General features: G+C 38.4%; 1 protein-coding gene and 1 pseudogene across 3 annotated transcripts; both read right to left on the bottom strand.

Moving 5' to 3' along the window:
• Nucleotides 1-33,398: 33,398 nt before the first annotated feature.
• Nucleotides 33,399-36,597, bottom strand: LOC143739253 (arrestin domain-containing protein 3-like; annotated as a pseudogene). Its single transcript, XR_013204156.1, has 7 exons — nucleotides 36,258-36,597; nucleotides 36,122-36,163; nucleotides 35,891-35,951; nucleotides 35,214-35,361; nucleotides 35,007-35,103; nucleotides 34,163-34,419; nucleotides 33,399-33,956 (listed from the first exon to the last, which is right to left on the bottom strand). The product of XR_013204156.1 is annotated as an arrestin domain-containing protein 3-like (transcript).
• Nucleotides 36,598-42,107: 5,510 nt separating this feature from the next.
• Nucleotides 42,108-71,663, bottom strand: LOC143739254 (arrestin domain-containing protein 3-like). 2 transcript variants are annotated; one of them, XM_077231592.1, is made up of 7 exons: nucleotides 71,334-71,663; nucleotides 71,188-71,238; nucleotides 71,029-71,089; nucleotides 48,646-48,793; nucleotides 48,440-48,536; nucleotides 47,659-47,915; nucleotides 42,108-45,096 (listed from the first exon to the last, which is right to left on the bottom strand). In XM_077231592.1, exons 1-7 carry the CDS (start codon nucleotides 71,590-71,592, stop codon nucleotides 44,650-44,652), a joined length of 1,320 nt encoding a protein of 439 aa, XP_077087707.1. In that variant the 5' UTR covers nucleotides 71,593-71,663; the 3' UTR covers nucleotides 42,108-44,649. The 2 variants fall into 2 exon arrangements, with proteins under 2 accessions (XP_077087707.1, XP_077087708.1); XM_077231593.1 differs by having other exon boundaries at nucleotides 48,646-48,706.
• Nucleotides 71,664-72,089: the final 426 nt, after the last annotated feature.

The raw sequence follows: 72,089 nt of genomic DNA, 5'->3' as shown, positions 1-72,089 counted from the left end.
CATTCCTGCAAAGCATTAATTCCTCATTACATTAACCAATTCACTGTTAACTCAGCAAGAGACCAAATAGTGAGGTTATGAACTCTGGCCAGCAGAGGCCTGAGGGCCAAAAAATCATTATCCTTTCAAAAAGCAAGCTGTAGGTATGCATAATTTAATACAAAGGTACTGAGGGAAAATAAAACATGAAAAAGAACAGGTCTACTTCATTTTGTGCCCAGTGTGAAGTCAGTATGAAGTTTATGTTTTCCTCATATACTGTATGAATATCATAACTCTGCTTAAAAATTATATGATCAATAATTAATGACAGCATGTTTTTACATTGCTTTAACTCATCAAAATAAGATAACTTTTTTATAAATGATACAAGATTAAACTCATTTTTAAAGTCATTTTAATGAAATTTAAGTTGAAATGACTTAAACATCCAAGTTAATTGTACTTAAAAATGTAAGGCATCAACTTATATTTACCGTCAATCTCCTGCTTGTTTATAATGTCAAATTTCAACTATTTTAAAACATTCAAATAAATACATTTGAACAATTAATTTTCAGTTCTTTCAAAAGTTGTAAAAACTACACTGTAAAAAAATTAACAAGCTATTTCTACCTGAATTGACCATTAAAATTAATTGAATTGCTGTAACCCAATGTAAGCATGTGTATTCTATAATATACAGATATAATATATAATAAGAACATTTCAACACTGTTTCAATAGTCCACTTTAGACATTCTACTAAAAGTAACTTTGCAAATACATGTCAACTAGTCTTTAGAGTATTAGACTATCTGCTTAACATCTGCATTATTGTGATGTTCTCTCAGACATTTTACTGAAATAACTACATGTAAACGTATTCTACTAACCCTAACCTAACACTTTACTAATTCTCCAAAGAGAGTTATTTGACATGTAGTTGCAAAGTTACTTTAATTTGGTTGTCCACTTCAGACATTCTAAATATAAGTGTAACCAATTAAACCCATATGAAATATATTGATAGGCAAACTAATACAATATTTTTAGATTAAACAAGAGCAAAAATATAGGCCATGGCTCATCTATTTCTGATTTCTGTGCACTAATGTTAAAAGACTTTTAACGCAATCTGCCTAAAGCCAACACAAATTTAGTTAACTGCAAACAATTGTTTCACTGGAGACTAAGCACTCTGCTAGTTTTGTCAGAATTAATTGGTAACTTTATTCGGACTACATCTAAGGATGTTCGTAACTCACTGACCCATCATGTTAACAGATGTAGCTACCGACATAAAATTAACGAGAGCATCTTCTGGGTCACTGGCCCATAGCCTGAAGAGGAAGGCTCTGCATGTTCTCTTTGAAGCCTAAACATTTTCTTCAAAACTGCCCTACTGCAGCAAGGGCTCCATGGTAGAGGTTCTGCTAACAAGCTTTTCCCACACAGCCTGAAAGCCCACTCACACTGATAAACCCTAAGTCAGCCATGGCCGCCAGCTCTGTTTCGAAGAGGAGGAATAGAGCACAGAGACCTTCAAAGCAATCTGCCTAGAAATGGTCAACACAGACGCTCCCAAGTTGATTCAATTACACAGCAAATCTTTTACATTCTCTCCAAGTATTTGAAACTGTTAAAAAACAGTGGCAGACAGTGCTTATAAACAGAGCAAGTGAATGATAACGAATAGAACATCATAGATGATTATCTCTAATGAACACATGGAGGCGTGATGCAAAGATTCCACCCAATCTAAAATTCAAAAAATCAATTATGATTAATCAAAAAATGGATTCATCATCACTATGCTGAAAAGTATTTCTGTAAATGAGAGCTACATCCATGTTTCCATTATATCATGTAAGAGGCTCCAGCCAGCTGGAGCAAGAACTGCTGGGAGCAGGTGGATCAAAGGGATTTATGTCATTGTGGCATTTTCCTCTTCATCTTAACTTCCACAGGAACCATTGCAATAATACAGCTGCTTTACTTCACAAATTCTCAGCCTTGCAGAATCAGGCAGGAAAATATCCATAGCACGGTTGTCTGTTTTCAGGTTGCAAATTTTATTTATGCAAAATAGTTGTATCCACTATAAAAGTAAAATTTATTAAATGTAATAAATTGCTTGCAGATTAGAATGAACAGAAAAATCATTCTGGGAGATCTGAGTGAATTATTCAGTCACATGACTTTTTTCATCAATGAATTTATTATTTGAGCTTGTATGGTTTGTATGCACTTTAGGAAAAAGTTATTTACATCTTGGCGTTTTCATCCTTACAGCATTTTTTAAGCAATATTCCAAAATGGATGATATTACACTTATAGTGTATTAGTGTAGAGTGCTAAAGACGCTTGTACCTTGTCCTCGAAGTTCCTCTGAATTCTATATATCTTGTGTCAGTAGTTTCAGCAAATATCTATTTTATGCAGATGTGATAAGAAAAAGTAGATACCTCAGTGTAGGGGTGTCCAAACCTGCTCCTGGAGGGCCACTGTCCTGTAGGGATTATCCAAAATGCTTCAACACACCTGCCTGAATGTTTGTAGTATGCCTAGTAAGACCTTGATTAGCTGCTTCAGGTGTGTTTAATTGAGGTTAAAGCTAAACTCTGTGGGACAGTGACCCTCCAGGAGCAGGATTGGACACCTCTGCCTTTATGTGCCACAGAAACAGAAACTGGAAACTTGGAGTAGGGAAAATATTTTCTTACCTATGCTGTCTAAATATCTTCCAAGAAAATATTGGCTGATAATCTAATCAAAAGTAATATCTATTATTAAAATAAACTAGACATACTTTTGCCAGTCAACATTTATAAAACATTTATTATAAATCATGCAAAATTCCTTTTTAAAAACGAAGAAAGCTATAATTCTTTCAGAAGAAAGTTGCAGCATAGTTGGTGTATATATTTAAATAGGCCACATTAGTCACATAAACACAAAAGACTCATTGAAGCTTAAGCACAAGGACAGGATCCTGCTTGCACAGCAGTAAATAAATAGTCTTAAGTGGTATGACGTGGTGGGAAGGAAAGCCATAAACTTGGAAACAGGGTGATTAATTTATGCAATAAAATAAGTTTATTACTTCCTTTTAGTGCATATTCATTAAACAATTATATGAATACTCAACATTCAGTACAAAGAAACAGTCAAGACAGTTAAGACTGCTTAACAGATAAACAGTTTCAAATGTGGCACGTTTTGCCTTGGCACCCACTTGTCAGCAAGATCACAGCTCATGTTAACTATAATAAACCCAGGACAAGCTCACCATGACATCCCTGACCAGCACTCAATGTGTCCATCTCCTCTTTTCAGTACAATATTGGGGTCTTTGCTTGTTTCTTCTGCCATCTCAATGGAAAGTGAGCTCTTTCTTGGCACACATAAACATCCTGTTCTTATATCCTATGAGAATACAAAACAGGGTTCAAAGGTTAGGCCGGTAGGTCATGCCACACACATAAACGTTGTTGGCAAAAAAAACATAAAGTATATCGTTGCTCCAAGCAGTGACTCTGTATAATGTGCAATGTGCATAACATCACAATATTATGTGTCACAATCTTGGAAGTATATAAATATAAAAAGTGTGACTATATGTATATATATATATATATACATTTGTTTTTGTTTTGTTTTCTTCACTATTTAGTTTGGCGAACATATTCTCTATTAACTACGACTTTTGACCTTTTTAATTGTTAGTATGCTAGTTGTTGTAGTGGTTATATTTAGATATTGGGCAGGATTAAGGGATGCACTGTAGAATATCATAATGCAGAATAATGCATTAACGTGCTTTATAAATACTAATAAACAGCCAATATGCTAGTAATATGCAAGCTAATGAGTAACTAGTTAATAGTGAAAATTGGTCTTCAAACTAAAGTGTTACCATCAACACTCAGGATATGTTAATGCATGACCCATTTCAGGGGTGGCCAAAATTACGATTTTAAATCAGTCAGATGTAGAAGCGTATCTTCAAATTTACAGGAAAATATTGGTTTGATGTCCTTCGGAAGAGATCAAGCATTATTTAAAGCAGTCAAAATAATTAGTTTAGCTGTTTGATTTAGCCAGGTTTTATTGCATTAATACTCTTGAGATAGAGACAGTTAGATGTACTTTATTCCTTGCATTAAAACCGAAAGAATCCATAAACACACTGGGAAACTGCTTTCTGCAAACTCATAACTGATAAATAATACTAAAAAATGATATGCATCACTTAGTGAAGTATATGTTTTTGCCAAGTTCAGCAGGCCAAAATGCAAAGCATTTTTATATGCTTTTAAACTGCACAGTTTCTAGATTAAGAGGCCAGTTAGAGACTAAAGCTACATGAAAAATAAAGTTGACTTATGTGCCATTTTTAAGTGCCTTTTATGCTAACTTTGACCATTGTTGAAAAACTTTATACAGGTGACAACTAAGGATCCGATACTATGCAGTGCAAACATTTTATGCAGAAATGTGTTCTGCTCGCATTTTATAAATAAGACCCAATGTTAGAATTCGTAAATCTACCATGAGATTATGCCTTCCCCCAGGGGCAGTATGATTGAAGCATTATTTTATTACTAAATCACATGAAGATTTATTTAGATGAAGATCAATGAGCTTAATCACAGTGAAGACTCTTTTAGATGGTTTGTTGTTGATCATGCAGACCAAATTGCTCCTTTATGATGAGGGCCAAAGTTTACAAACATTTTACAACCCAAAGTTGTGAATTAGAGTTCAAAGACTATATTTATTGTGTTGTAGTTTCTACTGCTGGCTCCCAGCAAAATAAACATATCCTTTTTGTTTGTTGACTTTGATACAAACTGCCAATCAGGGTTGTTTTTTAGGTCAAAGAGTCAAGACCCAAAGAAATTCCCATGATTCCAAACATTGTGCTTTAATCTGATTATGCTGCCTATACTCTGTGCTGTGCTATAGCTTGTTTTAATTGTAAAATTGTGTTGGGTAAGTCATAGTGTGAAACTGCATTTAAAAGCTTGTCCTTTGGATGATACAGGCAGAGGAAGACCTTTCTAAAGTGTAGAAATGTGCTTGTTATATATAAAGCTATTTTCAGTTACTTAAATAATGCTAAAAATAATTAATTGGTTTGAGTACGGAAAACTTAAAATTTAAACAAACAGTTCGATCAAATTAACCTTTATGAGTATATAAAACTTTTTCTTTCGCAAAACGGACACATTTTAAGTCATCTGAATTGTTTAATTGTTTTGAGTTTTACGAAGTTGTTTCTTTTAATTTAGACAAACTTAAAGGGGTCATATAATGCCCTGTTCATAAGATGTAAAATAAGTCTCTGATGTCCTCAGAGTGTGTATGTGAAGTTTTAGCTCAAAATACCCCACAGATAGTTTTTATAGAATGTTAAAATTGTCACTTTTTGAGGGTGAGAAAAAACGTGCAGTTCTTGTGTGTGTCCCTTTAAATCCAAATTGGCTGCTGCTCCCATTACAGAGGGCGGTGTCAGAATGAGAGTCATAGATCCAATTGGAAGTAAACAGTTTATTGCGACAGGAAAAAAAGGGGACAATACTTAAAATGCCACAGTTAGAAGGTGGGCGACCTCAAAGCCTGAAAGGATATAACTCTGCTAGGAAACTCAGACACAGGAACTAGGTGAGAGAACAAAACAAGAGTGACGAACAGACAACAAGCAATATTCACTCCAACTACATTTAGGCAGCTAACAAACAGTAGGGACTAGCTGCAGCTGAAGGCTGATTGAGTGATCAGATGGTTACAAGGCAGCAAACAAGCTCCACACACACAGACCCCACACCAGACAGATACACAAAATGAACACACGGATCCATGAACCGTGACAGGCTGAGCTTCAAAAGCTCCTGTGTTAGCATCTTCGATTACCTCACACAGAGAAGCAATGAAAATGTCAGAAACTGTTAAGCCTTTTATCTTCAAACCGGAGTCGGACAAAGATAGAGAGACTCAGGAAATGACAACGTAGAATGCAACAGGACATTTATTAATGGTTAGTTGATGAATTTATGTAGCTGATGTGGAGTTAACTACCTCCTTGTCATTGATTAGCATAGTCTGTCATGATAATCTATAAATTGTGTACCCGGGGGGCGGGGTTTATGTAAATTTTAGGGTTAGGGGTTTATGATCTTTATAATGTTACAAAAGTTTTCTATTTCAAATGAATGCTGTTCTTTTAAATTTTATTTATCAAAAATCCTGAAAAAAAGTGCCACGGTTTAAATTATATTTTAAATTATATATTTTAATAAATTACATTTTAAAAACAATTAAACTAGAAAAAAATTATTTTGTATTGTAGTAATATATCACAGAATTGTTGCATTTGTTGGATCAAATTGAATGTTTAACATCATCAATAAATAAAACAAATAAATAATTATTAAACAAAATTATAGAAATTATAGCCTGTAAATTTATGGACTTGATGAATGGATTTTGGAATAATAGAATTTCAGCAAACTCATACTCTAACCAATGACACATGTTTGCATTTCCTCCTATTTCCTTCAGAACCTGAGGGGGGTAATTACCCGACAGAGAGGCAGACTTCTTATGCACTGTCCTGTGGGAAATAACTAAACAGAAAATGAGAAAAGTAAAAACTATAAAAGGCAGGTTAGAGGTTAAACGAGCCAACTGCACATATACAACATGCTGTGGCATTAAACTAAAACACTGAAGATAATGTTAATGCACTTTTGATTGTACCTACTGACCCACACCCTCTCAGTCTTTTTAGTGGTTGGCTGTGCAAGGCATAAACAAACAAAGCTGTTTGCGGTTTTCAGTCCCAAATATTTGTATCAACTCTGGAGACATAAGAGTGTACACTAAAACATATTCATATGTAATGATTGACTCGTGTGCAGATTATCAAACACACCAAGCCTTTGATATTGAAACATTTTAACTTTGATATGGATACATTATTGGAAAAGTGCATTATGCAACTTTTTGCTAATGTTGCAAAATCAGTAACATATTGCATCTAAAAGAAAGCCGAGACAAAGACAAACAAGCACGATAATTACACAATGCCTAATGGTAATGCTTTTGTTTGAGACACTTTAACTCTCATTTAAGTGTTTCAGTTTTTAAGTGTTCAATCATTACAATTGTTTGCAGTGTAGGGATTTATGAATATATGTATGTATATTACGTGTTTGTGTGTGTGTGTGTGTGTGTGTGTGTGTGTGTGTGTGTGTGTGTGTGTGTGTGTGTGTGTGTGTGTGTGTGTGTGTGTGTGTGTGTGTGTGTGTGTGTGTGTGTGTGTGTGTGTGTGTGTGTGTTAAATATTTTGTATACATGTTGTGAAGAAGTGTCTGGAGTGTAAAAGTAATGTACATGTTCCACATTTCAATTGTATCATTTTGTCATGACGCAATGAAACATACCAGATTGTGTGTGTGTGTGTGTGCGTGTGTGTGTGTGTGTGTGTGTGTGTGTGTGTGTGTGTGTGTGTGTGTGTGTGTGTGTGTGTGTGTGTGTGTGTGTGTGTGTGTGTGTGTGTGTGTGTGTGTGTGTGTGTGTGTGTGTGTGTGTTAAATATTTTGTATACATGTTGTGAAGAAGTGTCTGGAGTGTAAAAGTAATGTACATGTTCCACATTTCAATTGTATCATTTTGTCATGACGCAATGAAACATACCAGATTGTGCGAACGTAATTTTTGGCGAAGTTGTCATACCAAGCTTGCACTCATTATTCTCAGCCTTGAATACAATAAATCAGAATGTGACAAGTATTAGCTATATTATTAGATGTTATTTTGCATTGAGTGAAAATGGCCAGATGTAAGGAGCAGTCCTCTGCAACCAAGGAGGAAATTGTTTTGTTTGTTTGTTTGTTTGTTTGTTTGTTTGTTTGTTTGTTTGTTTGTTTTCTATAATAATTTTTATACAAACATAAAGCAGATCGAAATCTCACAAAATACGAAAAGTATGCTATACATAAAATAAACAAAAAAGACCCGCCCCCCACCCACGCACCAGATACAGTGAAAAATATAAACTTTAAACAAAGCCATACTTAATCAAACTTAAACCAAACATTAAAAATGGAGAGAAGGAATAAAAGGAGAGAAGTTATCCATATTACATAAGTGCCCAAGCAAATTTCAACACTTAAAGATATACCTAAGGAAGGGGCCCCACATTTTATAATTTTTTTTAGAAGCATCAACCTTAGAGAAATTAATCCTATCAAGCTTGAGGGCAGCAACCATTTCAGCCAGCCATTTATGAAAGTCCAAAAGTGGACTTCCACTACATCAAGATCACCCTTTTAGCCACCACCATACCAAGAGACAGTTGCTGAGAATGTGTCAAAGAGGATCAGAACATACAAAGAAAGATAATTCAAGATCTGGACCGATTTCTTCTCCAAAAATGCTTGAGTACCATTGAAAAATATTCTTCCAAAACTTGGAAATCTCAGGGCAAAACCAAAAAGTATGAGCATGCGTCCCATCAGAGCTCTTGCATCTGTTGCATAACTGGGAAACTGAAGGGTACATTTTATTGAGTTTAGTTTTGGTATAGTGTAACTTATGCAACACTTTAAACTGTATAAGTTGTAATCTTGCGTTAATAGAGCAGGTATGAATTTGCTTCAGTCCTTCTTCCCAAATCTTAATTCCCAAGATATTAATTCCAGTATCACTTTCCATTGCTATATTTTGAGAATTCTTCATAATGCAGTTTTTAAAATGAGACACAAACAAAGAAACAAACCATATCACCAAACGTTTGGCCATAGGTTGGCCCAAAAGATCATACATACAATGACCCTAAGGCAAATCCTGAAACTATAAAATAATGTTTTATGTAGTGGCACACCTGAAGATATTGGGGAAATTGTGATTGGGAAAGATCAAAGGTTTTATACAAGTGTACAAATGTAGCAAATTTATTTATCTATATAAAAGTCCTTAAACATGGTCAGGTCAGTCCTTTGCCGCACAGTAAAAATACCTTATCCGACTGGCCAAGCAAAAAAATATGATTATCACAAATGGGCAGGAGCACTGAAGGACGCGTACTATTCAACAGTCTTCAACTGCCAGGGCAACAACTCTTCATGTTCCTCAAACCATTCCCGAATAATGTGTGCAGTGTGGGATGGTGCATGACCCTGCTGAAAGAGGCCACTTCCACCAGGGAACACCATTGTTATGAAGGGGTGTACATTGTCTGCAACAATCTTTAGGTAGTTGGCACATGCCAAATTGACATGCATATGAATGGCTGGACCCAGGGTTTCAGAGCAGAACTTTGCCCAGAGCATCACAGTCCCTCCACCGGCTTGTCCTCATCCCACAATGTATCCTGGCTCCATCCAACACGTTAATTACAAGAACTGATTGTTTGCTTACCATCTAAGGGTGCGTTTACATGACAACAATATGCTTAAAATGGAGACTTTTTTCCTTTGACTTTTCTGCGTACAGACGCCACCAATGTCAAAACGATCCCCATTCACACGGATCCGTGAAAAGGACTAAAACCGCTATATTCTGCTGCCAGGCCATTAGATTGCGATGAAACACTATAGACTGAACACGAACCCAAAACGCCATTGTCGTGTAAACGAACGGCCAAAACGCATAAAAAGTTTTATAATATACACAGACCTTATATGTGTCTTTGTTCGAAGATGATCAATGATATTTGCTTCACCTGTGACTGGTCATAATGTTTTGGTTCATCAATTGACCAATCATTTCTCCCACCCTCATAGTATTTATTCAATCCAATAATATGCCTATTGTGTCATATAAATTTCATTTCATCACTCATAACAGACAGCATGAATTAAAAAGCAACATGGCTTTAAATTTCATTTTAGGATGGTCATAAACAAGCAAGAATATTTAATTAAAATAATGTACTTCATGCACAATATGTGGTAATACAAGCAAATAAAAGTGTCAGATAGAGAAAATAAACCCAGGACTGTGGTTGTAGTTGTTTCAAAACACAGTGATATAATGCCTTTCTCCGAAACAGACATGACAAAATTTCTTAAGCTCTTTAAAATGACAAATGGTTGACATGCATATGACATGCACAGGATTGATTGTTTATTGCTGTCCTGTTTCAGCGTTGCCGTTAAATTGGGGATTAAATACTTTTGTTCTACAGATGTCTGGTATCCAACACTCTAAGAAACACAAAACATTCACATCACTTTGCATTTCCTTGATCCTCTAGCATATTAAGAAATTATTGCGCAAAAACAACCATAAGATCTATTTTCCCATTGGATTTAGCCAATTACTTCTTTTCACTCCCTGTCTGCACTCTGAGATAGGCTGAATTAGTCATGATGAAATCATGAAACCTGGATTCACTTAAAAGGCCCAAACATCTAATATTGACTATAAGACCAAAGTTTACTTAATCACAAACATCAGCTGGGTTTTCCACAATGAGCCACGGTGAATCAGACGTGGTGTGAAAAGGGAAGACTGGAGATTTATTTGAATGATAACGACTGTATCTCAGTTGTTTGTTGTGTTTTATCTGAAACTACTGTAATATACTTTTATCTGCTACAAATTGAATTATCTAAAAAATCGACTTTAAAAACTGTATCCTTGAACTGTAAATTCGCCTCAAATAGAGTGCTTCTATTGTAACACATAGGCCTGTTAGAAATCATGGACCCCAGTTTAAATTTTGAGTTACACTTTACAATAAGATCCCAATAGGTTAATTAATTACAGTTTTTTTCAATCGCTAACAAGCGCTTACCCATACTTCAGATACTTTTCCTAAACTCTTAACACAGACTCACACCTACAAAACACAATTGGCCAAATGGATAATTTTCTTCTCAAAAACACATTTTGGTAAATATATACTAACTCTTCATTTCAAAATAGAACACATCTTTCTCTGCACACACTAACTTTACCAAAACACTGGAAATCTGACTCAAAATGAAATTATTCTGTCAAAGCATAACACTTGTTTTCACTTCACAAGGTACATGCAGTCAATCAAAGTACACCCGGTTTCAAAATACTGGCTATTGTTGACATTACAAAAACTTCATAGACTTTTGTGTTTCAGTTTTACAGGTATTTGCATGCAAAACATGCAATCCACCGTTTTTTCACTAAATTTCTTGGTTAGGAACTGTATGTCGACATTTACAGTAATGTTCACATTCAAAAGCATTCCAGTAAAAAGCTTATCAGTTTTTTTTTCCTTTACTGTTTACCAGCCTCTCTTAGTGAAAGGCTGTGGTTGATTACATGGTCAATGATAGTGGCACAAATTTCATCACTGACTACTGTTCTTGCAGCCCTTGGAATGCCACCACCACTCATTCTTACACCTCTACCTTGCCCTCTCCTTGGGTCTCTCACTGCAGCTCTCACTGCTCCTCTCACTGCTCCTCTCACTGCACTTCTCACTGCACCTCTCTCTGCTCCTCTCACTGCACCTCTCACTGCTCCTCTCACTGCACCTCTCACTGCAGCTCTCACTGCTCCTCTCACTGCTCCTCTCACTGCACTTCTCACTGCACCTCTCTCTGCTCCTCTCACTGCACCTCTCACTGCTCCTCTCACTGCACCTCTCACTGCAGCTCTCACTGCTCCTCTCACTGCTCCTCTCACTGCACTTCTCACTGCACCTCTCTCTGCTCCTCTCACTGCACCTCTCACTGCTCCTCTCACTGCACCTCTCACTGCAGCTCTCACTGCTCCTCTCACTGCACCTCTCTCTGCATCTCTCACTGCTCCTCTCACTGCAGCTCTCACTGCTCCTCTCTCTGCACCTCTCTCTGCACCTCTCACTGCAGCTCTCACTGCTCCTCTCACTGCACCTCTCTCTGCACCTCTCACTGCACCTCTCTCTGCATCTCTCACTGCTCCTCTCACTGCACCTCTCACTGCTCCTCTCACTGCTCCTCTCACTGCTCCTCTCACTGCACCTCTCACTGCAGCTCTCACTGCTCCTCTCACTGCTCCTCTCACTGCACCTCTCTCTGCTCCTCTCACTGCACCTCTCACTGCTCCTCTCACTGCACCTCTCACTGCACCTCTCTCTGCTCCTCTCACTGCACCTCTCACTGCTCCTCTCACTGCACCTCTCACTGCTCCTCTCACTGCACCTCTCACTGCAGCTCTCACTGCTCCTCTCTCTGCACCTCTCTCTGCACCTCTCACTGCACCTCTCTCTGCTCCTCTCACTGCACCTCTCACTGCACCTCTCTCTGCACCTCTCTCTGCACCTCTCTCTGCACCTCTCTCTGCACCTCTCACTGCACCTCTCTCTGCACCTCTCACTGCACCTCTCTCTGCACCTCTCTCTGCACCTCTCTCTGCATCTCTCACTGCACCTCTCTCTGCACCTCTCACTGCACCTCTCTCTGCATCTCTCACTGCACCTCTCTCTGCACCTCTCACTGGGCCCCTTGCTTTTATTCTTCCTCGTCCAGACATTACAGTGTTTTTCTTTTTCTGTTTCCAAAAACATCACTCCTCAAAGTCCTCCTTTTACTGTATAAGTGTCAATGTAATAGAAAAAAATAACCCCTGCCACTGAGTCTAAGCCAGACTGGAATCAGCTATGGTTGGCCCAATTCACCCAACATAAATCAGCTATGTGTCAATTATTCAATTGTTTGTTTATTATCAGCTAGGATATATTGTTTTTGAACTGATATCATTGCAGAAGCAGAGGTTTTTATACTGTATCTAAGGTTTGGAATATTGTTTTTGCTATTGTGGGATGGTGTGTGTTAACATTTGTAAATACTACAAAAATAATCCATAATTTTGTTGGGAGGTATAGCTTGTCTGTTAAGAAAATGTAAGCATTGTGGAAATGTGTTCACTGACTGCATATTGTCTGAAAACGACATGAAATGTGTGAATGGTATGGCCACAAAAGACCGATGCTGTGCTAATTGTGTTTAGAGTTTTGAAAATGTGACAACTGGTTGGACAAACGCTTGTTAGCGATTGAAAAAAACTGTAATAGGCTACATTTGTTGTTACAATAGTTTTTAATAAAAATACAACTACTATTCATTGTTAATTTTAGCTCAGGTTAAATAAAGGGATAGTTCACCCAACAATTAAAATTTTTTCATAATTTTCTCACCTTCCTGTTGTTCCAAACCTGTAAGTTTCTTTCTTCTGTTGAACACAATAGCAGATATTTGAAAGAATGTTGGTAACCAGACAGTTGAGTTGACAGCACCCATTGACTTCCATAGTAGGAAAAAATACTATGGAAGTCATGGGACTTTCTGAATGTAAACTGTCTGGTTACCAACATTCTTTAAAATATCTTCTTTTGTGTTTAAAGGTTTGGAATGACGGTGAGTAAATTATGATTTTTGGGTGAACTATCAATTTAACAGATACAACTTCTGATTTTTTTGTAAATACTGAATGTAACATTAGCTAAGATTTATAAATGTTTTGAACATGATTTCATTGTTATAATCATGATTTCCATTACACGAGAGTAGATGTTAAAACTTCATGCTGATTTGTACTCGGCTTTCGCCAAGATAAGCACCAACTAAGACGTAGCTTTACAGTAACCTATGCTTCTAATAGTCAAGTAGGTTACACACTCAAGGCCTACACTCAAGTTACTGTGGGATCTGTTTGCAGACTCTTTCTTTCCCCCGAAATGCGTTATTTATGAGGCAAAGCTATACACTTCAGTTCATCAGTTCTGTTCAATTCCTGGACATAGCAGTTGTAAGAAAAGTATTTTAATTTTAACAGAATTTAAAACAAAAGTAGGGATTATAATCATCTTTAGTAATAACGAGAGCAAGAGGTCGTCGCTATTTTATAAATAAATTGCGTTGTAGCGCTATCTAGTGGCCATCGTCGGTAACTCTACAGGTTTTAGGACTGCGACAGGTTTTGTTCAAATGTTTTATATCCTCCTGAGACCCAGCTTTTTTATTATTATTTATTATTTGTTCATGTAATTTTTTTTTTCAACAAAAAAATAGTTTTGTTTTTTATGCTCAAAACAATTTGTTTTTATGCTCTAAACAATGTAGTGACATGACATATATTATTCATATGTTATGCTATGTCCATTAGTGGACTCCAGGACTCCAGGACCAGGACTAGGAATATTGATATATAATATATTTCCCTTTTCGCTTGTTGTGTCTCCCAAAATGCCTGATAAACATGCTTTTGAGTGCTGGTGACCTCATCAGAGGTCATGTATGAATGCCCTGTTTTGTAACAAAAAGTCATATTTTGATTAGAAACTCCATTACTTGATTAGAAACGTTTTCCTGAAATGTTTATGACAAACAATTTGAAAATTTGTCAGATTTAAATGATAATTACAAAATAGTATCATATTTCAATAAGAGTCACTAAATTAATGTCAGTCATTTAAAGACCAAGGGGCCAAGGAGTTATCCTTGTTATGGTGAACCCCTAAACATTTATTATCTTTTAAAAGCCCTGAATGTGCTCTTAACATCCTTCCAGGCTTAAAACTGTTTCATGCATGATGTCAGAGAAATTCACTAAAATATAATGTCCACTATAGTGGACAAAAGTCTGTTCCTCGGTCCCAGGAAGATATGACACACATAAATGGACTGAATCAGTCTAGTCCAAGAAACACTGAAAGAAGCACTATTGTTTCAGATTTTAAACCTGATCTCAGAGAGTATCTCAATCATTCTGAGGGTTATAAAAGGTCAACTATAGCCATGTAATGCTGACATATAGTGCTGCACGCAGCTCTGAAGGGAAGACTGGCTTTGTATATCTCTAGTTTTGTTTTCTCAAGTCCTCAGTCGATTATAGAGACCTCAGCTGGATCGAGAAACGGATAGTGAAGGAACACTGATGTAATTAAGTGTAAGGGATTCTCTGGCAGCGAATCTCCTGGGTATTTATTCCTATTTTAGCTTATTCCTCTAGAGAATAACAATGGGCTTAAAAAAAGAGCCCCAAACCCCAGTGGGTCATTTATATCACTGTATAACTTCACAAGAGGATTAGAAGACAAACATTCATTAATCTTTACTTTATACATTCGTCCTTATTTTAATTCCATATTGCAGAACTGCAAGCACTGCATTTCTCTTCAGGGAAGACACACTAGTCGGGCTAAGCCGGACACAGAGTGCGCTGGCCAATGCAGGTTGGCATTTTTGTGTCTGCACAAGTGGGGGCATTTGTCCGGTGCAGAGAAATGGCCTCATCATGTTTTACGTTCACGTGGAGAATGACGCGGCCACGGCTCACAGGGACCAGGATGCATCTGCTACCATTGTAAAGGTGCCATGGGAAGGTCCCTGCCATGAAGGTTCTTGTATTAGCACGGTCAGAGTGATCAAAGGTCGCCAGAAGAAGAGTATTATAAACCTTCTTTCGTCCTTGGAAAATGCTAGTGGATTTGGTAACATGGAAAAGGGCGGATGCCTGAAGAAAATAATAATAATAATAAATATAATAAAAGCAAGTAAATATGATTAATTATGGCAACGACATAGATGACAAAATTAATAGGTTTGTAAGAGGTTACAGTTCCACGTGCAATTTAAAAGACGGCATCAAATGGAAGTTGTGAAAAATTATAACACTTTTTAGTTAACTTTACTAGATTTTTACAATTAAGTTAAGACATTAAGTAATGTACTATTCACATACTATGCTTTACTCAGAAAACCCAAGTTAAGAGTAATTGATTGGTTTGAGTGCTTTTTTTGAGGCGAGAAAATTCTTAATGGACTTTTCACTCATTTCCTCCACTTCTGCAGTTATTTTTCTCTGTTTGCATTCACTCATTTCCCAAAGTCATCGTGAATGTTGAATTGTCAATACAACAACAAAAAATTTGAAAGAACATCACAAAAGCTGACTTTATAAATTGATGTTGATTTTCCAAAAATGTTTTTAGTCAACATTATGGAGAATAGTGATCCCTTTGGTTGGGCTCTTGGAACTTAATTTATACTATTGTAATTCTCTACCCATAGATGTAGTGATGCAACAAGAAATCAGGTATTTGGTTTTAAAGGAAGAGAAGTAATATATACACATAACACTTATGTCCAACCATATTGTGAAACTTTTAATTGCATTTATATAATCCCTCTATATTTGTGACAGTCTTGCAATTGATCATGCTTGAGTCACACCGACCAAAAATTATGCAGACACTTTGACCTGACCATGTTTTGCTTAAGTGTTTTTTTCTTTAATAGCTAATGTGACCTTTTTACACCACAGACTGAACAAAATTAAGCATTGCTTGGTAATTGGTTGACCTAAATTGGTCTAACTAATTTTGCACTTAAAATGAACATCTGATAGCTGACAGCTCAACCTAATTCATTTGTGAGACAGTCTAAAAGAAGGATGGTCAAAACTAGTGAAATATCAACTGATTTGATAAATCTTGAGTTCTTGTCATGTGTTATTACCATTTTCTAAACTAAAGTGAATAAACTGTAATAATGTGAGAAACGTTGAATGTGTCTGAATAAATGTTGACTGTATATCAAATATCTGAACAAAAACAAGGGCTGATTGGGTGGTTGTGGTTTGCTATTGCTGTGATGTCATATGAGTGTCAGATTGTCCCGCCCTCGCGCCAGTAAACACGTCACCAGAGAAGAGAATGTTGTTGCAAGAGGGAAGGGAAGTTATTTTAATTAAAGGTATTTTGATTAAATTCATATATTAATCAATTATTATATATATATATATATATATATATATATATATATATATATATATATATATATATATATATATATATAATTATCTGCACAGATACATCCTTTATAATAAATACAACAATATTCATTGAAAAAGAACAAGAATTGCCTCTAACTCTAATTGTCTTCAACTCTGTCCTAAGCCTCACCTTCCTCTCTCCACCCATTCATGTGCTCTGTGCCCCTATTGGTCATTGTCTCTCCACCCAGCCAATAGAGTCTCTGTGGGGACTGCAGCAGCCTATTTCTCCAGGGGATTGGATATGCTTGAGAGAGTTTTTTTTACAGTACCCTTCTATTTATGTTAATGTTCTGTTTGTCACTTTACTTTAAAAAGAGCAATTCCACATAAAGAAAAGTATATATTAAACCTGAAGTGGAGGACAGTTCAGTGTAATTAAGACATCAAGGTTAAGTGTTCATCAAGCACACTGAAATGAGACACTCATATTAGAATACATCAATATAATTTTGAACTATTATTCTGCTAACTTATTCAATTCATATGGCTGACTCTTTGGTGTTATTGCTGAAGAACCTGATGCCATTTTGAGTTCATTGTTCTTACCCCTTTACAACCAGATATACCTAAAGAAAGAAATATATATATATATATATATATATATATATATATATATATATATTTTAGTAAGTGAAATAACAGATTTTTGACCATTTTTCATTCAGAGTTTTAATGAAAAAATGACTGACCTCAGGACAGGTTAAGATCAATGAAGACCAATGAAGAAGAAATGGCATTAAAGGCTGTGTCTGTGAGCTACACCAGTTTTTGCTGCTTGGATAGTCAATAACAGTGGTTTGTGTATGAAGGTATAAGGATATTGGTTTCAGCCAGACATCCCGGCATCATATCTAATAACCCAGAACGAAGATATCTTTAGTCCAAGCAAATGACTATAATGCTTTTTCCCAAAGGAAATGCACTCATGCATTTATAGAAAGAAAGAAAGAAAGAAAGAAAGAAAGAAAGAAAGAAAGAAAGAAAGAAAGAAAGAAAGAAAGAAAGAAAGAAAGAAAGAAAGAAAGAAAGAAAGAAAGAAAGAAATTATTGATTTGCTTCTTCCAGACTTTTCTTCAGATCTTTTCCACCAGCCATCGAACCACACTGGATTGTGGGAAATCATAAGCAGTAATTAAATGACCAGATTAACCAATCTTGCCAGGCATAATATTATGCAAAATATTGATTCAGACATCCATTATTGTCTACTATAGCTTGCAACATTGTATATATTTCAGACAAAGCCACAATGACTACCATATTAAAGAGACTGAATTAAATTATTTAAGTCACACTGAATTAATTTTTTCTGAAATAAATATCTGTTAAATGAATAAATGTAAACTTATGTTAATGTGTATTTTATAAGAATACTGATCATTTCACCCAACTGCCTTATATTAGCACTGATGGTATGAAACAAAACACTGTAGCTTAAATTTGTTCAGGTGAATGAGCTGACTGAATCATCCCAAGGTGAATGAGCTGACTGAATCATCCCAAGGTGGTGTCCTGGATTCCTTCATATTTAAGATACCACGCTTAAGTAACACACCTGAATCTTGAACTTGACCATCAAAAAAACCTGAACTGGGTGTTGTGCAGATATTTCTTACTTAATTACAAAAACATAGACATTGTGAGGATCTAATCTCTCTCTTCAATGTGAAATAAACTATGGTCTTAGAGATTGACAAAACAGTTAAAGAGAGCACTTTTCCCCTATAAAACTAAACCTCCCTTTGCAAGTATAAAACAATAAAACTTTTGCAGAATGCTGATGTAGCTCAAGGTGTGTTTCAGGTGATGCACCATTCATAAAATATTTGCAGAGAACAAAAAAGGTTTAGTCAATGCAGGTGCATCTTTATTTATATCTAAAGCAAGCTGTTACATTTGTCACTATCATATTCAACTTAAAACTAGATCATAACCATTGCAGAATGAAAAATATTTTAGCATGGTCCATTATTTTTATAATACCCTTAGAAAAAAGCCTACTATGGAAACGGTAAAGTGATGGTGTCAGATGGAAATATCATAGTACTCTGATATGTAAATAACGACTTTTAAGAATAGGCTACCATGGTATTACCATGGTACCACATCAAAGAACAATGTACTACCACGATATAGGTAACCCTGATATAGACCCAAAAATACATGATACCACTATGGCACGTGTCCAAAAAACACACACAGCAGCGCCATGGTACTTTTGCCACTATTTGTAGACATTTGTTGTCCTGAACTTTTTTATCTGCCGTCTCTACGGTGCTCTTGGGCTGTGGCAAGTGCCAACGGGCATTACAGCAGCAAGCGGCCATCTGGCAGCCCAGAGAACTAGCAGCAACCCCACCAGCTGCAGTCGCAAAACGCCCTTACAAAGCAGGACATGCGAGCAGCTTCTGACGTCTGCGGCCACACTGCGCTACAAAGCGTACCAAAGCAAGAGCGGAAACCATGAGAAACTATCATTCAAAACAGCCCGATTTAGACATCCATGAGTTTCCCGGGCGCACATGCGAGACCGTTTCTGTTACTTTTGAATTTGCGACTAGTTTTGACGAATATTTACCCCGCTAAAATAAATAAAGGACTCATGCAGGGGCAGTTCAATACCCCGACATGGCGGCAAGAAAAAGAGGAGAGCTTTTTACTATTTTGGAAACTAGCACTGACACAGAAACGAACGCGCTATCCGACAGCGAGGACTCCCCGTTAAATCTGCCCGTCGATGTGAAGTGGTTCGAGATTCCTTTCAGAAAGTCCGAGTCGGACGAGGAAGACGAGGAACTGCAGGAGAACAAGGGGGAGTCTGAGCTGGAGAGCTCGGCGGCGGCTGCGGCTGCGGAGACGGCAGAGGGAGAAGAGACTGCGGACTCAGCCAGCTACATCGCGGGAGGCGGCTGCAATATCATTTTAGTCACTGGAAATGGGATCAAGCACGAGGACTACGAGGAGGACTCCTTTTTTGCGACTTCCAATAACTGCTCTGAAACCTCTTCGACTGACTCAGACATCGATTTTTCCGATCTAGAAGAGGAGGAACACCCAGATTTATTCAGCACATATGATGTTTTGGACGACGAGTGCACTACTCAGGATTTCTGGGGAGAGCCTGACCAGGTAATATCAATTGAGCCTTTCACTGCTGACAGTGGCCCTCAGCACTCGCTAGGGGATGATGCTGACACTTTAGACTATTTCCGGTTGCTCTTCCCAGATTCATTGTTTGAACACATGGTTGAACAAACAAACAACTACGCCCTCTACCGTCAACAGAGAAGCGGTAGATCAGACACCCACTGGCACCCCACTGACATTAGAGAAATGAGGGCATATGTTGGCCTTAACATCCTCATGGGCATCAATCAGCTGCCAGATTGTGGCATGTACTGGGCCAGTGATATTTTCATAGGGAATGCTGGCTTTAAGAAAACAATGACTGCACGGCGTTTCGAAAAACTCAACCAACACTTGCACTTGTGCGACCGTGAGTCAGAGCCTTCCAAAGGGGAGCTGGGCTACGATGGACTTTACAAAATACGCCCCCTTCTGGATATGGTTGGAAATACCATGTGGGATTCCTACCTGCCTAACCGCTGTTTGACTATCGATGAGTGCTCTATTGCCACAAAGGGACGCTTTTCGCCAACGCAGTACATGCCGTCGAAGCCTTTGCGGAAGGGGCTGAAGGTGTGGATGCTTTGTGACTCTCGCTCAGGCTACTGCCACCGCTCTCGTATTTATGTGGGTAAGCCGAGCGACGATCTGGCAGCTGCTGCGGTGGGCCACAAGGTGGTGACGTCACTGGTGAGGGGACTCGAGGGCAGACACCACCACATTTTCATGGACAGCTTTTTCACGTCGGTGCCCCTGCTGCAGCATCTGCTGCTTCAAGGGCTTTATGCCTGCGGCCCGACCAACCCCTGTCGCAGCGGTTATCCTGATGCCCTCAAACCTCGCAACATTGGAAAGCTAGCACCAGGCGAGTTTTATCAGTGTCAGCATGGCAACTTGGTGGCCACTGTCACAAGGGATGCTAAAATTGTTAGCTGCGTGTCTTCTAACTCTGCGCCTGGCATCGTGGGCATCGGGCCAGGTAAGCGGGATGCAGACACGAACGACGGAGATTGTGGACTGGCAGGGCTTGGGATACCTCGTCCACTCCCTCTGCTTTTATACCAGGAGAACATGAGGGGGGTTGACCTGTGTGACCAGCTTAGGGAGTGCTACCAGGTCGGGAGGCCGAGCAAGAAATGGTGGCGCTACTTCTTGTGGTTCTACGTAAACCTCTGCATTGTCAACGCCTACGTGGTTTTGCGCGAGAGCCGAGGAGGGTCGCCGCCGGCAGGTTTTAATGGCAAACAGTTTACACAGCGTCATTTCCGTATTCGTCTGGCGCAGCAGCTAATTGGTGACTACCAGGGGGCAAGGGGCATGGAGCGGGCGGCCCGTAAACGGCATGCGGACTCGCCCTTGGAGTACGGGCACCGACTCGAGCGCATGTCAGAACGCTCACGGCGCTGTCGGAACTGCACAAACAAAGGACTGAGACATGAGAGTGTGTTCGGCTGTAAGATCTGTAATGTGCATCTGTGTAGAGGAGGGTGCTTCAGTGAATTCCATAAATGAGCGGGTTTTTTTAAAAACAAGAATTTCCACATTTTGTTTGTTTGTTTGGAAAATGTTTAAACAGTGGATTTCTTCTCCAAAGGCGGCCACTGCAAGTGCTGTACCAATCATAGTCTGATTTGATTAGTAATCGTACTCTAGTAATAGTTGTTGTAGTAATGCACGATTTGCAAGAAAACAGAAATTATACACTTGCATTAGCATAGGTTGTTTTATCGAATTGACTTTCATATTGCCAACAAAAGGCCTTGTCACTTTTTATATTATGATGAACAAAAAATGCATTTTATGGATTAATACAACTTTTCAACAACATACATTGGCACCTAAAACAGCATATGTTTTCTGTGAGAAGTTCTTATGCTTTTTTTCTGAATAAATACTTTAAAAAAGAGCCTGTTATTTAAATTTTTATTTCAGGTTTGTATATTTTCCAACAAATCAGATATTTGTCAAATGTACATTTTCTTTTTAGAAGGACTTTGATTTGCTCACTGTTGTTTTATATGGTAAATAAGTATGTCGATGTCTGAAATGCGCCAAAATCCATGTGAATAGAGAAACCGTTGCCATTTTAAAAGGCACTGATAACCACAGTCTTAATCTAAGTGAAATTAATGCGAGGCATCTTTAGGGACGGTGTAAAGATTGCTTAATAAAGCTCAGTTATTTTCAGCACATTACTTGAACTGTTGGAAGCCAGACAGATGTGATCTCAATGTTAGCTATAATTTGTCAATAAATGATTTGGATCTGTTTTGCACTGTTATGACAGCTTGATTATGATTATTATTACTGTAATCATAGTTGTAAAACCATATGGCTAAATCCAAAGGGTCTATTTTATTGTACATTGTTTTTAGTAATAAGGAGCACTTTAAAATTACGTAATAATTGTAAACAATTTTCATAAAACACGCAGAACAATCACCAACAAGCTCATTCAACAGCTCATAACATTGAAGTGCCATTGTTTGGTTGTTCCCTCGGCTCGTTTTGGTGAGTCAGTGTTAGGCCTCTAAGCGTAGTCCTCTTGAGGTTTTTGGTTCTCAGATCCACAGTGCTTTTTCCCTCCAGCTCTCTGATGAAGAACGGGTTAGTCAACTGGACGCCCCTCCTGTCGATCTAGGGGGAGTCCCGTGGGGAGTTGCTATGGCAACCCCAACATGTGAAGACAGTGAGTTGCCAGCAGGCTCAAATAGTTGTCATGGGTACTTGCCGGCTGTGAATTGGGAGATAGCTCAAACCACACCCCTTGAGCTCTGTTCCAAAAACAGACCACGTTCAAATGTGGAGAGGGACGCCGGCAGAAGCAACCTAGGGTTTGTTTAATCCCGCAAATAGCTGAAAGTGGGATATTTACATATATTTAAATGGCTTTCGATGGATAAGGCAACTATTAATTTGCAGCTTATAGCTGTATTAAATATGCATGTTGAAAAGGGTTTAAATACTGTAGTCAGATTTAGCTAAATTTCAGGAAAAAGTTGGAAGGACAAAATACTGAGTATTGACAGGGCATATTTATCCATTTGGCTCAACAGAAAGCTGTCAGACAAAAGGTGAACCTTAAAGGGACAGTTCACCCAAATATTTTCTTGTTTACTCACCCTCAAGTTGTTCCAAACCTGTATGAGTTTCTTTTTTCTCCAGAACACAAAGGAACATATTTTGAAGAATGTCAGTAACCAAACAGTTGATGTCTGTAAACCTTTCATAGAAATTTTTTTTGTTTGTTTTTTTTACAATCCATGGAAGTAGCCTAAATGGGGTCCATCAACTGTTTGGTTACCCATATTCTTCAAAATATCGTATTTTGTACTCAGCAGAAGAAATAAATTCATACAGGTTTGGAACAACTTGAGGGTGAGTAGGCTAAATGATGACAAATGATTTTCATTTTTGGGTCAATTATTCCTTTAAGGACAGGCTGTAGCACATGGTTTTTAGTACTAGTCTGTTTTCTAAGTTGTAAAGTAAATGGGGAAGCAACACAAACACACAGAGACATTAAATTGTTTATTGGTTTCTAAAGTAAGCAACTGCTAAAAAATATTTACCTAGTATCAGCCAGTAGAGGGCAGAGTTTACATGAAAATAGATGAATTTACAAACCACAATGTAATTTCAGATGTGGGCAGCTGGATAAATTTGATCATTTACTTTAGGGCTATTTCTTTGTTGGGTCAAATAATTACAAAATATATGAGCATCCCTAATCTGCACAGTAAATGACAGTGTGGTCCACAATGCAATAAAAATGTTTCTGTTTTTTTTATATTTTGGTATTATTTCTTCAAAAACTGTTCTTATTTCAGGGATTTAAAAACAAATCCAGAATGTCAATGTCTCAGATTCAGGTCCACTGTATGGACACAGTTAGTTTGCTGTCCTTTAAATATTTGCAGGTGATATGTACAGTATAAACAGAACTTTTGCCAATATTTGTATGAAACAAACTTGGCAGCCAAATTATGCTTGGCAAAGCATGCATGAAATTCCACTTTACATTACTCATAAGTATGCTTGTTGAGAGGATGCAAATCTGTTAATCAGGATGAACAATATAAATGTTGAATATGAATGAAAATACTACAGAGAATACATGCCAATCAATAGAGTAATACAAGAGTAACTGGATTCACTGGTAGATATTAATTAAAATCTACATTAAAACCTTGAATTATATTTCAAATTGCTAAATTTAATTGATATTGTATAGTCCTGTGTTATTTCTTCCTGTTGTAAATCGTAAGGTATTTTAAATGGGACATTTCTCACTTGGTACACCTTCAGTTTTGCTAAAGACCTGTCAGCTTTTTTGACAGGTCTAAAGTTGCAAACTATTTGTTGAATTCATTCAATAAATTGAAGAAACCTAACACAATTTATAACAAAACATCTCCCAAAAACACCAAATAGAGCTAAAATGCTGCAATACGTTTTGCATAATATAAACCCAAAAGGTTTCACAAAAAATTAAAAATCTTCAGCAATTGCTTTAAAACATTCTAAGGTAATATTACATTTTAGTATTTACATTAAGTAATAATAATAAAAAATACTGATAGTGTAAAGTCAAACAAGGGAAAAACTATCCTACCCCCTCCTGCATGCTCAAAAGTCTGTGAGTTTTACATTCTGGGGGAAAAAAAGTAAAGTATGGTTCTATATTGAACCCTAGGGTTCTTGACTCAATTAAATACCAAAAAGGTTCTGTATATGGAAAAAATGTCTAAAACAATTGCTTATACTTTCATGTTTAACAAGTTATTTCACAATTTTCTACTGATAATAGTAAAGCTTTAATTCATAAAATGTAATTGAAATTAAAAATGATTAAAAAGAAAATTATGAAATAAAACTGAATCCATAAAATGATCCCATGATGTGCCTATATATTTTGATTATTTATAATTTTGTAATCTCAACATTTTCTTAATTAGCTCAATCATATTGTCTAATAAAAAATGGAAGTGTACTAGGTAATACCAGAGTAGATTCATATTTACATAAGACAGCACTTTTTATTTTTCACAATTATTTATATCATAGAAGCAGAGATATGAGCTTGAGTAAACTATGAAACTAGTGATAGCAATCACAATTCGGCTTTAAAGTAAAACAAACAATGGAGAAGAAAGAAAAAAGAGTGTCAGCTGTATGACAGACATGACACGTGATCCTATTAAAACAATAACAGCGTGAGGAATAGAACTGTACGTGCTGATCATGTGATTATATCTTAAATTCATTCTCACAACATAAAATTGAGATGGGAAATCACCAACAATATGTCAACTAGTGAAATTCGCCTACAATCTAAAATCTAAACTGCAGCATATGAATAAGATAGAAATGACTAAGGAAATAAGCAAGAATTGGTCTCATACAGCGTGAAATTAAATAAACTACATAAACCTAAGAGTTACAATTTACTCGCTGTGATGGGCATTGGGTGATCTGCAGGATTCAGGGAATGAGACACCATGGCGAAAAAAAAAGCTGTGGCCTGTTCAAACCAAGCGCAAGAATGCACAATATCCTGAGACCATAATTCAAACAAACCACATACTCGAAACATAAAAACAGATAAATAGCCAGATAGTTATCACAAAATAGCCTTATATAAAATATAGTATAGGCAACAAAGTAAACCATTCATCATCTTCTATCAAGTGAAAAACCTTGTAATTTATTTTATGTAATTTTTTAAATTTCAATTTGTAACACTTATTTAATAAATGTTCTATATAAGGTGTTCAAGCATTTGGTTGACATATGGTAACAATAAATGGGGGGAGGGGGGGGTCAATTTCAAAACAATTATAATCTGAATCAACTATGAAAGTAATACGAAAATTAAAGTGTTGATAAACTAAAACATATCTTAATATAGATTAATATAGATTCAACATACCCCACAGCACACAAAAACTATAAGGCAGAGAGATCTGACAAATTGAAATTAATTTCCATTGTCACAAAATACAAATGTAGCATAGGAGAAATAATGGGAGGGAGTATGTGAATAACAACAAAAATATAGGTGTCTGTAACACACACACACACACACACACTACTATACTGAAACACACTACTACTCAAAAAGCTCAGTCTCACAAAATAAATTGAATGTCACTGCACAGTACCTTGATCGAAGTGCCAATGAGAGCCTTGATTGAAGACTCTTGTAAAAACAAACCAGCCCTCAAGTAAAATGTTCCAGTAGGTCCGGAAAAGCACTGGTATGAAATCCCTTAAATTCAAGTTGTTGAATCCAAGTAAAATCCATCTCTACAATATGTAAAAAGTTATATATCCAGTGTAACAGTGCAGCGCATAAACACTAAAAATGTAGGCTACTACACTTAAAACTGACTATTGAACACGTTGCCATCTTGAATGGGCTGCCATGTTTATGTCCATTTTTGGTGATTTAGTTGGTCTAAATGCATCATTATTCTGGAATGAGGGATATGTAAAAGTTTTCAATTTGTAAAGCCAACCACCACAGCAGGTTAATGATGCATTTTGGAGTTGACACCATCTTGCTATGTTTATCTGTGTGCCCTGCAGGGGGAGTCGTGTCTCTGTAGCCCTATGCATTCATTCATTTCACTCTGGTTAAGTTGAACATTTAAACATGAGTTAAGCATGTATTTCCCTATAGTCATAATGATGTAAAACAAGAAATATGCTTAGCTTTATTTAACCCAGAGTATCAAATTCTGCATCGGTTCAGTAATAGATTATAATGTACTGACGCTTTTTTGACGTCATTTATCGCGTATGTGTTTTGTAGCGGCAGCATACACTGGCAGAGGGAGGTGAGACGCGAGTGCGAGTAATTAAAAATGTTCCAACTACTTGGAGCACTACATCTGGGCACATTTCGGCTTTTATGAACAACCTGGTAAGCACGACCTAGAGAAGGCACACGCTGTGTGCGCTCATGTCACGCAAAAATAGAATATGCAGGAGGTAATACCACTAACTTGATAAACCACGTTAACCGATTTCACCCCGAGCTGTGAACGCCTGGAAGAGTCTGACTGCTGTAGAGTAAGCGGATGAGCTCCAACGTCACCCGATCCACAGCCAAAAATCATCCACCCGCCCCAATAATTTTGTCTGATTTAAGTATCCGTTGTTAGGCATGATTATAAATGGATGATCGTCACCTTCAACAGCGGACTCGGCGACGGTTGATGTGCGCTCTCTATGGAAACATTATACACTGATGAATGAGCGTTGCTTTTAAATGAAACTTTCTTTAAAACAAAATTGATTTGACAATTTTATTTTATTAATGGCATAATTATGCTTTTCTCCCTTGAAACTTAAACTGGAATGTCACTGTTTCTGTGCCTTCCCGAAAAGGTGAACACGCACACACGCGCGCGCGCACACATCACTATACAAATAAAAATAAAAAATGTTAATTATACATTAGCGTGAATGGTGGTTGGCTCTCTGTCCATATAAAGTGGCACCGAACACCAATTCTTCTGAATCGTTCTTCTTCAGACTGTTTACTTCCTACTGCCTTTAAATGATGTTTTAGAAGTTGGAAAAAAAAAGAAATGATAGCTTATTTGTAAGTCTTTCAGTTCTGAAAATAGTGTGGGAAAACTCCTTTTTGCCTTCACAGGGTAAAACCAATAGATACAACCAACATACCAAAAAAAAGAAACAAAAGAAATGGTTTCATTTTGGTTCTGGACAGTTGCCATGGATCATAAAAATATGCGGGTCAAATTGACCCACGAACATCGAAATCGAAATTATGTGCGTACACTTCAAAACACTTCAGTATAGTCCACTTTGCATGCATGTCCATGAGTCCATATGAGAAAAAGTCACACACAAAAAATCATAGGTTAACCGGTATTTCTGACAACTCCGAGATTTCTGAAACGTGTAGGCCTATATGAGGTGGTTTACTGATGTAATCGTTTGACCTTGATGCTGAGACCCCATCATATAATTATCCTTCAATTTCTTTTATTCCACTGAATATTCACCAGTACTGAAATATCTGCTCTCATTTATTTACATAACTGGTAACAGAGAGGCAGTGTTGCAAAAAGGCTACATTTGTAAATCATTTTAAGACTTCCATAGAATAATAGCAGTCTGTGTTTATGTTTTACTTTCAGATTTAATAGCATAAATATTGCTGCTCAAACTGTCTACTCTCGAGGCAGCTGGATTTGTCTTTGAATGCATGGGAGTGTTAATGAGACAAAGGTGTGTACAAAACAGGGAAGAAGCCAGTGGGTCATATGTCATTCTTGGAATTTACCTTTAGTTTTTACATCCCCGTTCTGTTGCACACGTAGCATGCACAACCTACCTTTAGCCTACCATTGTAAAACTGCCCATTTTACATTTAAAGTAAGAATAAAATACAATATTTTTTGATGCGTTTCGGTCATGGAACCATTCATCATCTATTGAAAAAGCATCTATTGATGGTCAATTTAAAATGAAAAAGTGTTTTCATGGACATATTCATTTAAGCTCTCCTACAATTCAGAGCTGTATCATAATCTGTAGAGTGAAGATCATTTCTAATTTCAATAAATATATGACAGCATTTACATGTATGCATTTAGCAGACGCTTTTATCCAAAGCGACTTATAGAGGAGCATGGTTAAGGGCTGGTAGAAAATGTGTGTTATGAGCTGATTCTTGAAAGTTGTGATGGTTTCAGCAGTTCGGGAGATTGACAGCTCATTCCACCAGAGAGGAGCAGAGAGGGCGAAGGTTTTGGAAAGCAACTTTCCTCACTACCGGGATATTGTAACACATGCTGGGGTAAGTTGTAACAATTAGACAAAAGAAGCAAAAACAGCAACCACACCATGGAATATGCTTTTAAAAACAGGTTTACTGAAACAATCCAAAGGAACAATTCAAAACAATGCCTCTCTTTCTGTGATCAACCACAGCTTAAATACACTGTCTGTTTGACTCAGGAGTGTGCAGCATGTGTGTGTAAATGAGTCTACAAGAACAAACTTCTGCGGTGGAAATATCAGTGTTTTTAAGTCTGGAGTGCAGGCTTGGTGGTCCCAGAAACTGCATTGGGGACATTTTACCGGCCACATGGCTCCATACAGACAACATAAAAAATGTCATTGTCTAAGGTCTCAGAATCCTCACTGGCTTACAACATTATTATTGTCGCAACTGATCTGACTGACCTGCCCTTCTTTGAAACCTCATCATTTCCTTTTTTTTTTTTTATAAACACTGGCAGGCACACATCTATCTGCCGATATGTTCTACTATCTAAGCATTCTGCAAAATTATTAAAAAGAAACAGTTTTTAGTTGTATGTAAGGGGATGGTTGTAACACCTTTTAAAGATGTGTTACAACCTGCCCCAACCCTGTTAGACAGTGTTTAGCTGTCAAGTTAAACACTGTTTTTTTTTCTTAAATTAGTTTGAAATTAGCAGGTTGAAAATGCATAATATTTTGCCTAAGAAACTACAATTTAATCTAATATAAGTTATATGATTTTATCTGCAAAAGGTAAGTACTAAACAAAAATATAGTTTTAGTAAAAAACAACAACAAAAACCTAAAATTCATTTGTTTCTTTATAAAATCTGCATGTACCAGCATTGACAGAAGTGGGTAAATTATGAATTGATCATAGGACTCTTAGGTTATCCCTTGGTGGACTTGGTGGTGTTACAACTCTCCCCATGTTACAACCATTCCAAGTCTGGCCCCTGGAAAATCAGGGTTGTAAAGAAGAAAAAAAAGAAAGAAAAAGAGAAACAACCAACATTTTGTTAAACTACTGATACCTCATTTATTTTAAAATGTCAATGTTTCCAATGAAATCAAAACAATAACATACAACATGGCACCTGTTCAGATTATATCTTTTAGATTTCCATGTGTTCAGCGGTGCCACAAACCACATTCAAACAATGTTCTTCCACAAGATGCATGCAGTTCTATTTAGATGGCCCAAATGTAAATAGTGTAGCTTTAGGGAGCAGCATATAAAAAAGGCTACTCTTTAACCTCAAACAACATTGATACATAATTTGTAACTAATAATGAACTACTTACTATCTGTTTACAAGATTGGTCCAATAATATGCATGAGTAAAAAGAGGTTTTAATTTCATTCATAAATAAAACAAATATATAAAAGTGTCTAGTTGTAGTATAAAGTCACATTGTTAAAAAAAAACGTTATATGGCTATCAGGTCCTTCTCAAAAAATTAGCATATATCAAACTTTCATATATTTTAGATTCATTGCACACCAACTGAAATATTTCAGGTCTTTTATGGTTTTAATACTGATGATTTTGGCATACAGTTCATGAAAACCCAAAATTCCTGTCTCAAAAAATTTGCATATCATGAAAAGGGTCTCTAAACGAGCTATTAACCTAATAATCTGAATCAACTAATTAATTCTAAACACCTGCAAAAGATTCCTGAGGCTTTTAAAAACTCCCAGCCTGTTTCATTACTCAAAACCGCAATCACGGGTAAGACTGCCGACCTGACTGCTGTCCAGAAGGCCATCATTGAAACCCTCAAGCAAGAGGGTAAGACACAGAAAGAAATTTCTGAACAAATAGGCTGTTCCCAGAGTGCTGTATCAAGGCACCTCAGTGGGAAATCTGTGGGAAGGAAAAAGTGTGGCAAAAAACGCTGCACAACGAGAAGAGATGACCGGACACTGAGGAAGATTGTGGAGAAGGACCGATTCCAGACCTTGGGGGACCTGCGGAAGCAGTGGACTGAGTCTGGAGTAGAAACATCCAGAGCCACCGTGCACAGGCGTGTGCAGGAAATGGGCTACAGGTGCCGCATTCCCCAGGTCAAGCCACTTTTGAGCCAGAAACAGCGGCAGAAGCGCCTGACCTGGGCTACAGAGAAGCGGCACTGGACTGTTGCTCAGTGGTCCAAAGTACTTCTTTCAGATGAAAGCAAATTTTGCATGTCATACGGAAATCAAGGTGCCAGAGTCTGGAGGAAGACTGCGGAGAAGGAAATGCCAAAATGCCTGAAGTCCAGTGTCAAGTACCCACAGTCAGTGATGGTCTGAGGTGCCATGTCAGCTGCTGGTGTTGGTTCACTGTGTTTTATCAAGGGCAGGGTCAATGCAGCTAGCTATCAGGAGATTTTGGAGTACTTCATGCTTCCATCTGCTGAAAAGCTTTATGGAGATGATTTCATTTTTCAGCACGACCTGGCACCTGCTCACAGTGCCAAAACCACTGGTAAATGGTTTACTGACCATGGTATTACTGTGCTCAATTGGCCTGCCAACTCTCCTGACCTGAACCCCATAGAGAATCTGTGGGATATAGTGAAGAGAAAGTTGAGAGACGCAAGACCCAACACTCTGGATGAGCTTGAGGCCGCTATCGAACGGGATACCATAACACCTCAGCAGTGCCACAGGCTGATTGCCTCTATGCCACGCCGCACTGAAGCAGTCATTTCTGCAAAAGGATTCCCGACCAAGTATTGAGTGCATAACTGAACATAATTATTTGAAGGTTGACTTTTTTGTATTAAAAACACTTATTTTATTGGTCGAATGAAATATGCTAATTTTTTGAGATAGGAATTTTGGGTTTTCATGAGCTGTATGCCAAAATCATCAATTTAAAACAATAAAAGACCTGAAATATTTCAGTTGGTGTGCAATGAATCCAAAATATATGAAAGCTTAATTTTTATCATTACATTATGGAAAATAATGAACTTTATCACAATATGCAAATTTTTTGAGAAGGACCTTTATATATATTTATTAATTTCATTTTGGCTCCTGCAATGGGTATGGGGGCGTCCCATCCCTGTGCGTTGAGCCGACCAGATGAACCAGTTGTTTCCAGTGCTGATGGTCTTGTGCCAGCTGCTCTGCATCCTCCACAGCAACTCCATGTTGTTGGAGGTCACCCGCAAGGACGTCAAGCCATCGGGTGCGGGGTTTAGGCTACCTCGTGGTCGTCTCCAGCCTGCGGCTCTCGTATCAAACTGGAGAATGGCTCTCGTCGGGTGGTCAGGAGGGAGACGAGACGGAGGACATGGCCAAGCCAGCGGGTGCGACGTTATATATATATATATATATGGTTGTTTTTTCAGCAGACTTGTTTATCTGCTTTTCAGAAAGTCATAGTAAATCCAAGGGTATACATGCTTTTTCCTGCAACTGTATAAGGCATAAAACATTACTCTAACCGCACACCATACTCTACTCTACCGTACTCTGCTTAATAATAAATAAAGCAGGTTTTGTCGTTTTTAAGGGATGTAAAATGAAGCATAATAATGAAGGTTTATATTACATTACATTATAGAATCTATGTTTTAGCTTAATAACAATAAACATCCCTAATTAAAAATATAAAAGGTTACATAATTAATATTAGTGCTGTCAATTGATTAACATTTTTACTAATTAATCACATTCTTGTTGCAATTAATCACACCTAAAATTATTTTTTTTATATATTTTTATATTGTAATAATTACACATTTAATCTCCAAATTAATGTAGAAACAACAAAGACAGTAGCTTATATTTTAAATATTTGTTTAATTGCATCTTTTTATGAAAGGCCAGTATCACCGATACCAATACTGCTACTGATAGATTTTATTTCTCAATTTTAGTCACAGCATTACAGTATAATTGCAAGCTATAAATTGTAACATTTATAGGGCATTTAAAAATTAGAAAAACTTGAATTATAATATCACATTTACCTGTGTCCTTCAATATATCAGGGCTAAATTTTTCCAATTGGCCCAGTCAGACAGGTTTATATTTTTACTTGCCCTATTAAAATGCACAAAAAGTTGCTGATTTTATTGTTTTTGACACATGTAACCTTGTAAAGGGTGCTTTAAGATTTTTAGGTAGGTCTAACAAGTATGATTTATACAGAAATTTAATAAAGTTAAACACTTCACAGTCTTCACTGCAAAAAAAATATAAATTAAATATAGATTAATCCTTATTAAAGCCACAAAAGTTATGAAGTCAGGAGCAGTGAAGGATTTTCTCTTTTTCTTTTGTTCTTTGATTATCCTTAATGACAGACAGGAGCAGGTTTATTAGGTTTCTGTCACTTTAAGACCTGACGCATCTGACACGCATTTTCTAATAACTCTTTATGTTCATTTCAAACTTCATTTAACTCATAAAGGACTGTGCTTGCGAGGATACTCGACAAAACAGGATTTTATTGGCATAATTGTGTGTTTTTGTCCGTTCAATTGCTGTCTGAAGCTGCTTTACAGACAGGAGAACTCTCTTTTGTGTCTTACCGTGCATGAATGGTTTTAAAAGCATTTGCATGAATAAGAGCGTTTAATGTAACGCTAGGCAAAGGATGACGGGAAAAATATTTAACACAATTAACGCTACATCTGTTTTAAAGCATTACACTGCAAAAATGAACACGTTAATTTTGACAGCCTTTATTAATTTGAATCATTCTAGCAATTTAGATAAAACAATAATAATAAAAGAAACCTAGAAGGGGATTCTAAGATTTTTCAGGGTGGTCTGGCAACTGTGGATATAGTTGATATTCCAGATATGGAGGTGGAGCTGATGAGTCAGACTGATGTGAAACTGAAGGACCAAATCGACCAGCGTAACTAGAGGGGGCAAACTGACCCGGAGGTCCAGGGTAACCAGGAGCAGGAAACTGACTGAGAGGAGGTCCAGGGTAACCAGGAGCAGGAAACTGACTGAGAGGAGGTCCAGGGTAACCAGGAGCAGGAAACTGACTGAGAGGAGGTCTGTAGTGGCCAGGGGCAGCAAACTGACCAGGTTGTCCAACAACATTAAGTTGTGGGGCAGATTGAGGTGGGTTGGGGTATCCTCCTGCTGGTTGATTCCAGATTTGAAAGTCACTGTTTGTAGCACTACTTGCAGCTGATAAAGACTGAAGAGGAAGAATCACTATTGGGAATTTGATCTCCGGGTCTGAGGTATACGGCACATCCAGGTAGACCTAAGAAAAAATTAGGAGTGGGTAATGGCAACAGAAATGTGTCTCTGTACGAGATGAGCAATCAGCACAGCTCTTGATTTTAAAAGATGGTTGTCATGTCAAAATCCAGTTTTGAATTAAAAATATTTCATAGCTGGATTTTGAAATATGTATTTGTTCACTTCATTGTTGACTTGTTTGTTTTTGCTTTAGATGCTGAAACTCACCCTGAGTCTGTACTCAACCTTGAGTATCCTACAGTTTAGGATAGAGACGGTAAGGCTGGGAGGAATTGGCAGCACTTTGGTGACGGTTTTTCTCGAGCTCGGCTCAATAGGTTCCCCTTCCTCTTTAAAAAGGTCATGTGTGTGAAGTTTTCTCTTTCCTCTTGCGAAAAAACTGTGTTTTTCATACAGGCAGTATTTTGGCTTGATTGCACGGGATGAGTTGTTCTGAACTTCTGCCAAAACTTTCAAGCCCTCTCCTGTAGTGAGACACAATAAGACGCGATTATGTCAATTCAAATTACTTGATGAATTATCCCAAGGAACTATGACTCTGTCAATTCTGACAAAATAGGCATCTTTATTCAGTATAATGTTACATATGAGAGATAAATAAACACATAAAAAGAAAACAGTACTTTTTACATTATAAATGATGCTTTTCCACAGCAAATGGAGGGAGAAAAAAAAGGTAGAACCAGTTCTACAAGTGGTGAGTGAGTTCAGATGGACTTTTGGTTGATTTCCAGCACGAAATGTGTAACTTCTTTGTTTAGCTATTGTAATTATTATTACAATAGCTGAATCACAAGATCTGAAATGACCACATTCATCATCTTAATCTACTTGCTTACACAACAGTGTTTACAGAGAATAAACAAGAAACTCATGGAAAATATCCATCCACCTCTCACCTACTCCAGAGATGTTTGGATTTTGCAATTTTATATACATTTCACCTTCTTACAAAGATTCAGAAATGGTTGTCTATAGTAATCAAACTTTGAGTTTGAGAAATAAAAACATGAACACTGCTGAGGTGTTATAATAAGAGCTATAATTTTACCGAGGTAATATCCCATTTTCTCAGTGTTTATGTTCATGGAGACACTCCCAGAGGTGAAGAGTTTCATTTGTTTATCTTTGGTTCCATACTGAGGCGCCTAAACAAGACAAAACATATAAAAGAAAGGTGACTGAACCTCAAAACATAGAAGAGGAACGTATGATATACATTAGAAAGACAGTGCATGGGATATAGTCTAAATCTCACCATCAGTTCAGGATTGGACACAACAGGACTGGGGACATAGTGAAACTCTGCTTTGGCTTTGCTAGAAATACGCATTGATCGGGATAGTTTTGTCTCCAAAGTGTAGATGACTTTTCCAACTGAACCTTTGAAGGTTGGTGGGAAGTGCCTATTAGAAAATAATGTACAATAATTGTACAGCAGAAACTAAAGTATCATTAAAAGGTTGAAATTCTTGAAAAAATAAATATAAGCTAAATTAAAAGTTCTATTTTAATATTTTAGTAATATTTATATTAAATTGTGCAGTCAAGCCATTTTGTTTTAAGATAATTAATATCTGAAAAACGTGTCCGCCAAATCATTAGAGAGGCATAACCAAAATGTTTGGATATTAAACATTTTTAATAACAGTTGTGTTAATCTGCATACTCAGTGCAAAGAAAGTGTTAGTTTTTTTTTTTTTTTTTACTTGATGGTACACTAAATTACATTTATTTATGTTTGTCTTAATATAAAAGGTTTAAAAATATATATGAAAATAAGATTAATACAAAAATTACTAAAAACATATACACCTTTGCCCTTCAAATACTTTTCTTTAGCCTATTATCTCGGGCATCCTTGTTGTTATAGACCCACATACACATTTTACAGTCAATTAGCCTTTTACTAGATGCAACGAACCCGTAACTTACTCTAGAGGCAACTGAAAGGTGAATGGATAAACATGACGGCCTGGTGCCACAACCGAAGAATCTAAAAAAAAAAAAAAAAAATTTATATTATATATATATATATATATATATATATATATATATATATATATATATATATATATATATATATATTATTTTAAAGCAAATAGCATGCTTTTAAGTTTAATTCTCATAGCTCTTTTTGCAATATTCATCCGCGACCAGACTTACACTGCTGTCCTGCTGGATCTTTCAACGTCTCGTGGTCATTACCTACAAGATCAAGTTACAGAATAAAATAAAGCTTTTTAAATCGAACTGATTTCCAATAATTGTAGCTACCACAACAACTACAGATTCCTTTTACCATGCGTTTTTTCCTCCCGAACGAAAAACTTCTTCACGGAATAATACTTCTCCTTATCCGAGTAAACAACAGTGTTTTTACCGTGTCGTTCAGTCCAGCAAACCTCTGCTTTCCCTTTAATTTTCACACTCAGCGACTGCATTTGGGTGTCCTTCGCTACATCTAGAATGACTTGTCCTGATATAAAATTCCCGCTGGTGAAGGTATGTTCTGGTTGACAGGATTGTAAATGACAGAAATGTTTTTCACGGTGAGGGACATCGTGTCTCCAGTGCAGTATCCGCCTCTGACGTCTGAACTCAATGGAATCGTTTCATAGTATGGACTGGCAGGCGATTGCTGCAGGAAACAATCAGTAAAGTATGTGGACTTCCAGCTGTGGGTGGGGCCCAGTGTTGTGCCTGAACGGGTTCATTGAACGATGGAGGTGTCAAATCATGACATTTGACACCTGTTTTAGTTTAGCTTACTTGTCAGCCCGCTGATTTTGTTTGCAGTGTTTTCAGCTCTTGTTCAATGCACTCATGTAGGCCTATACCATTTGAGGGTGTTTATATTTTCTCTGCATCTTGGCATTTTAAGTACTGTGTACTTCACAGTGTAGGCTTACTGTTTATGTGCTGTGTACTTTTGTATGTTCTTTACTATACCAATTTGTACAGTGTCCTTGAAAGGCGCTTTTCTAAATAAAATGTATTATTATTATTTATTATTATTATTTGAGATTTCTACTGTGAAAAACAAAACTTGGAGATATTGCTGGTACAACAACAATTTATTGTTAACAACATAAATGTATTTAAACAAGTCGTGTGTGTGTGTGTGTGTGTGTGTGTGTGTGTGTGTGTGTGTGTGTGTGTGTGTGTGTGTGTGTGTGTGTGCTGATCCACTTGTCCGTGCGACACTTCTGTCGCGCCGCGCTCCGCTTTAATCCTATGGGTGACGTCACGCGACTTTGTCGCGCCCACAAATCATTCCGGGAAGGTGGCGCCTAATTTTGAAAATTGTCGCGCATCAAGAAGCTGGCCGATGCCCATCTTTATGCAAATGACGTCCGTTGAACGCGAGGCGTCTATCCAATAGAAGTAGAGCATATGGAGACGGAGTGATGTTTCTCGCAGGTCCTCTGTTCTGCTACGCAAACATTTCCCGCTCAGTCAAAACCACACCCATAGCGGCAAACATAGGAACGCCCATCAACGTACAAATGTGGGGAGGCGTCGCGACACCATGCGACAGTCGTGTCTGACAAGTGGATCAGCACCGTTATTCCTATGGGTGACGTCACGCGACTTTGTCGCGGCCGCAAAGCATTCCGGGAAGGCGGCGCTTCAATTTGAAAATTGTCACGCGTCAAGAAGCTGGCCGATGCCCATCTTTATGCAAATGAAGTCCGTTGAACGCGAGGCGTCTATCCAATAGAAGTAGAGCATATGGAGACGGAGGGATGTCTCTCGCAGGTCCTCTGTTCTGATACGCAAACATTTCCCGCTCGGTCAAAACCACGCCCATAGTGGCAAACAGATGAACGCCCATCAACGTACAAATGAACTGGGGAGGCGTAGCGACACCACGCGAGTCGTGTCGGACAAGTGGATCAGCACCGTATGTGTGCAGAGTTCCGCGCGTCTTGTGTGTGTACAGTTTGCATGTATGTGCATTTCATATGTATTTGTTTCAGCACTGACGTTGACGAGTTAACTCCTTAGGTATCGAAATCTGGAACCGAACATGTCATTTTTCGATACTCGATAGTATCGAGGCAATTCGGTCGGTACCTAAAAAGTATCGAACTCGGTACCCAACCCTACTCAGGGCAGGAGTAGCCTAATCTAGGTTAAAATCGCTGTGTTATTTTTAGTGTATAATGCACTGCTCTCAGGGCAGGAGTACTCAAATATGGTCCATACCGCTGTGTTAGTGTGTAATGTGCTGCTCTCAGGGCAGGAGTACTCAATAGGTTCAAATTGCTGTTATTTTTAGTGTGTAATGCGCTGCTCTCAGGGCAGGAGTACTCAATAGGTTCAAATCGCTGTTATTTTTAGTGTGTAATGCGCTGCTCTCAGGGCAGGAGTACTCAATAGGTTCAAATCGCTGTTATTTTTAGTGTGTAATGCGCTGCTCTCAGGGCAGGAGTACTCAATAGGTTCATATCCCGGTGCTATTTTTGCACTGCTCTTAATAAGTTCATAGCGCTGTGTTATTTTTAGTGTATAATGCACTGCTCTCAGGGCAGGAGTACTCAAAAGGTTCATATAGCTGTGTTATTTTTAGTGTATAATGCACTTCTCTCAGGGCAGGAGTACTCAATAGGTTTCACATCGCTGTGTGTTATTTTTAGTGTATAATGCACTACTCTCAGGGCAGGATTACTCAATAGGTTCATATCACTGTGTCATTTTTAGTGTATAATATTATACGTATAATAATATTATATGCTGCTCTCAGGGGAGTTCTACTCAATAGGTTCATATCGAGATTCTAAGCTTTTACCAAATTCGTGCTGCTCTAGTTCACCCACAAATGATTTTTTTTTAAAGTTGTTCCAAACCTGTATGGTTTCCACTGAACTATCCCAGAACTATCCCTTAAATGCATGCAAGTTACTTTGGATACAATTGTTAGAAATACAAATTTAAGGCATCCAGAAGTTTTCTGTGTTCTTCCTTTTTTTCACATTTCACATTCCTCCTCAAAAACACTACTTTTCTCTCTTTGTTCTTTTGTTGATGCCTCCTCAGATAATGGATGCCTTGTTCCATCTGTTCAGCAGGGTAATATTAACTAAACTACTTTGAACATTTTCTATATAAGGGAAAGACACCAGTCTTCCATGAGTGCCGTTATCCTACAGATATGTGCGCTAACATTAATCTGTGATATCCGTACCCTATAAACGTAGTCTACAACAGAAAATTTAGTATTTTGACCTGCAAAAAAATAAGGGGAGAAATACAACTTGACACTTTAAAGAAAAAACTGGCACAAGAGATTGAGTTGCTTCAAAAGGAACTTCAGAGTAAGTGTGTGAAATGGTATATTAGCAGAGTACTATTGCTGACCTTGCATAACAATATCTCTTATTGCAGGTAAAAGATTACAATCACTGGCTTTTCTTGACAAATAATAATTTAAATAAAACTCAAGAAACTAAGCATATTAACTTTTTTATTTTTTGTTTTGTTTTTTGTAAAAAAAAATAAAAAATGGTGTTCCACAATTCTGTCCCGTGCAGCTCAGCCACTAGGTTGGTCCAAGTGCACTGGCTGGAGGTCATCATCAGGCTGCACCTCCACCACAGGGGCCTCTCCTTTCTGATGGTGACAATGTTGTGGCATATGGAAAATGCAACAATAATGTCACAGGCCCTGTCAGGAGCAACCCTCAGACTTTTCAGACACTGAAATTTTCTCTTTAGTTTCTAAAAGGTCATTTCAATGCATGCCCTTGTCCTGGCTAGAGCTGCATTGTAACTGCATGGTCTGGGGTTTGGGTCAGGGAATGGGGTCATAAAACACCTGTCTCCAAGTAGGATCCTGTTGTAATCACCTGTATAATGGAAAAAGTTCTGTTAGGATCAGCATGAGTGTATGTATTACAGTGAGCTTGATATTTATAATTTTTCTTACCACATTCAAATAATGTCCATAAATGTGAATCTCTGAAAATTATTTTGTCATGCACAGATCCTGGCCATTTTGCTTTCACATTTGTGTTATGGAACATAGTCACACACGGATTTCGCCAAGATAAGCACCAACTAAGACATAGCTTTACAGTAACCTATGCTTCATCCATTTACGCTTCTTTCCATATGGTGATGTAAATCTCCTTCTGTCTAGTGTTAACACGCGTCAGCACACACAACGACTGCAACCACAGTGCGGTCCCCCCATGACAACCGTCTGGATTGAGCTGAGTAGGGGACATCTCTAGGGTCTTCAAGTGGGCACCTTCCGTCCTCAGTGTTTCGTCGACTAGCCCACGACACCTCAAGAGGGCTCGACAGTGACTCTGGCGTCCTAGAGTCACCCCCCTCCGTCCCCCACTCAACTCAGCCCAGCTTACTGACCTCTACATCCCTCCTGCTGCTGAGACCTAACCACAATCTCACAATCTCTCCGCAACCCAACCATACGCGCCAACCCGTTTGACTAAGGCTGTCGAGCCCCACTGGTATGTTAATATGCATTTTCAGTGGCAACGGTTCCGTATGGCATACCACCTACCGCAAAACACAATATCTGCCCAACCACCCGTCATTCACGCGATGTACACAGGAACGTAATGACTGTAAATACTATACAACCTATAAAAATAAAGCAACAGACTCTTCAAGTTTTCAAGAATTCTACGAAACCGTAGCATGGCGGCCTGCACACAGCCAGCTAGAATCTTTCCGTCTCAACCACAGCCAGTTGCTGCTCCTTTCTGCTGCTTCAGATAAGTTATTTACTGTGCGACGCAACTCTTGGCCACTGAATCCGACGTCTCTGAGGAGCCGGGTTGTAGAGTGTGCCACAAAACCTCGACAACCCACTTCCACTGGATAAACCTGGACTCTCCATCATCGCTGTTCTGCTTCAGTGGCCAGATGAGCATACTGCAGTTTCTTCCTCTCATATGTCTCATCTACCGCATCCTCCCATGTCACTGTTAACTCTATCAGTTGAACAATCCGTGCTGATCCAGACCACAAAACAATATCTGGTCGTAGGTTAGTGGTGGCAATCTCAGGTGGAAAAATAATCCGTTGATCAATATCAGCCAGCATCTTCCAGTCCATTTACATTGTGAACCCCTGTTCACGAAATCCCCTTCATTGAGGCCTTGATGGGAACGTGTGTGTGCAGTCTATAGAACCAATCACGTAAGTTAGGCCTGAGGGACACATACTGTAAGTCATAATCGGCATGGTCATTAACTTCATTAAAAATGATAATAGCCTACCTGCGTTGGCAAAAAAAAAAAAAAAAAACCTGCTTTAAAATCTTGGGTCTTAAGTGGCTTGCAAATGACACAACCGCGCTGCGCTAAAGGACTTCCCGTATCAGCTCTGTTTATGAAGCCGCAATCTAATCCTGTTTACATAAAATAAGCCTGCTCGCGAGCAGGTTTAATCTTACGCACTTGATGCTATGACAGCAAGTCCGGGATGAGCGTCGAAGAACCGAACAATCCAAGATCATGCCAAATCGCCGACAATCAAATCCAGCTAACTGAGTTAGCGACGTACGAAGAACGGACCACTAGAGTGTTAGAGCTCTGTCACCAAACCAAAATATAAACTAGACAGAAGTGACAGAACCCTGACAACGATCTAATCAAGTCCCGTCCAACATTTTTTCTGTTTCGGGAAGCCGTTTCACTCAGTCATATGCCACAAACAGAAGGAATGAAAGACTATCGCTACTTCTGTTTAATCCTGAATTTTTAAGAGTAGCCTATTAAAAAGGCTAATATTTTACTGCAAACTGCAATATTTATCTAATAATAACTACTCACACTACTGTTTTTCCATCCATTTACAAGATTGTTTCTATAATATGCAGTGGTGACTTCCATGCCAGAATATTCTAAAATGATTAAATGTAAAATAGTAAAGTTTTCTTTTTAAAGAAAAGGGGTTAACAGAAGGAAATATCCAAAATAATAAACAGTAACCAAATGAGTCCATGCTTCAGAAGTATATTGAGCACAACAAAGTGCATATGAAAACATTCCAGAACATAATTGTATTTTTGTAAGAATTTTTTTTTTATCATTCACAAACAATGTATGTATAGCCAACAGTGCAACAGCGAAAACTGAAGAATAAATATAAGTAAAATAGATAAATTCTATGTTGCATTTGTTTTTAAAAAGCTTTCTTTTATTTAAATAAATACAAGTCAAGCTGGATACCAAACAGCACCACATGGAGATGCCAAAAGAACACTATACCAGCCACCTTGACTTTACATAGTTTGCTCATTGTTAATAATAACAGACTTGCATGCTCCTAATGTAAGACTCCTGCATGTCACTGCAATCGTCTTCACCTTACTATCTTTATGAAAACGTCTGGCTCGTTAGGGCTGATAAAATAATCTCTCTTTTTGGATTAGATTAGAGAATACTTATTGGCTAAGTTTTGTCATACCTTGAAATATGTTCTTATCTTGAATCAGAAGTTAATCGCCTAAACTACTACATAGATGCACTTCCTGTGGGTGATCCTCTCTCTATCACCCCAGAGCTTAACTTGAGACATGCAGGCAGAGCATATATTTTGCACAGATGATTATCAATGATAATATCTGTAATTTAAGTTTGATGCTTTATATTCATTCATAAATGAAAATGTATACAATACTTATTCAAATCTAACTGTAGTATAGTCTGTGTTCAGTAAAACATGAAAATGTATAGTCGTGATAAGTAACTGTTGTGACAGTTGAAAATCTGATTATTTTGTAACAATGTATGCAGAAAAAATCCAAGGGTTCACATACTTTTTCCTTCAACTTTATAAGGCATAGAACATTTCTGGCGAATAGTATATACTTCATAATAATAAAGAAGGATTAATCTTTTTCAAGAGAAATGTACACTATACCAAAGGTTTAGAAATAAAACAAAAAAAACAGTATAGGATTTATTTTTAACTTTAAAGGAACACCATGTAATTTTTCACTGCTAGAAGTCGCTTTTTCAAAACAAATGCATAGCTTGATGATGAACGTGATTTTTGGCTCAAGAGAAGTGAAGCTTTTACTATGCCGCAGATAACCTCTTCCGGTCATATATGTGGGGTAACAGTTTAGATACATTTGAGTGTGTTGAAAGTTATGTTATAATGCTACTCTGTGCATTCGCTTCTATGCGGCTACTATGAGACACTTGTTACACTCTGCAGTAAGCTAGATCGATATTAGGTATGGTAAAACATGGTACACGCGGTAAATCAAGGAAACAATATTTAAACTAAGACTAACTGTGTTGAGCTATATAAGAATGATTATTTTTCTGTCAATGAATGTACACAGTTGTTCACCTGTCTAATAAAACACATAATATTTGAAAGCGTCTTTGGTGTTTCCATGGTTTCTACAGAATAAATCCGGAAATCCAGGGTAACGCAGGTATGATGTCATTGATAGGCAATGCATTGCTTATTTCTCTGGATTTAAACATTCTTTGCAACAATGCAAGTACACTATTCAACAAAATATATAGCATTGTTCTAGTGGTTTTTAATACAAAAATATTACAGTGTTCCTTTAAGAGGTCCTATTATGCTTTTTCACTTTTAGTGTGTAATGTTGCTGCCTGAGCTTTAAAAAGATCTGCACGGTTACAAAGCTCAGAATCCACTCCAAAGGGAGATATTTTAACAGAATCCTCTTTTCAAGAACTACAACAAGTTTTTTCCGGTTCTTTTATAATCTGTACAATTTGTTAATTATGGATCACAACTAGTATGTAGGTCTTATAATTTGTAGTTGTGTTTTCTATTAACATTATTTGTAGTTGTGTTTTCTATTAACAGTATAAGTTTTATGTAGTTGCTATGGTGTAAACAAAGGCAAAGCTTTGCCTCCGCTTGCCTGCTAAATAACATTACAGTATTGATGTATTGTTTACTGTAGCTTTTGTAAGCTCTTACTTTTGTAAGGCTGTTCACCGCTCCTTAGGAAAATTATCCATGGTTTTGTGATCAATTACTGTTTGTATTACCATAGTATTCGACAAATATGATTAAATGGTGGATAACATAATATCTATAATCTATAAAAAAAATTACAAAAAACATAGCACTCTGAAACATCCTGTAAAATATGTGCTCGCAAAGTCTGTGCTTTAAATCCGTTCTGCGCGATCCTCTTGTTCGTTAACATTGTCGCAGTCTGAAGCGGGCTTGAATTTGTTTAAAATTGATGCCATCCTTAATTATTTACATTAGTGAAGAACTCGCAGTTATGGAAGGGCATGAAATTTCCCAAACATGCGATTCTCTGCTAAGCAGTGCCAATCACAACACACTGGGCCAAGAAAACAATCACACAACATTCCATATTTTGGAAGGAGGGGCCTCATCGAAACAAGAACTAAATGGTACGTTTAAGCCAGACTGGGGAGAGAGGAGCTGTCATACACTAAAAATATGGGAAAACTTTTTTTAACAATCAAGCATGAAAACATTGTAGTACACCCCAAAAACAAAATCACGTTTGTTTTCAAGACTTGGTAAAAGGGCATAAAAGTACCCTTTTAATTACAGTCGAAAAATAGGAAAAATCACTTACTAAAATAGGCACAAAATAATATGAATCTTTTTAGCAATCCAGGTTAAAAAAATAAATAAATCAGAAAACAAACCTACAAGGTGTTTCTAAAATTGTCAATTTTGTCAAGATATTTCAGGGTGGTCTGGCAACTGTGGATACAAATGACATTCCTGATATGGAGGTGGAGCTGATGAGTCAGACTGATGTGAAACTGAAGGACCAAATTGACCAGGAAGTCCAGCATAACTAGGGGGAGCAAATTGTCCCGGAGGTCCAGGGTAACCAGGAAACTGACTGAGAGGAGGTCCCGGGTAACCAGGAGCAGGATATTGACTCAGAGGAGGTCCAGGGTAACCCAGAGCACCACACTGACCAGGTGGTTCAACCATATTAAATGATGGGGCAGATGGAGGCATAGGAGGTGGGTTGGGGTATGCATTGCCACCTGGTGGTTGATTCCAGATTCCACAGTCACTGTTTGTAGCACTACTTGCACCTGATAAAGACTGAAGAGGAAGAATCACTATTGGGAATTTGATCTCCGAAGCAAATGGCACATCCAGGCAGACCTAGGCACAAAATATACATTAAAGAAACCAACACAAAAAAAACAAATGATTCAATTAGGAGTGGTTAACAGAAACGTTGGTCTGTACAAGATGAGCTATCAGCACAGCCATTGACTTTAAACCAAGGGGGTAATCCATCAGCCGGAAACTGAAGCCTCGCGGGAGCCGCAATTGTAGCAGAACTTCCCCTTCTGTTAGCATTCCATTGACTCCCATTCATTTTGGCGTCACTTTGACAGCGAATAACTTTACTGAGGTGTTACTAATCTGAGGCGTCCAAAGACTTCATTTGTCCATTATGTATTTCTAAAGAAACACGACAATGTATAAAAGGCTCCATTACTTAGTAGCTTACGTTATGGTCCCGTAGAAGCCGTTTTTGTAAAAAGTAGGCTAACGATTGCGTCATAACAGTGCGACTTTCTGTCGCACAATCGAGACATTACCCTATAGACTAGGGATGCTAACCGATGACCGTTTGACCGATGGTTGACCGTATCAATGTTAACCGATCAAAGTTGTCGGTAGTCGGTTAAAAAAAAAAGTGATCTCTAAATTAGGCTATTATAGACAGTGGACTAAACACTACTACAGTTAGCCATCTCATTCCAAGATATTTTTGTGTGAAGTGAACAAATCCCTCACATTCCATTTTTCATAACTCGCATGTTTGTACTTAATAAACCAATAAAAACATTTGGCGCGAGGTCACAGCATTTGGGTTCATGCGCTCACAAGGTTTGCGAAAAGTAAAGGCTACAGGCTTAAACACTCGAGGTAAGAGCCAGGGCAGACGACAGGATGAAGCGTGCAAAGAAAAGTAGTGTGTGGGACCATTTCACCAAAAAGAATGACACCGATGTAAGTTGCAACTTGTGTGATACAGTGCTTAAATACAGTAGGCCTACATCATTTATGATGCATCACCTGAAAACGCGACTTGTTCTGTCCGTTATTAGAAGGCACACAGTGAGTTAGACCTGCCTTGGCCGGTGCGTCTTTTACGCATTCTGAAGGTACCTGCTTTATCCATTGGTTTTATCGTGTTGCAGTCTATTAGGCAACATTCCGCATAAGATGGGCTTAGATTTGGAAATACATTACATCTACATTTCAGTGGTAACAGATAAGGTGATGATGATCATCATCTTTCTTTATTATTGTTAGCACTACCTCAAACTAAAGCGGCGTCTCTTCGGAGCTGTCATTTTCTTAAATGAGCCGCGGCAATGTTTCAAATGAGCTTCTAACGCTAGACTGACGCCTTTATTTTCAACGCAATCACCTTGTAGCCAAACCATTTCTAAACTAAGGAGCCATTTGTTCTCCGATTACATACAAGCTCCTCGGCTCCGCATTTCGCGCTGTAGGGGATTTAAAAAAAAGAGGCCCGTGAGTGGGAGGGCGGCCCCGGGGCAGTGTGTGTGTGAGCGGGAGGCAGAGAGAGATGCGACAGAGTTGCGAAATTGCAGGCGCGGCTCGAAATGGCTGTTATTTAAAATAGCTTGGCATATTTTAAACTAATCGGTTAACCGGTTTCAACCGGCTAATGAGGCTCGGTGGTCGGTCAAGAAAATGTTTAGTTTTCGCCATCCCTAGTATAGACAGGAGGAGAAGCTCGCAGGCAATCTTTTACTGTCTATGAGACAATCGGGGGGACATAGAGGCACAAAGTCAAGGGAGAAGCCCATAGATAGAGAGTCCACAACAGCAACGGGACAAAATATTTCAACAACGTTTTTGAGGAATTAGGTGATTCAGATTTGTCTTGGCACAGCTACTAGAGGATTTACAACTGTCAGACTGTCGTCAAACTCAGTTTGAGCCTGCGCAGTCGCTCAGCCATCAGGCAGGAAGTGCAATAATCGGGCTTCAGTCTTCTCCGTTGAAATCAATGGGGTCGCTGTGTCCATTTCTTTTATTGTCTATGGCCATAACGTAAGATGCAAAGTAATGGAGCCTTTTATACATTGTCGTGTTTCTTTAGAAATAAATAATGGACAAATGAAGTCTTTGGACGCCTCAGATGTAAAGTATTCGCTGTCAAAGTGACGCCAAAATGAATGGGAGTCAAAGGAATGCTAACAGCAGGTGAAGTTCTGCTACAATGGCGGCTCCCGTGAGGCTTCAGTTTCCGGCTGATGGATTACGCCCTTGGCTCAAATTGATAAGGTAGTACCGACATTATCACCTGTCATTATTGCTTTGGTAAGGGGCGTGACATTTCAGTCACACGCGTATGGTATTCGGGCCAATCACAATGCACTGATTGCTGACGAATCAGAGCACACTGCGCTTGTTTGACACGTTTCAGAAAGGTGGGGCATAGAGGAGCAACAATAATGTACAGTATGTGTAAAATAATAACTTTTTTAACCTAAAACCGCGTAAACACTAACATTAAACCAAATACACTAAATAATGTTCTTTTTAGAACCAACATATGACCCCTTTAATACCTACAGTATGTATTAACAATGAGACCTGGCTGGCCAATCTAATGTATTTGTTCATTTCATTACAATGTTACTATTTGTCTTTGCTTTAGATGCTGAAACTCACCCTGAGTCTGTACTCAACCTTGAGTATCCTACAGTTTAGGATAGAGACGGTAAGGCTGGGAGGAATGGGTAGCACTTTGGTGACGGTTTTTCTTGAGTTCGGCTCAATAGGTTCCCCTTCCTCTTTAAAAAGGTCATGTGTGTGAAGTTTTCTCTTTCCTCTTGCAAAAAAACTGTGTTTTTCATACAGGCAGTATTTTGGCTTGATTGCACGGGATGAGTTGTTCTGAACTTCAGCCAAAACTTTCAAGCCCTCTCCTGTAGTGAGACACAATAAGACAATTCATCAATTAATTTTAATTTAACTAATCACTAGAAACTATGATTCTGTCTATTTGGACAACACAGGACTCTTAATTCAGAATCATGTTACATATGAGATATAAAAAAATACACAATAAACAAATGTATAAAGAACTGTAGTGATAACATAATAATTGTATGTATACATTATGTGCAAGCTCTGTAATAAGTCTAAGCTACATTGAAGAAGAAAAAACATAATTCTACAAGTGGTGCGTGGGTTCAGGGACTTATGGCTGTTTTCATGGCTAAAATGTGTAACTTTTTTGTCAATTGTAACAATAGCTGATTCACATGATCTGAAACTCATGAAAAATGTCCATCCACCTCTCACCTACTCCAGAGATGTTTCTTACAAAGATTCAGAAATAGTTTGAATAAGACTCCCCTTAAAATGGTTGACTACAAGATCCAACTTTGAGTTTATTGACAAACAAAAAAAACATGCTGAGATGTTATAATAATATATATAATTTTACCAAGGTAGTATCCCATTTTCTCAGTCTTTATGTTCATGGAGACACTCCCAAAGGAGAAGAGATTAATTTGTTCATCTTTGGTTCTGTACTGTGGTGCCTAAACAAGACAAAACAAGTAAAAGAGAGGAAACTGAACCTTAAAACGAGGAACGTTTGGTATAGATTAGAAAGACAGTGCATGGGATTTTCAATAATGATAATCTCACCATTAGTTCAGGATTGGACACATCAGGACTGGGGAAATAGAGAAACTCTGCTTTGGCTTTGCTAGAAATACGCATTGATCGGGATAGTTTTGTTTCCAAAGTATAGACAATTTTTCCAACTGAAGCTTTGAAGGTTGGTGGAAAGTGCCTATAAGAAAATTATGCCATGTGTAAACAGTAATTGTATAACAGAAAGTAAAGTATCATTAAAAGGTTAAAATTCTTGAAAATAACATTGTCAAAAAGTAATATTTATATTCAAAATGTGCTATATGACCCATACAATTTACTTTAAATTTAAATTTGCCATTAAATTTACTTAAGGGTCAGAACAATGACATCTGCTGGTTGGGCAATGCTCTCCATATGGACAATAATCATTGTGCATATAAAATGATGTAAAAGACAAAAAGTTTCAATTGTTGCCCATTTTATTCTTTTTTTATTTTGATTTAAAATATTGGATTGCTGCCCTTAGCATGTCTCTTGAACAATGTTATGTGCAATAAAAAAAAAGCATTGTATCACCTCAATGGAGCACTAATGAATTCCCTGAAGGACATCTTAATTGAGAAACACGAAAAGGTCAAGTAGTGTAATAGTCACTATAAAAGGTTGAAACCCTCTTCATTGTGGAACTTTGTATGGATTAATTAGTTGACCTCGTTGGACTTGGGCTCTACATTTTTGGGTTCTACAAAACACAGGCTGTTAAGACTAGGACAATGACTGTGGATACATTTATGGATGGATTATTTCCAAAATGATGAATGAAACAGACTTGACTGAGGAAAGGCCTCGTAGTACAGGGAGAAAAAGTGATATGACTGCAGAGCAAAAGTACCTTTTTCCGTCAATCCTTATTGAATATTCTTAATTGAAATTGTCATTTCAATATCTAAACATCTAAATCTCAATCTTTAGGTATATTGATTTGAGATTTCGAAATTAAGGAATAAATTGAACAAGATGTCGCTAATGAAAGAACTTTTAAAATGTAATTTCCTTATACAGCGGAAACTCTGATTTTACTAGAAAATATAAAAGATACCCTTGAAATGTACAAACATTTGGAAACATTCAAAAACTGTCTGAGTTTACAGAATTATAGGCAACTGTGAAGGGTTTAATGAAAGATAATTGCAAGAAGGGAGTAGATTATGATTGGTTTGAACCAGGAGCATTGAACTTCTGCCTAGCCCCCCTTAAAATGTGTGATTAATGTAGGCTACACAAATTTGTATTCGCTTCAGTCTTGTTATAATCAGATTCAGCGCGTTCTTCATCTTCAATCCGCAGCGACGCCGAGCAGAGAGCACGTCAGAAACAGAGAACAGGGTGTGTTTGTTTGTGTGTGTGTGTGTGTGTGTGTGTGTGTGTGTGTGTGTGTGTGTGTGTGTGTGTGTGTGTGTGTGTGTGTGTGTGTGTGTGTGTGTGCGTGTTCATCTGAGCCTCATTGGTCTGTCACTGCTCGTCAATGTCAGAATATTTGAGTTGACCAATCAAATCAAAGTAGGAGAGCTTTATGTTCACATACACTGCTGAGCGCGAATTTTAACAGTGTGACTCGACGCGTACGGTCAAGTTTGAGATGAGATGTTAGTAGCTAAACTTAACATTTCATATTTAACATTTAGGTCATAAATGCTAAATGAATGACAAAAAATAATCAGACAAATTAATAAAGGATTGTCTAATTTCGCCATTTTGAACTGAAAATAGGCCTATGTAACGTGACTTATGTAATGTAATAATTAGTTTACTGTCATTGTTAGGGGACAAGAAACATTAACAAAGCCGATTTCATCATGTTAGGCACAAGATTAATAATGAACGTGTACATATGGAGAATATAATACAAATTGTAGCCTTTAGTAAATTAAAAAAGCTCAGGTTTAGGAAGGGAAGAGAAAGGGATGAAGAGACTGAGAAAAAAAGAAAGAGTGATGGAGATGAGGAGAGAGCAGGTATTGACAAATAATCTACTGCCCACTGACATGGTTTTAAAGCTATTTCTTATCCTTTTTTGTCTTAAAAACGTCTTGAAATGCACATATCAGAGAAATAAAAAATTTGAACCCCCTACCAACCTCAAATTTAGGACCTCTTTGATTATAAAGCCCTGTCTACGGCCCTGTATTAGGCATAAGATCAATAATTAATGTGTAGCCTACATATTGTGAATGCATTTAATAAACTTAATTACCTAGCTTTAGTAGCTTTCAGTAAATAAACTCGTCTGAGAAAATGATTCATAGGCAAAATCAACCTATCAGTTGACCCTATGTTTCCTTTCATCACTGACAGACAAAAATGAAAAGCCTATCAGTCAAAGCTCAGCTTTAGGAGGGGAAGAGACAGGGCAAGATAAAAACAAAGAGAAAAAGAGTGTGATGCTGATGAGGAGAGAAAAATAATCAGCTGCCCATTGACACGGTTTTAAAGCTGTTATCCATTTTTTTTTGGCCTTCAAAACATCTTAAAATATGTAGATCAGAGAAATCAAAATATCTATAAACTTGTTAATGGTGAGCATTAGATCCTTAACTAGGCTAAAGTGTTACCTTTTTTTATAATTAAAAAAAAAAATTCATACCCTCATTGGGGGCTTAGCCCCCCTAAAATGAAAATCCTAGTGACGCCCCTGGTTTGAACCAAAGTTAATTAATGCCAATGGTTCCCTTTTGAAACGGTTCACTTCCACTGCATCAGTTTCTTAGCTGAAACTATTCGGTAACTCCGTTTTTCTGAATACTGAAGCTTGACTGGATCACGTCAGTGGACCTGCACAGACAAATTGCTTTTCGGCTAGGCGAGGTCAACTGATACAAGTCGACGATGGATGCCATTCTGTCAGAATCTTTCTTCATGCGTGAAGATCTTATCCCCCGAAGAAGACGAGAAAAGAAGCCTTCCTGCTCGCCATGAGAAGAAGCCTCAGCAGTGGATTAACGTCACTTCAGCCGCTGCAAAAGAGATGTTAAGCTTCCCCCAGTGAATGAGGATACCGCCAGCTGCTTTTAAAGAGCTGCGCAGTGCCCACAGTCTACAGTCCATGGCCCATGCGATCGGATGAGCGATGGTCAATTTGGTAGTCTTCGCGTGCCACCTTCGGTTAAATTAAACAGAGATCAAGGATGCCGACAAGATGGCCCTCCTAGACTCCCGTCTGTCCAGTGGTCCTGTTTGGTCCTGCGGTAGATGGTTCTGCTGAGCATTTTACAGCAGCCCAGAAATCGTTGCAAGCCATGCGCCATTTCCTCCCGAAGAGGCAGTCCCAATCCGCCGCTGACTCAGCAACACACCAGGCCAGCGTATACACCTGATCTGCCCCACCCCAAAGCAGAATTCGAGATCAGGCAGCACGAATCGCTACCCCTTTCCGTGGCACCAGGGATCCTAAGATAGTCTGGACCCTGAGCAGCAGCCAAAGCAGTCCTGATATACCAGGCATGAAGAGGAGAAGGATAGGTCCCGCCGAGGCCAGACCACCTTCCAAGCGACTATGTGTTAACCTTCCAACCCCCTATTCAGTTCCAGGCATTGGGGACGCTGTTTTTGTTGCAAATGCTGAGTCTGCCCCAACCAGAGTGTGCAAACCCAAGCTCCTCAATAAAAAACACTTTCACGAAAAGAGCACTTCTATTTCTTGCACTATCACGGTCATCAGCTCTCCACCACAGCATGGCGACCATTGTCACAGATTGTTCTTGAGATTAGCGTTCAAAACGTCCCAGAAACTGCTGGGCCTCATGGCAGCAGCCTCAACAGCAGTTCCTCTAGGTCTGCTTCATATGCGGCCCATCCAATACTGGCTTAAAACCTGCGCCCCTTCCCGTGCATTGCGAAATGGACACCTCAATCTTAGAGTGACCGATGGCTGCGTCAGAGCCCCAGTTCCTTGGAATTTGCGATGGCAGGCCAGTGTTTGGCTCCTGGACGGGCCTGATGCTGAGCAGGCACATCAATAGCTTAGAAATAATGGCAGTCTTACTCTCCTTTTAAAGCCTTCCAGTCAGAGCTGACGGAGGACCACGTCCTGTCCCGACAGTGGTAGTCTTCATAAATCTCCAAGGGGGACTCAGGTGAGTCGTCTCTTCCTTTGGGCTCAGCACAACATCCGCTCGGCGAGAGCGGTGCATGTGCCAGGGTCTCTGAACAAGGGTGCGGACATGCTGTCCTGGAACTGACTGTATCTGGGGGAATGGAGGCTCCACCCCAAGACGGTGCTGATGATTTGGAGTATCTTCGGGCAAGGGGAAATATACCTCTTTGCCTTGAAAGAGAACTCCCATTGCCCAATGTTCTTCTCCAAGGAACAGGATGCATTGGCTTACGAGTGGCCCCATTCAAGCCTGTATGCCTTCCCGGAGGAAAGTTACTGGAGGAAATGCATAAAGGCACAGAGAGGGCCATCTCGGGGCCAATGTATCTTTTTTCTTCAAGAAGAAAATCGGCCAGTGGGAGGTTTCTCTCCAAGCAAAGAGGTCCACCTCTGCTTGCCCTAAAATGCAAACCATCTGGGGGTGGAGCCTCTACTCCCCCGCGGGCGGTACATTCTGGGACAGCATATATGCTGTGTTCAGTGTTCATGGAGCCTGGCACGAAAAGCGCTCTTCTAAGTGAAGACATTGGCTATCCATTGCACCCACAGGAGGAAGCGGCACGCCAACTTGTTCAGCGGGCGAGACTTGAGACCCCTTGGTGATTTATACTACCACAGTCCTGCTGTTCAATCGGACCAGGACATTGTAACGACTGAGACAAATCAGACACAATTATTTGTTATAGTTAACAAATAATATTTAAAGCTCACTCTGGGATCTGTGGTCCCATACCCCAACAACGGCAAGAAGGGTCTTTGGTTACCATGACTATGATCAGATAAGTTGGTTTTATTGCTGTTAAAAATGTGGTCACGTGGTCAAGACAAAGAAAACAGATATAGACTTTAAAACAGACTTTGCTGCATTAATCATAGACAAACTGATCCATAAATGAACATTCATCTCAGGACATTGTGGTAATTTACTGTCTTGTGTAGTGTTTTTTTTATACTATTATTTTTCTTTATATATACTGTGTATTTTATAATAGAACCAGCGGTCAACGTAACCTAACCCATACCATGTTTGGTCTTTATAAACTGGTACTTTGAAGATTGAAATGATCGTGTATATGATATGTTGATAGCTGCGCAACATATTAGTATTCTTTCATAGTTTCTTCATCAGCAACCAATCCACCTGCACATGCAAATGAGCACGCTTGAAACAAAGATCCATAAATCAAATTCTCCCACTTGGAAATTCCACCTTTCTTATTGATCGAGCCAACCTTGAGAGGTGGGACCTTTCTCAGGCTTTAAATTGCATCAACACAAGCCCTTCCTTCTCTTGACCTTCTTGGTACGTTTGGGGTGCTGTGCTGTCCTGCTTGGCCTCAGCAGTAGAGTTCTCAACGGGCCTGAAAATTACAACCCGACCCGGCCCGTGGCTTTTAAAGCCCGGAACCGATGTAACCCGACACATCAACATGAATTATCTGCCCGACGCCGATTTTCTTTTTTTTTCTTCTTTTTTTCTCTTACACGTATTATCATGACCAGCAGATGGGAATTCAAATCAACCTTTAATGTTCACGTCTTTTTACAATAGCCTACAAACAATACAAACAACTGAAACAAACTTTAAATATATAAATAGGCTATATAGGCTACTAAATATGCCTCAAATAAAAATCTTCTGGACAACCCCTTTTTTTTGCTGTCATATTTCATCAGCACCTTGTATTTTGAGCATTGCACATAACCTGTAGAATTTCCATCAGAATCCAGAACCACTCCAAACACTTTCCAGACAGTGTTGCCAGATCTCGCGAGACAAATAAGCAACCAGGCACGTGAAAACAAGCCCAAAACAAGCGACTTTTTCTCATAGACAGTAAAAGAGCTTTTTCTATGGAGACCCCTAGGTATAATTATATTTTTACATTCTTCATTTTCATAAACTCAAACTTGTATAACTTTTTTTCTGTTTCACTTTCATAATTTCATAATACTTCACTTCAACAATAATCTGGCAAATGTCTTCTTTAAAACAAGACCAACCATAGGTCTATATTCCAAAGCATTCTTGAATTACAACCATTTAAGTTTGAATAGTGATTTTCATGTCTATGAGAAGAAAGGGGGAGTGACAGTTAAAGGGTTAAAAGATATTAAACTATAATATCTATATCTAGAATATCTAAAATATAATTAATATATAAAAACTCTCCTACAGTCCAGTCACCATCAGTCGCGACTCGGTATTTTCATTTAAACGTCACTCACTGACGTTTTCCTGACCAGAAAAAAAGATTGCCCTGCTCAGCCTCTGATTGGCTAGTACTCATTGCCATCTGGGTCAGAGCCAATTAGAAGCAGGATGTGGGTGGGAAAAAACTCTGTGTATAGAGAAAGGAGAGAGACAGAGGGAACAGGCAAGACAAACTCCTACGTTTAAATAACATAATATATATGCTTGACAACGAGCTGAGAACAAGCCCAAATAAGCAACTACACTTTAGAAACAAGCCCAAAAAAACGCGACCCGCGACTACCAATATTTGTAAGTGACTTTACAGAAAAACAAGCCCAAAGTCGCTTATAATAAGCGGACTTGGCAACACTGTTTCCAGACCTCTGATTTTCCCACTCCTGTAGTAGCGACGGTGAATTCACCTGCGGCAAGTTTACTTTTCACCAACTCAATCTTCTTCACCAACTCAATCTTCTTCTCCAGGCTAAAGGCGTGCACGCAGCGGCGTTAGGTCTGCCCCCGCGATGCACGTTGCATGCAGCAGCCAGACTTTCTTTACGGTGAACAGCAGCGATGATTGATTTTTTTTTTTTTTTCACTGAGCGGAAAAGATTAAGCCCGAGGTCCGACCCGACCTGAGTCATTTGCTTATATTTTCGACCCCAACCCGGCCTGAACCCGCGGGTCCCGTCGGGCCGATCCGGCCCGTTGAGAACTCTACTCAGCAGGCCCCAGGGCAGCAGGCCTTGACTCACAACCAGCCATGTGCTCATTCAGGAGTGAGAGAGCTCTCTCAACCACAACAGAATCAAGGACAACCTCAGGAGTTTGGCAAAATGTCTGTATTCAACGCAGAAGAAGTCCATCGCAACTCCCACCATTTGCTCTGCGTGTCCTCTCAGGCCTAGGGCCGGCAGGCCACAATCTGCACTCCAGCCATGAGAACAGAGTCGAACTAACCATGCAAGTTAATCATATCTTCTTCATCCAATGGAGAAGAAAACGATTGCAACTTCAACATTTGACACTCACGGAACCATCAACAACTTAAATTTTCAACAACTTCAAGAATTGTGTCCACTGCAAAGGCATTGTCCACTGTAAAAAGTATACATTTAATGAGGAACTTTGAAAATGATAAGCTGATGGTTCTTTTCATGTTCAATGAATCTTTTCCGTAGCTTCATTCCATTTCCGGTTTCATTCTGTAATTTATCATCTACCCATGTATGTGTGGTTAGATTAGTTATGTTTGTAATTTAGTTAATAAAACTTGTGCACAATACGGATTTAGTTCTGATTCTCTGCTTGCAAAAAAAAATATGTTATGATCTTGATCTGGTTACATGCTCTAAGTGCAGTACATGCTCAGAAATAATTATTTTTCTGTGGCCATGAAAGATACCCTTTTCTTAGAATAAATGAATGATCAAAAGAGTTTGTTGGACGAACTGATTAATTGATTGTAATATTAATTTAGCTACATCAAGTTAATCCAATTAACTGACCCAAATATTCATAATAAATCACTAGTTATGAGTTATTATTAATATTTTCCCTTTGAGCTAACTCGCTACAACATGGCACCCTCTAAGCTCTGATTAGAGCTCCTTGAAGGCCATCATTTCCAGGAATTGATGTGCCAGTTTGTCGTCGGCTCCGTCCAGAAGCCAAAGGCTGGCCTGTTGTTGCATAAGGCGCATCTACAGGCCCCCTGCCTGCGAACTGGAGCGAGCGCTTGATTATTACCAAAACCCAATTTCCATCCGTGCCGTCTTGGTTTATCAAATTGGGTTAATAAGGCTGGCTTTGTGCAGCGAGGGGTAGAAAAGTGACAGATGTCAGCTCACTGGATAAAGAAGAAGAATGGTTCTTTTATGAGGGTGTTTGTTTGTGACCTGCGACTATTTCTGTGCTGCTGTAAAATGTTCAGCGATGCCGTCCGCTGCAGAACCAAACAGACCTAAGGGAGAGATGGGGTAGTCAAGGTAGGCTGTCTTGTCGGTGGAGCTCTTTGAAGGCCATCGGGTCAGGGCAAGTTTCATCCATCATGCAGAGAAGCTTGGTCTGGTAGACTTGAAGGACCGACATTGTATGAAGGACGGATCCACCTTGACCATTCACGGCATATGCTCTGGCTGCGAGGGGGTCCTGCTGATGGCGGACCTGCTGCAGAACTTCCCTTAACAAGGCTGCTGAGGGCCAACCACTTCAAGTCAACTTTTCTATGGTCTTTAGAGGATGAGCTCCGAGTCCTGCTGAGACCCGGCTGTCTCTTTGGGTGGCGGGGGCAAAGTCATCGCCGGAGTATGCCCAGTTCTCTGCTCCAAAGGCAGCCAGATACATAGGCTACGTTTACATGCAAAAGTTTTGTTTCAATCGGACTGAATTCATTCCAATTGATGAATCTGAATGTAGTGTTTACATGAACGCTAAACAAGTAATTGGGTTGACATGTGCGTTTATATGTCACAAGCTTAAAATCGGAATAGATTTTTTGACATTTCGTGAGCTTAGAATTATACGGTTCTATCTCCACTTTTGGTCGAAACTGAGTTTTTGACAATCTTATCCATTAGGTGTTTATTAATGCCGGTGTGGTGTTATTTTTGTAAAAAAAAAATTATTTTGTCAGTAGTTATTAATAAAATAGAAAGGTTCCATCTCACAAAACAGCAGGGATGTAAAAACTTTGATGCTCAATTTCTCAGAACTACCCTAAACGGAGATAGAACTGTATAATTCTAAGCTCAAGATTTCACACTGCACGAATATACTGAGTTTTCCGCTGTTTGCGCATTATAACCATTCTCCTACATTGTTTTTTTATTTTTTTTAAACAGCAGACTTAATATTTATCCATTTCTGATCATAATTTAAAGTAAATGAGCATATGAACCGTTGTGCCGTGCTGCTTATATGTATCGCGCAGATAAAATGCCCCTCCCAGCGCCCCAAAACCAATCGTCTTTGGATGAGAATTCTAAACAGGGACTGGTGACACATTGTCCTGCTCCACTTGACGGGACACTCATTTATATGACACTTTATTCGACAGGAAGAATAGCTTTTTATGCTCGTCATTGCACTATTTCAGTGTCATTGCACATGCGCAGTCCTTTCAGTTTTCAATCCGATCAAGTGTTTACATGTTCTCTCGATTGGATTAGAAAAGGAATAAACCACCCCTTTCAATATGATCGAAATTTAATTCGGATCGAGGTCAATCGGATTAAGGTGTTTACATGAGAGCTTTTCAGTCGGATTGAGCCGTCAGTCCGATTACTATTATTTGGTTACATGTAATTGTAGCCATAGTGTCATCAAAGTCCTCCTTGGAGCCGCAAAATGAAACAATGCCACTCGCACCAGATAAGGGGCACTGGTCTTCTTGGGTGAAGAGCACTGGAGATGTATCGCAACAAACGTTTTGCAACAAACGTCGCTAAAATAGACTCTTTTAATAAGTGAAATTTGCTCTTTGAAGAGTCGCCGGATAGCTGCAGAGGAGTGCCGAGTCTGTTAATAAGAATAATAATAATGTTTATTTTTTATAGCGCCTTTCAAGAAGCCAAGGTCGCTTCACAAAATAGTACAATCAGTTGACAGACAAAGAGACAACCAATCTGCTTATTATAACAATCAAGCAAGCTGAAAAGCAGATAGAGACAGATATGAGAAGTTATAGAATCCAAGAAATATAAATTTCGATAAAGTAAACATGTAACATAGAAAAAATGAAAAATTGGAAGACAGAGAAGCAGAGAGGAAAATAATTATTTACAGAGCATGTTGAATAGATGAGTTTTAAATTGAGATTTGAAAGTCTGAGGTTAAGGGTGGCACGAAGATTAAGGGGCCGCTTATTCCATAGCTTACACATATATCAAATCAGAATCTTTTTTCCTGTATGTATAACGACATCTCATTGCCACAAGTTCTCCTGCTTGGTGATTCTTCTATCAAGGGAATTAATCTTCCAGCTTGTATCACCTATTGTCTGTCTAATGGTAAGATTGGTGATTTCATCAAGCTTTTGCCTAAACTTTTTCACTTACATACATCTGTCAAAATAGTCATTGTACATACTGGGACTAATGAGATGGTGGATAGGCAATCAGCCAGATTGCACTCAGAGCTTGAGGAAATATGTTTTCAAATTGAATCCTTAGGAAAGCGCTGTATTCTATCTGGTCCTCTCCCCTCTCCTTCTATGAGCTCTGAATATTTTAGTCGTCTTTATGGACTGCATCAATGGCTATGCCACTTTTGTCTAGCTGCTGGTTTTAATTTTATTTCTAATTTTGACTCCTTTTGGACTAGGCATGACCTTTTTAATGCTGACAGACTTCACCTAAATAGGGGAGGGACCAAGCTGCTCACCTCCAATCTAGTGATATAACTATATAGCCTTTGGTATTGACTGACATGATGCTCAGCCTGACCCTCCTTCAGCCCATCCCTGTTCTACTCAGCATAGTAATCATGAGGGTCCTGCTAAACTTTCCACCTGCATAAATCTATATATGACCTCGGTACACCTGCATACTTCTATCATGTCCTTACAGGCTCATATTACTGTACAAATTGGTTCCACAATGGCAAAGTGGAATAGACCTAAACGGAACTTTGCTCGTAGACTTAACCCATCTAATCTACTTATCATTCCTAAGAAATCATCTGTCCCTGTGGAAAAAAACATTTTTCTTACAGTAAAACTCTCTCTGCTAAATATCAGGTCACTCATAAAAAAGTCTTTTTTAATTAATGATCTTATTTCCTCATATAAACTTGATTTTTTACTTTTAACTGAAACTTGGCTTGATTCAGTAAACTGTAATAGTATTCTGATTGAATCTTCTCCCTCCAACTATAACTTTATAAGTGTCAACCATGAAAATAGACGTGGGGGAGGAAATAGCTAAAATTTTTAAAACTTCTTTTCAGTGTCAACTGTCATCTTATGGTGACTATGCTTCTTTTGAATATCTTTGTGCTGTCCTTAAAAGTTGTCCAAAAATCTTGCTGCTAACTGTATATAGACCCCCTATTTTATCAGTTGCAGTCTTCCTTGAAGATTTCTGTGAATTTCTCTCTGAAATCTGTGTTCACTTTGACAGCATTGTTATATCAGGTGATTTCAACATACACGTAGATAACCCTGAAAACCAGCATGCAAGAGACTTTTTGGCGCTGATCGATGCCTTCAATTTGACACAACATATACAGGGCCCCACTCACTCTCAGGGCCATACACTCGATCTTGTCATCACAAAGGGTGTAACTGTTTCCACATCTGTTGTGGATCTAGCCTTATCTGATCACTGTTGTATTTTCTTTGAAGTCTGCTTGCTCCCCTATTGTCAGAATAACTCTATTATGATCAGAAAGAGAGCTATAAATGACAAAACTTGTGCTCTTTTTGAGCAAACACTCTTTGAGTCCAAAAATTCATCTCCTAAGACTGCTGATAACTTGTTGGAAGATTTTAATTTAAGAATGACAAATATAATGGATGATATTGCCCCTTTAAAACTGAAAAAAAATCCATTGGAAAACAGAAAGCTCCATGGATGAATTATCCGTTAGTTAAACTGAAAAAGAAAGAATGTAGGAGAACAGAAAGGAAATGGCGTGAATCCAAACTTAATTCAGACTATCTGATCCATAAAGGGACACTTTACGAATATAATTCTGTTATTTGTAAAGCAAGACAATCTCATTTCTCCACTATTATCAATAGTAAAGCTAATAATACCCGTGCACTATTTTCCACCTTTGAGAAGTTAACAAATCCTTCACCTTATCTGGCTCCTGAACTACTCTCAGTTGAAAAGTGCAATGAATTTGCCTCTTTCTTTAAGAGCAAAGTAGAGAACATAAGACATCATATCTCATATACGTCGCATAGCGTCTCTCACTTTGAATCACCAATTAGTCTGAGGGATGAGCTCAGAACTCTTTCAAATTTCAGCCCTGTTGACCTCGACACTCTTGAAAAGACTGTACAAAGTCTAAGTTCCTCCACATCTGAGCTGGACATTTTACCAACTAGCTTTTTTAAATCTGTGTTTCATCTAATAGCAACTGATGTGCTTTTAATAACTAATACCTCTCTACTGAGCGGCGTATTCCCTAAGTCCCTTAAAATAGCCATTGTAAAACCTTTACTTAAAAAGAACAACCTGGATGAGTCTGTCCTCAACAACTACAGACCCATATCAAATTTGTCTTTTATCGGTAAAATTGTTTTTAATCAAGTGTCTGCGTTTCTAACCTCAACTTCCTGTTTTGATCTCAACCAGTCAGGTTTTAGAAAATACCATAGCACTGAAACAGCCTCGGTTAAAGTAGTCAACGACATTCGGCTAAATAATGATGCTGGAAAAACCACTGTTCTTATGCTGTTGGACCTCAGTGCGGCGTTCGACACTGTTGACCACAGCATGCTAGTAGAAAGACTTAAATGCTGTGTTGGCCTCTCTGGCTCGGTCATCTGCTGGCTAAAGTCTTATCTAGAACACAGGAGTTTTTGTTTCTATTGGTCATTATGCTTCAGCTCCTGTGTCCTTAACATGTGGTGTCCCTCAGGGCTCAATCCTTGGCCCTCTTTTGTTTAATCTGTACATGCTCCCTCTTGGCCAAATTATGAAAAACCATTCTATTAGCTACCATAGCTACGCAGATGATAGACAGTTATATCTATCCTTGTCTCCCAACGAGTTTGCTCCCCTTGAATCTCTTTATCACTGTCTTAATCAAGTTCAAGACTGGATGTCTAAAAATCTCCTTAAATTAAACACAGACAAAACTGAAGTAATTATCTTTGGGAAAAAGGATCAAAGACTAAAGACTGCCACATTATTGGGAATGAAAGGTTTTGAGGTAGTGGAAACCGTGAAGAACCTAAGTTTCAATAGCCACATAAAGGCAGTCACAAAATCAGCTTTTTATCATTTAAAAAACATTGCAAAGGTTAAAAACTTTATATTGCAGGTAGATTTAGAAAAGCTTATTCATGCTTTCATCACCAGTAGGGTGGATTATTGTAATGGTCTTTTCACTGGTCTCCCTAAAAAAACAATAAAACCTCTTCAAATTATTCAAAATGCAGTAGCAAGGCTATTGACCAGAACTAAAAGAAAAGATCATATCACACCAATTTTAAAATCTCTACACTGGTTACCAGTGATCTATAGAACTGATTTTAAAGTTCTTTTTCTTGTTTTTAAATCACCAAATGGTCAAGGACCTCTTTATATAGCAGAGATGCTTGAAACATATAGCCCCTCAAGATCTCTTAGATCTGCTGGAAAACTCCAACTGGTACAATCCAGCGCTCGTACCAAGCAGGGAGAGGCAGCCTTTAGTTGTTATGCGGTCCGTCTTTGGAAACGTCTTCCTGTAGACATTAAGACCTCTCCTACTGTCTCTATTTTTAAATCCAGACTAAAAACAAAACTTTTCTATGATGCTTTCTATTAACCCTCTCTTGTACCTGTGGTCTGTAAGGTTTTTATTTTTAGCTCTCAATTTTGTGTATTATGTTCCCTGTGAACTATTATGTTTTTATTTTAAGCTCTCAATTTTGTGTATTATGTTTCTTGCGATTTAACAGGTTTTTATTGCTAATGTTATTGTGTAATTGCTATTATGTAAAGCACATTGGGTTACCGTTCTGTGTATGAAATGGGCTATATCAATAAACCTGAACCTGAACTTAGGGCCTACAACACTAAAAGCTTTACCACCCACAGTAGAGAGTTTGTACTTGGGTTCGACAAGAAAATTGTCATTGCTAGATCTAAGGGTCCGGGCAGGAACATATGGTTGCACTAACTCAGAAAGGTATTGGGATGCGGGGCCATGACAGGCTTTATAAACCAAGACTAAAATGTTAAACCGGATTCGATTGACCACAGGAAGCCAGTGAAGTTGGTGAAGGATAGGAGTGATATGTGCAGATTTTTTATTATATGTAAAGGGCTCGGGCAGCAGAGTTTTGCACCATTTTAAGGCGATGTATAGCTTTGGACGGTAGGCCGCTATATAAGGAGTTACAATAGTCCAATCTGGAGGTTATAAACGCGTGGATGACAGTTTCAGCATCTCCAGAGTTAAGAGAGGGGCATATACGAACAATATTCCGCAAGTGGAAGCAGCATGATTTAATAGTCTGACCAATGTGTGAGTGAAAACATAACGAGGAGTCAAAACAAAACTCCAAGATTCCACACAGTTTTTGAAGGCCTAATCTGGAGACCATCAATTTCAATAAAAATATCATGCCTGGGTACACTCTGTGATTAAGGGCCAATCAACAGGATTTCCGTTTTCCCAGCATTAAGCTGTAAGAAGTTATCAGACATCCATGTTTTAAGTTTCTGAAGGCAAGAAGCAGTTGCAGCAGTAGAAGCGCTTCTAATCCGCTGCTTGAGGCTTGTTTCAACAGAAAGCAGAAAGGCTTCAATCTTCTCTTCAGAGTCGAGAGAAGACTATCTTCGAGCTTGGAGAAAAAGTCTGATGAAAATGGCTTTCGTTGCAACTTAAATAGGCAGTCAGCCCTGCCCGTTTTGGTGGGCTGAAAAGCCATTGTCTCTGTTGGTGCATAGACGTGAACCAGTCAGGCTTCATACGTTTTCCCCATACGCATCACATCAGCTACTGACGCAATGTGAGTGAACCATATCACAAGGGAAATTTACAGTTCATCTCTCACTGCTATTTTGAAAAGGCAAACTGAAATTTTTAAACCGGGATTATTCCTGTTCCCAGATTGTTTTGATGGTGATTCCCTTCAGTATAGGTCATTCATCAAGTCTTTTGAAAGGGGCATAATAAAACGGGAAGTATAGATGACAGGCATTACTACCAAAGAGTATATAAGTACCAATAGGCAAAACTCAATAGAACGTTCCATTGCAACAAACGCACCCATGCGCAGAGCTGCAGTTCCGCCATCTTGGACTGAACGCAACAAAGCTGTCATGAAATTGAAGGATACCGGATCAAATTCAAAAGCAGTTAAGGGAACAAAATAGTAGTTTCTAGGTTTCAATATCTCTATAGCCTAAACTAAAATGGCGTGCTGAATAATGTGCAACAAAATAATTCTTATGGATCGGTTTATAATCAAACAATTTAAATAAAGCATTTAAATAAAGCTTCATAAAGCATGAAGCTGTCAAATAGGCTATTTATTTACCCCAATAACTTTTGGGGATAACTCCCGTTTTCATACACAGCACAATTTTACAACACCAGTAACAACAGCCCATGTTCTTCATGAAATTATTGACAAATTCCTTGAAAAAGCCAAAACACAATGAATAGTGAGTATGTGAAAGGGACAACACATTAGTCAAGAGAGACTATTTAATAGTAATAGAAGATCGTCACAAAATTAACAGTTATAAAATTGGTGATGGTAAGTAGATCACCACATCATTTCTGCCTGCAGTACACACAACAAATCAAACATTGTGCAAGTAAAGTGCACACATTTACAACAAATAGAATGACAATGCTAAGTATATTAGCTGTTCTATGTTTTAGTCTTTAGTTTTATTATAATTTAATTCATCTTGACTGATAAAAACTTCTTCGCCATCTAGCGATTGTTGTCAAAACTGCAACGGAGTTTCGCCTCTTGGTACTTCTAAACTCTTTGTTACTACCTACAGTAGTACACAAGGAGGCAACCTAGAAATCTTGTCAATACATTTCTGCATATGGATCCGTATAACACCGTGTCCTAACCAGATGCGATGCGATAAGATTCCAGCGACAAATAATTTGACTGTCCACACCAGATGTGACGCGACTATGGGACGCAATGTAGTCCCGGCAAGCTCCCAGCACTCTCAACTAAATGGATAAGTACATAATCAAATTCATGAATATTACACCATTTAACACTATTAAAAATACATACTGAGTTATGGAAACAATCTGAAAAAAAGTTTCTAAAATAGAATTATTGCGTGTTGCTGTCGCGGCTGGTTAGGAAAAAAATTCTGATTAACATGGAAAAGATACCTTTTATCACGTGTCGCAGCATCGCATGTAGTTAGGATGTGGTGTAAGGCCTACAAGGAAGCAAAAGGCAATTGAAATGGAACTTTGGTAACAGCACTAAAATATCAACATCATATGTTGACAAAGTACTGAAATTGACTACTATCAAGGCTGAGGATGGTTCTGCTATAATCGTATCCTCTTTTTTTGTGAAGATGTTGACTTACTGAATGAATGAACTAGAAATTCCATCCACTCTAAACTTGTATCTAAGGGCATTTTCACACTGGCAGTTTAGTTTGGAACGAGGCACGGTTCACATGAAACCGGACCTGGGTGTGCACCTGGGTACCGAACCCAAGACTACCTGAATTAGGTGGTCTGAGTTCGGTTGCACTCGAGCTGTGCCATGAGTCGCGTGAATGTGAAAGCAACACGGACTTGGGAGCATGCTTGTTCAGGAAGTTAAGTAACCTGCGCATACGTTTTAGCCGTTTATGATGCATTTAGTTAAATAAAACAAACGTAAAGGATGATAGTGCTGATGATTTACCTTGGATACAAGCGAGAATGAGCCTGCAATGTATTCATGCATAGCGAGTGCAATCAGGGCAGCTAATGTCAATCCACTGTCTCCTCAAAAGAGTCTGTTTGCAAGCAGCAGAAAGCCGCCTTCATGTGACGCATACAAGTCCAAGTGTCGTTTACTAAGCTGAGCATAATAGCAGCACCATGTTAATAAAAGATACAATATTTTGACCCGCGTTCAATTTTCTATCATATGTCATGCACCTTTGTGATGACGTAAGATAAACGCAAATGCACAAGGATTCATTAGAATCAAATTGGGTGTGAAACCAGACCAACGCTGCTGGGGAACGCTGGGAACAATCACGCTCGAAATCGAACAGGAGCAAACGTGCCCAGTGTGAAAACGCCCTAAGTCAGCCTTCAAGCTACAAGATCAGTGGAGAAAAATAGTCTATAAAATTCAGTCCATCTGTGGAAAGTAATGTAGTCTGTGGTATGGAAGTCAATGTCTACACCAAACTGTACGCCAGACAGGTTGCTAGTTTCAACAGAACACACAACCACACAAGACAAGAACTCATCAATAAATGTCGTAAATTGAGTGAAGTCAAAATAGCACCGTTAGATGCAGACATTAGAGGCTTTCGCACCAGATAGTTCTAAGAACTAACCACCAGTATGATTCCCCGAGAACTAATGGCTCCCCTAGGAACGTTTTCTGGTTGCATTCGCAATGCCAGTAGGAACTCCGAAGTGACGCAAGACACGGTTGTTGTTGTGACTTTTATTTTAATGGTGTTGCAGACCTTTATTTTGACGGCGCTGAGAAATGACAGAGCCAGAGCAAATAAACAATGCTCACATTCTCCATGTTCATCAGTTTATGATCTGTCTAACAGTCCTAATATGTTAGATAGAACTAATATACTTAGAAAGTAGACAGTAATGAAAAGTTATTAGAGTATGCCGTGTGGTTGATGTCCAGTGTTGCTAGCTGAGCAGAAATACATAATCATGTTTCTCTTGGTCCACTCAAAGTTGCGTTGTATTTTCTCCTCAGCGTAAAGGTTAACAGACCCATCTATCACTGTTTTCCAAGTTTATAGAGTTAGTTTGTGGAGTAAATATATAGGCTATAATCTGTGTGCTTACATAGCCTTTTTAAAAATGGCGGGTGCTGGTGTTTCACCTGTGTTCAGCCAATCAGCGTACACTAACGTCACGAGTAGTTCCTATAGTGTTGGTTTCGACCCGACCCTGAAGTAGGAGCTAAATTAGTTTCTCCAAAAGAGTTCTTAGAACTAAAATAGTTCCTAGGTTCTTCGGTGCGAAAGCGCCAAAATCCGGGTACTTTTGCCAATAGTTATAGGACCTATGAAAAGGTTCCTCCGGTGCAAAAGCCCCTATTGTACAGCTAATTGGAACAAATGCTGCAAGACTGATGGAACCGTGGAAAGTTGTTAATATGGGATGTGTACAGAAACTGTAAAATGAAATTCCAGGACTTTCAAGGACTTTAAGCACTACTCTTTTGGTTTTCAAGGACTACAATCATCACACTTATCAAACAATATCTTTATTATCTTTCGAATTCTAAAAAAGATAAATAGAAAAAAATAAAATAAAAAAAATAATAAAACATAATGGTACAAATAAAGTGTAGCACATGCAATGGCTGTGGTAACTTTAGCCATTAATAGGATACTATGACAAAGATATAGTTTTCCTTATTCAAACTGACTTTTTCTCCCTTGAATATATGATTTTTCAGAAGAATGAAATCTTTATCAAATACTTTAAATTTATTTGAGAAATAACACGCTTATAACCATGTGAAATGGCTGTATATAAATGTGAAAAGATTGTTTTATCAATAAAATTAAACACTAGCCTATTTTCTAACATCCTATTGTCTTCCAATAATTCAAGCACTTTTTCAGAAATATGGCTGTTTTCAAGGGTTTTCCAAGATTTTCATAAAGTCAAATTCAAGTACTTCTTCGAGCACTATAAGCACTTTGTACAAACCCTGTTAATAGTCATGGCTCATTGTAATGGTATGCTGTTAAAACACCCTTAGGTTAGGTTGTAAAAAGTCTTATGTAAGAGACTGCCTGTCAATATAGAAAAAGGCATCCATACTTGGTTGTCAATCAAATCTCTGTAGCAAATTTTAATGACTTGTTAATACAGATGTCAATGAGCTTGCATCTAAAGATGAAAAGGAGTAAAGAAAGGGTCAAGAATTATAGATGTCATTACTAGAATTAATGACTTGTTAATACAGATGTCAATGAGCTTGCATCTAAATATGAAAAGGAGTAAAGGAAGGGTCAAGAATTATAGATATCATTACTAAAATTAATTACAGATGTAATATGCAGGTATTTTTAAAATAAGTACAATGTAAAAACATGCATGCACACAATAGGTGCATTGTATCAAATGACTAATGAATAACTGGATTCAAACTCGTGATAAATACGCAAGTTTGTGTAATATAGGTGAAATTACTGTCACAATAGCTTTTCCCACTTCAGTTAAGTTTTAACTACGCAACAGGTCCGTAGATATAATTAAATATGTATCATGCATTTAAAAGTGAATTGCCCAGCAGACAAGCAATTTAAATTTATTTATCTGTTAAATTACTTGATCACACAAATAATATTTCATATGAATCAGACTTAGGCTAATAGTAGTGTATTGTAAAAATTACAGCATCCAAAATAAATGCAAATATGTATTTTTTCAGCATTGCATTATCCCTACAAAACCCCAGTTGCCTACACATTGTTACATCTTCAATGATGGTCATTTGGGCTGATATTTGTCTAACCCGTGCGAGGCGGTGTACACTGGACAAAGCAAATGTGCAAATGATGTGTCCTCCATATAGTTGCGTGTAGTAGCCGCTACTTCAGAAGAAGAACGGGCATCCGTTTGCTATCAATGAGTCGTGCTGCGCCGTGTCCAGTGTAGACACTATCACAAATTATGAATTTTCATGTAGCCAGCATAGTCAATAAAGAAGATTATAGACACGTCATATATCTGCAGCTAAGACAGACAGACATCATGGGCAAAATGTGTTAACATTGCAAACATGTTAGTTTTAAATTATTTGAAACTGCTACGGAAGCAGGGAAGATAATGGGCTATTTACTTTTGACACGCCGCTTGAGTCCGGTGTAGAGAGGGTGTTATGCTCCGGATCTGTGATTATCAATTTGTGTGTAATCCTGAGTTTATCCTGATGGAAATATAAAGAAGCTTTAAACTCCAACAATCTTTTGGAAATGGGGTGTTTTAACCACACAAACAGATCAATTTGAATGAAGCGCCCATTACAGATCCTTTCAGGGGTGCAAATATCTGCAAAATTAATCAGATCAAGAGTGTAAAGCCTAACGTGATTGGTTGTAGCGAGAACGTGCTACGATTGGTCAGCTCAATGTGGCTATTATCTGATTGGCTTAGGTAAATGGTGGTTGGAGTCCACTTATTTGTGGATTTCTCTGCACGTCGACGCTAGAAGTGTTTCCATGTACCCATCCCCTGATGGCTACTTCCAGCAGGATAATGCACCATGTCACAAAGCTAGAAACATTTCAAATTGGTTTCTTGAACATGACAGTGAGTTCACTGTACTAAAATGGCCCCCACAGTCACCAGGTCTTAACCCAATAGAGCATCTTTGGGATGTGGTGGAACGGGAGCTTCGTGCCCTGGATGTGCATCCCACAAATCTCCATCAACTGCAAGATGCTATCCTATCAATATGGGCCAACATTTCTAAAGAATGCTTTCAGCACCTTGTTGAATCAATGCCACGTAGAATTAAGGCAGTTCTGAAGGCGAAAGGGGGTCGAACACAGTATTAGTATGGTGTTCCTAATAAATGGTGTTGACTATGGCTAAAATGTTGACGTAAAGTAGTAAACTTTAGCTACTTTCCCACTGTCAGTCCAAATCCGATTATCTTTGTATCTGATTGGAATCTGATCTAAAATGATGTCCACACTGTGTATTGCAACTGTTCAGATCCGATTTGCGTGTTCATGCAGCTCTTTGGTAATAAGGCAATGATGTTGCGTTGATGGAGGGGTTTGCATTTGCAAAAGAGATGTTGTCTTATTTAAATTTTACAACATGGAAATGTGTAGACGCCACGCTGAACTACTGCGTCTTGAGCTGCAGAACTGTAGGAGGCAGGTATGCACAGCTTTTTTTCCGCGCTCTTATCTGCACCGGTTTAAAAAATAATAATTTTCTGCTTGTCCGGCAAATTGCAACACAGCCTTGTTTTGGCAGCGACTTTCAGCATGTTTCCAATAACAACGTCTGACGTTTACATTTTACATGGCGTGAGAGAGTACCATACCACGCAAAATCCAATCAGAGCGTTCAGACTGAAGCGGATTTCCTGATATGTGATTTGAACAGGATTTCAAACCACATATGGATGTAGCTTGAAACAGATTTCATGTGTTTTTTTGGACTGACAATCTGAACGTAGCCTATGTCGGGATAAGAAAATGAAGGAAGAATAGCGGTAAGGGCTAGAGAAGTTAGCTCATTCGGATCTTTACCACATATTAACTTTAGTTCGTCAAAATTCCGCGCACTCTGCTGCTTACTAAGTCCTTCTATATATGATTTCGCAGCTTCCATGTGTTTTTTTTCCGTAGTTTAGACATCATAAATTAGTGCAACAATGTGTTCAGTAATACATAAACAGTGCATTCCATGCTGTTGTTTACATCCGAGTATCTCCAATATTGGCCACGCATCCGGGTAACTGACCAAATCGTGACATAGGTGCAAACCCTCTATTGATTATTGTAAAAAGAGATGATGCCATCAAAAGGTACAGCGTTATTTATATCCATGCCTTACAATAATTCACCTTTTAGTGCCTGAGGCAGATCAGATCAGATACAATTATTTGTTATAGGGAACTTAATAAATAATTCACAATACCCCTCACCCAACAAGTTAGATTTTCTGTGGTACTTACTATGCATAAACTGCAACTAACATCCTGATGCAGAACAAGGCACTGGTTAACACACCAGCAAAGACACACCAGCAATATAAAGAGAGATTTACTCTCACTTCATTCACTTTGAAACACACAAATAAACCTTCTAATCCTATACATATATAACCACTTGAGAAATGTAGGTCTTTATGCTAAACATGTAGGCCTATCCCATTTCCCAATCGATGGTTGTCTTTTTACATTGTTTTGCCTATGTATTTATTCAAACTCTTTTGAATGTACGTTTTAGATTTTGCATACCGTTGTTAACCAAGATCACATAGCCTATAGCCCAACCAAGGAGGAATAACATTTCTGGATATTACAACTTTTAAATAGGCTAACGTTGTGTTTATTTGCATGTATTTAATGAGCAAAGCAAAGGTTTTACTTTTACTTGAATGTTTACACTACTTGACACTTTTGTTGTTTGCGTATACGCATAAAAGATTATAGCCTTGTCGAAGTGCAACAAACCCAGTAACTTACTGTCGAGGTAACTGAAGGGTGAATGGGTAAACATGACGGCCTGGTGCCACAATCGAAGAATCTAACAAGTCAAAAATCAAAGCAGAGATCAGCATGTTTTTCAGATTAATTATCAAAGCCCTTTTTTGCAATATCAATCAAATCCGCGACCAGACTTACACGGTTGTCCTGATGGATCCCTCAGCATCATCTCATGGTCATTGACGTTACCTACAAGATCAAGTTACAGCGCAAAATAAAGCTGGTTAATTCGACCTGATCTCTCCTAATTGTAAGACAAAAAATACAACTGTAGTTCCTCCTACCATGTGTTTTGTTCTCCCGAACGAAAAACCTCTCCACGGAATAATACTTTTCCTTATCCGAGTAAACAACAGTGCTTTTGTGACGCTCCCTCCAGCAAACCTCTGCTTTCCCTTTAATTTTCACACTCAGCGACTGGATTTTCGTGTCTTTCGCTAGATCCAAAATGACATGTCCCGATATCAAATCCCCGCTAGAGAAGGTATTGTTCTGATTGATAGGACTGTACATAACAGAAATGTTGTTCACAGTGACGGACATCGTCTCCTGGTGCCAGTATCCGCTTCTGACGTTTGATCCCAATGGAATATCACTTTATAGCAGTCAGGCACGCGCTTCCTGCAGGAAACATAGGCTTTAAATGGTACTGTCTATATTTAAAGTAAAACTGCTGAAGATACAAGAAACAAGCCATAATGTCATAACAGCCTGCTGACCAAGAGATTGTGAACAGGCACAAATAGGGAGTGCTACTAAAATTCTGCTTCATTTAAGGTTTCCAAGAGCACAGTTGCCTCCATTGCAAAAAGTTTTATTTTTTAAAAGTGCTTCGGTCACAATCTTGTCTTTGCTTTGTCATTATGGGGTATGAAGTATATATGTGTAAGTATGAAGTGTATGTAACCCTTTAACTGCCCCAAACAAGAAAAATGCATTGGAATCTTTTTTTTTTTTTTTTTTTGCATTTCTTTTCTCCTTATGTCGCTAGTTACCACACTCAATGTATTTTTTTTTTTTTCAACCCATCCCATAATTTT

The sequence above is a fragment of the Siphateles boraxobius genome, unplaced genomic scaffold (assembly GCF_051911475.1).
Source record: "Siphateles boraxobius isolate OS27281-9 unplaced genomic scaffold, OSU_SipBor_1 16, whole genome shotgun sequence".
NCBI classification, from domain to species: domain Eukaryota; kingdom Metazoa; phylum Chordata; class Actinopteri; order Cypriniformes; family Leuciscidae; genus Siphateles; species Siphateles boraxobius.
This window is presented reverse-complemented; position numbering and strand designations above follow the sequence as displayed.

Bases quoted from the DNA above. Each gene is read 5' to 3' on its own strand.
- LOC143739254 (XM_077231592.1), bottom strand. From the start codon at position 71,592: ATGTCCGTCACTGTGAACAACATTTCTGTTATGTACAGTCCTATCAAT. The intron at 48,794-71,028 runs GTAAGTTACTGG...ATTTTCTTATAG, and splicing joins ACCCTTCAGTTACCTCGACA to GCACTTTCCACCAACCTTCA. The intron at 48,537-48,645 runs GTGAGATTATCA...TGTCTTGTTTAG, and splicing joins TGTCCAATCCTGAACTAATG to GCACCACAGTACAGAACCAA.